The sequence below is a fragment of the Fundulus heteroclitus genome, chromosome 5, assembly GCF_011125445.2.
Source record: "Fundulus heteroclitus isolate FHET01 chromosome 5, MU-UCD_Fhet_4.1, whole genome shotgun sequence".
In the NCBI taxonomy this organism is placed as follows: domain Eukaryota; kingdom Metazoa; phylum Chordata; class Actinopteri; order Cyprinodontiformes; family Fundulidae; genus Fundulus; species Fundulus heteroclitus.
In genome coordinates this window covers 21,586,661-21,656,825 of record NC_046365.1, presented here as the reverse complement: position 1 = coordinate 21,656,825, position 70,165 = coordinate 21,586,661, and the positions used below count along the sequence as shown (strand labels likewise).

The following is a 70,165-nucleotide window of genomic DNA, read 5'->3' as shown; positions in this document are numbered from 1 at the left end:
CGAGAGCGCATCAGCTTGCTGGCCCGATATCGCCCACCATCTAGTGGACACAAAAACACACAGCACCGGCGGTTTCACGTTATCCAAGAAAGCTCTCCTTAGGACCAGGATGTGGTACCAGTTCACCCAGATTACCTTTAACCCTAATGTGGCAGTTTCGTGGCATCTGATCTCAAACCAAGAGAACCGCTTTGTTCTTTTCTCCCCAGTCAAGATTTTGAAAAGGCTCTCATTCTTCAGGATGGGCTTTCTTTTTCACCTCTCCCACCATCGGTCTTACTGGCACAGGTGTCACTTTTGCCCTCCAAAACCAAATCCTTAGGGATTTTCTAGGGAGGAACGCAAAAACTGAACTAAAAATAAGTAACATTTTCTTGAAATGAATATTTGTCCTTGAACTGAGCAGGTAAATAAGATGATTTGCCAATGGCACAAGATTTTTTGCACTTATAATAGGAACAATTCAGCTCCATCATCTTATTTCAAGTGCAGGATATCTAATTATCTTATTTTATGGGTCAAAATACTCATTGCATTGGCAGATCATCTTATTTACTGGCTCAAACCTGGACAAATACACTCATTTCAAGAAAGTTATACTTATTTTAGTTCAGTTTTTGCAGTGTTAACAATATAACCCCTCCCTCCATCCCAACAAAATGGGTCGAAGATTTAACTTTTATCGCTTTCTGCTTTAATAAGTTAAAGCTGTTGTTCTGAAGATTACCCAGAATTCTTTTTAAATGTATAACTATATAAAATTAACAATATAAACGGCTTTTAGCCCGACTCATACCTACAGTCACCTTTTAACTCGCTATGAACCTCATATGGCAAAAATAATGTGAAGACATTAATACTAAAGACAGACTTAAAAATATATATATATATACACACACACACAGTTGTCTGTTACTTTTTTGTAACAAGTACTAAAAGTACAACTTGACAGTAACAGTGATTCAAATGTCCCAAGTTTTATTATTTCTTGTTAAATATACAACTCTCATACAATCAAGTTGGAATAAAAATGTCAAGATTCATACATAAGAAAACGCAACGGCATCGAGCAAGAAGAGAAATATTGTGCTAAATGTTTTTTTTAAAGAGTATTTTACAAAGAGGGAATTGTTATTCCCCCCTTCCCCCCTTCAATGCACGCGGTTCAAGAGAAAGCTGCCAGCAATTAAACACATGCCAAACAATAAATACATTCATTGTTCTGAGAAGTCCATTTGTGACAGCGGTCTCTTGCACTGAAATGTTTCGGAGACAGAATCCGTGTAAACCGTAAACAGAATACATTCAAGCCACGTTTAAACCCCCCCCAGGCCGCTCCTCCGGATTCAAGTTTCATCACAATTCATAACTCGAGGCTTCATAATTATTCTTCAAAAGGAAAAAAAAAATAAAAATAGAAAAAAAAAAAAAACATTTGGCAGTATGTAGACTTAAAGACACTGTTTGTTAACATTGCAGTTTTGAAGTATGAATAATAATTTGGTACAGGGTGGTTTGACCCGTGTGAGTGAGGCTACACAAACACGTCCAGCTGTGCAGGTACATGTGTATATTACAGAGTATTTCTACAAGGCAGAGCAGGTGTTTTGGGGGCTTTATTCCAGGTTGAGGACAAGTTCCAAGACGTGCAAACCGGTCCTTTAGATGAACCCAACACTGCTAAACGGCTAATGTGGCAGTTAGTTGTATGCAAGTACTGCTTTTTGGCAATTACCCCACTAAGACCCCTGGTGTGACACTTCAGTAGATACTTTGAGTGGAGTTCTGTTAAAAAAAAAGAAAAAAAAGTTGCTTTCCTAACAATGAACAAAGCCCCCTCTGTGAAAAAGCTGATTATCCAAACACCTCAAATGGCCGAAAGGGTCTGTCTGACAGGAAATCAAGGTATGCTAATCTCTCCAGCTTCCACTTTTCAATACGCTCCCTTCACAAAATGAAAATTAAATTGCCTCGACTGAGCTTCCCTTCAAACATTTTGTTAAATGCCTTTTGCTGTCCTCTAGCTCTGCTTTTCCTCGCTGCACTCCAAAGACAGACCTGCACTGTTTCCAGTCTGATAACCTGCCCTCCCTTATAAAGGACTGACGTCGGAACAGAGCAACGTGCTTTCCCAGGAGTCTCCCCTCGGCTCCCCTTCTCGCGCTTCTCGTTCTACCAGGAGGAAAAAAAGGGCCGTTTGCAGTGGAAGGTTTGCGTGAACGCGTTGCCCAGCGTGACCACCCGTCCCTGGCCGGAGCGGCTGCGCTCCACCACCACACGGGGCATCTGCACCAGCTGGATGGGGCTCTTCCCATCCTTAAGGGCCTGAGTCAGATTCAGCACCTGGGAGGGAAACACAAAACATGGATGGAGCATGAATGGCAGAAAGTGCTCATTGTGCACCCACAACAACAAAATTTGTAAATAATCAAATCTGCCGACATACCATGCATCTGTTTTACATGTACGTATGTTATTTGAATTTTTTCAAAAGGAGGTAAAATGATGCCTAACACTTTTTAATCTCCACATGGGTGACGTCTGCCCTGCAAACCCATTACTGTGTCGCACTTCAGCACTTCTAACGTGCGTTACCTTTAAGCTGCTGGACTCAGAAGACTTACTGCAAAATCCGTCTGAGACAAACACTCTGCAGCCATTACTGATTATTATTTCTGGCTCCAGTTTCAAAGTGATAGATGCAATTAGTTTTCCCATGCCGTTCTTTACCAAGCAGAGCAATAAAAGGTTTGATAACTCCAAGCCGTTGCTGCACTGGATTTTGTCGACAATTTGCCAGTATTTTGTCATTATTTGTGATCTTGGTTTTATTACTTATTTCTTTGTTTTATCATTGTTTTTTGCCTCCTGATTGAAAGACTGGTGATTTGACGATACGGTCACATCTCAGAAAGTTCAAAAATTGTTCATTTTAGAAAATGAAACTCATTTATCACATCCAGTCATAATACACAGTAAGTCATTTAAACTCTGAGTTTCTTGTAATTTTAATTATTGGGTCACAGTTAATGAGATCCCAAAATTCAGTCAGAAGCCTGAATTTTCTGTTTACAACATCCTTTTTTACAGAGCTTATGTAATTTTATAATGTTTTCAGACACTAAATTTAGGTTTTTCATTATCTATAAGTCATTATCAGACACATTACAAGAAATAAAAGGCTTGAAACATTTCACTCTATATCTAGTGAATCAGTATGATATATGACCTCGACTTTCTGCAATGAGTGACAAAAAACATTGAAAATTTGATTTTCGCAGTACACATATATCTCTAGAAATAACTAACCATGCAGTGTCCTGATTCTCCGCAACTTCTTGGCATTATTGTTATACTTTCGCAACTTGTTACATTGGATACGACGAAATAAAAGAATATTTATCTACCTGCTGCGTTTTCCTGATTATAGTGGCTTTTTTAACAAGTACCAAAAAACCTTCCTCGTCTAATAAACGATTCTACAACATACAGTAAACAATAAAAGAAAGGGAGGTTACAGCAAGCTAAGATAAATTTATGTTTGATCACTCTCAAAAGTTGGAATTCAGATCTCAAAATAATTAAATGCATTCTAGCTGCAACTGTAACATTTGCTTTCTGTTGTGATCAGAAGTATGGCACATACTGTTAGCAATGCAACCCAACAACAGATTTCCTTCCACTCTGCATTAAGACAGAAAATGAACACGCTCACGAATAAAGATTGCATTGCTGCATGTGTTGCACCATGAGTTCAACATCCAGAAATGCACACAAGAAAATAGATCCCTGAAACTTTCACTACAGTTAATGAGAACAAATGCTGACCTCAGGAGAAGGTCTACATAAGATTAGCACGCCTGAGCCTCTTCTGTGGAGGATTAAACTCACCTGTCCTCTCATGACAGACATCTGCCTCTCAAACATGGTTTTATCAAAACCTTTATCTGCCTGAAACCAGAAAAAAAACACCAATGTTAGCATGTATGCTGTGAAACAGAAAACAATCTGGGCAAAAACTTGTCCCGCTGTACCTTGAACATCTCATAGAGGTCCTCACAGAGGTCCTGGACAAAGTTCATGTCGGAGAGGCGGGACAGCACCAGGTCTCTGGTCTCCTGGGAGAAGGGCACCTTCGCCTGAGGGAGCCAGGCCCAGTGGAAGGGGTCTATGGGATGGTGACAATCACATTTACGTTTGATTTCATCCTTCACAACACAACTGGTGTTTTAGAGAGGGAAGTAAGATTTAGGTTGTGCTGCATTTTTTTTAATAAACTGAGTGAATATCTAGTAATGTGCTGCTTCTCGGAAGCACTTTGGACACTGTAAAGGAAACAAGGAAACGGAAAGTACACTTTTTTTAATTCTTGGGTAATAAAATTATTTAAATTTAGCTTGAACTGTTCAAAAAGGGCACAATAAATTCCACCATGTTTTTGTTTTTTTTAAAAACAAGCAGAAAATGCTGAGGATTGGTGTGTAATGACTCCACCGGATGCTGCTAACCAAGGCCACATTCCCACCGCAGGTCTTAATGCTTTATTCTGATTTTTCTGACATGTTTTTTATTTTATGAGGTCGTTCACATTAATTTTAAAATGCTGCCTACGTCAGACTCCAGTGTGAACGGTTTGCATCTCCAAACTGATGCGCATGGTCAACAAAAAAAAAAAACAATAACAACGGCATCATGCTATTGTGTCAGCGGGTGCTGAGGGGGAAACGCACAAATAAAAACAGAGTGGAACTCTGTATTGTGGTATTTTACGCAGCTTTGGCTGCCAATTTAGCACAGAGCATACTTGTGAGCACACACACCAAAACTGTTCCTATATGAGGCGTCCAATTTGGCTTTAATAGGGGCTTCGCTGAATATAATAACGAGGTCTAACAGCTCACTGTCCCTCCAACGAGCAGTATTGTCGCAGCCGCCGTCCATCTTGTAAACTGCTATCAATTCCGGCAGGCGCAAAGTTGTGACAAATGTCGACGGAAAGTGACGTGAGAGTCGCATCAAAGCCGCCTCGGTTGTTCCCACTGGAGTCACGTTCAAAAAGATCTGATACAAGTTGGATTCAGGAACACGTATGAAAGTGGCTTAAAAAAAAAAAGAAAAAAAAAAAAAAATCAGCTGTGACTCAGATCTGAGCGCTCACACTTGTTCTAAAAAAGCCTCACCTGCTCACTTGACCCCTCCAAAAAAAATCTGATTTGGGCCACATGTGCCTGCAGTTTGAACGAAGCCCAAATGTTTTTGACTAACTACGTTAGTGTGACCACGACTGTACATCCGCATAATGTAAGGGTAGAAGAACCTCGTAGACGCTTCAACGGAAGGTCTAAAGAAGATTTAAAAAAAGATCAAGATGCTACAATGGTCCAGTCAAAGCCCAAACTTCAACTTGAGAGAAATTCTGTGTTGTGACAAGAAGGCTAACCAGAGAATAAGGCTCGTCTGTCTCAAAAATCAGTAGCAATGCTTTCTAATAAAACAAAGTGCACCTATCCATCCCTGCTTTGTTTTGGCTTCACAAAATGATTAAATAGAATCTGTTGTGTAGTTTCTGAGCTTCGATTCACATAAAAGCAGATCGGTTTATTGCTTGTCTTAAATGTGAAACTCCAGAACTGAAAAAGATGCGATTTCTTTTTCTCATGAGTGTTGCACGCTTCGTATCATTTTGTTTTACCTTGATCAACATTACTGAAACGATAACAATGTTCGGAACAGACGAAATCACTGAAGCCAGATTATTTTCCAGAAAACGTTAGCATGAGATTTGGTAGCTAACGTAGAGCAAACCTTTAAACTCAGCGGCATTCTCCCTCATTGTCAATTACTTTCACACAGTGAAAGCGCCAGTGTTTGCCATTGTGCATATTACAGGTGCAATAAAGACATATTCAGCTGAGGCCAAAACACAAAAAATTAATTTGAATAACATAAAACAAGTCAAAATATGAGCTGTATATGAAAGCATGCTTTTTGAGAATATTAACGTAGACATTCTTTAAAAAAAAGGAGAGATAATAAATTGTTCTACTTCATTTAACAAAAAAAGATTAAACTTGTTTTGTTAAGCAAGGCAATTAAAAAAAGAAAAGAAAAGAGGATTTCCAACAAGTCACAGATAAGATTTAGGAGAAGGAAGACTGATAATTGCCTCCTCTGTCTTGCGGTAAAGCTCGGCTAATTATCTGCGGATCCCTTTTTGTGATTACAAGCAGCAAGAGTAAGGTACGTAGGATCCGTGACAAAATGTCAAACAGCGTCCCTGACAGCCTGCCTCGCTTGTCTTTAAATTTCTTTAAAATAAAAGTGATCGCCACAGCCCGGTACGTACACGCTCTCCACTCGTCTGGGTGTTTAAAGGGGAAGGCCAGGCCGTTGTCGATGGCTGCGATCTTGATGCAGGAGTCCGTGCTGTTCTCTGACCACTCGGCATCCTGAAATGATGACCGGAAAAAAAGCGTCTTTACCTGACTGAGTTCGGTAAGAATTAAATGAGGCTAATCGATTAGACTCAGTGATCAACGTGTGGCTGATAATGACAGCTTCTGTTTTGGCCGTGAGATAGCGGTGGCCATGTTGAAAAGTAGCTTACCTTGTCACTTTCATCTCCCTCTCCTGGCTTCTCATACTTGATCAACCAGTTGTCGTTTCCTCGATCTGAAGAGGAAGTAAACAGGATGACGTCACACGTGTTTGTTTTACAGAAGTGCTAAAGACAACCATTCACAGCTGAGAGAGAAGCCCTATGACGATTAAAGCACCGACCTGCTTGCTGTGTTTGACTTTTTTCCAACTCGTTGAAGACGGTGAATTAAAAGTAGGAGATATAACAAGATGTTTTCCACCGCGCTCTCACCTGTGTTTCTGATGACATAATCTAACACGACCAGCCTCTCGAACTGCGACTGCAGCTGTTTCCTGATGTTCTCTGGTAGAGGTTCGGCCTCGAAGCGCCGCAGCCAGTAGTCGGCTTCGCGGTAGCCCTCCACGAACAGCTGGAAGGAGCCCACCTGGAAACAAAGCAGGCGGCATTTCCATACGCAACGAAGAACTAAACGCTTGAGTGTGCGGCAGCAGTTGAGCTTATAAAAAAAAAAAAAAAGAGCAAGTTCATTGATGCTGTGATAAACTAGGGAGAGGCGGTGATGCACTGCATGAAATTTGAACACATCCGGAACCGTTAGAAAGACCTGAAACAACTTGTGTGCGCGTTTCCTGCATTTCACAACGGCTTAAAAACTCATTTTAAACCACTGAATGTTAGAAGTCTCCTCAACAGTGTCTGAGTAAACTCTAAAACTAGGATGTGTGCAAAGCAATTAAATGCAGTTGGAAAGACCCCATAACTTAAAAAAAAAAAAAAAAAAAAAAAAAGGTCGTCTGACACAATAACTTGGACTTTTTCATTTGAACATACTGATTAATTCCATGAATACAAGCACTGTGTGGTCAGCTGTTGCTTTGCTGGAGCCGGTTCTAACTTGGTTCTATTAAAGAACATCTTTCTGAGCAACCACAAAGCTAGCCTGGTGCCGCACCACTATGTCACTGTAAAAAAAAAAAACATCTAATCCAGTTAATGTATGATCCTCCCTCAGTTCTATTCTCAGTTTTTGTGAAAGCATCGTCTCAAATCGTCTCCTCACAGTTTTAAACAAGAATTGAGCATCCCAACCAGTAGATCTGTTGAGTAGCACTGCGACATTCAGGGCAGGATTTATTACCTATATTAAGGGTTGTGAACTGAGTTGGAAATGATATTTATGGGCTTCAAACAACAAAGCAACTGTAAGCGGTGCGTTTCTTTTTTGCCTTTACTCTATGGAGGGTGATATCAAAATAAACAACGGAAAGATGAGACATAAGGAGCTGATTATGTTCCGATGCTAATCTAGCTTTTTAATGTGATCTAATAACACTGTTTTGGTTTTTTTTATGTCTAATGATTGCTTTTTAAACTTCGATTTTAACATTTCGAACGGTTATTTTGACTGAGCTGATCCTGAGCTTGCGGTGGTGGAAACACAAAGAACTGGTGCCAAGCGAGCATGAACACCAGGCCGCCGCTGGAGACGTTCATTTCGGAGACAGCCAATAAAACTGGAGAAAATAAAATATATACAAGCCTAATTTAACAGAGCACTTTAAACAACGAGATAAAGACAACAAACGCGTTTACATCAAGACAGGAAAGTGTGTTGACAGGCCTAATGGTCTGTTACCTTGGGAGGCAGGCCCACTCTGTGGAAGCGCCGGCCCACCTTCGGGACTTTCTCCAAGGCGTACTTCTTCCCTCTGGACTTCGCTCGGTCTATGGCGCTGTAGTGGAATGTCTCACTGGCCAAATACACCACCTGAGAGATGGGAAGAAATTTAGCCTGGACTACCAGCAGAAAGTCTCTTGAAATAAAACTAAAAACACAAATCCAGTCACTTTGAAATATAGCTTTAACAAGGGTGACAACAGTCTGAAGAACTGTAAAAATAAAAAGAATGAATCTGCCAGATCGGATGTTTAAATATTGTAAAATAGAATCTCGGTTACTTCAAACTTCATCAAAAAGGTTTTTTATGTCAGCAATTCTACTCTCTATTCTAGTTACATTTATTTCCTACATACAGTTAAATTTAAACATATTCATAGCAGATTTTCATTTAAAGGGACATGTTGTGTTTTCCTTTTACCAACATGCTATCTTAAGCTACTGTGCCTCTCTGCTCCTCCACCAGTCTAAAGTTTCCACAGTCAGTGGTGACGCGGAGAGCCGCGTCGTCTGCTGACGTCGGTCCACTGCAGTTTATCAAGTCCAAAAGACGGGGCAGCTGTCTAGCAGGGAATTTTAGGGAACGCCGTCCTTTCCACTGCTTATAAGCTTCATGGAGATGTTTTCATTTCCAGCACCTGCCTGCACTGCCAAAAGGTACCCATGACCGCTTTAATGAGCCGGATCGGCTCATCTGACCAAAACCATAGATTCTGTATCAGGGTATTGTCAGGAGGAGGAGGAATGTTGAAATTTGCTTTTTAATTGTTCTTACACAAGACTATAATATTCAGAGAAATGTAATTTTGAGCCATAATCCTCAAAATGAACAAAAATGAGATGACTGGAATAAATCACGGTGTGTAACGACGCTTTGTGACGTGCAGGGAGCGAGGCACCTTTGTTTTCGGCACCACTCCCAGACCGAGCTTCGTGTCGACCAGGGAGGCAGCCGCCTCGGAGAGGTAGCCCTGATTGGGCAACAAGCAGCCTCGGCCAAAACAGCACGGACAGCAGAGCTAGAGACAAAAACACGACAAGGAGAGAGGTCTGCACGGGTCACAAATGTCTCACTCATCACTGCGCTCATAGATACATCACGATCTAACAAAAAAGTTAGACTATAAAGTAAAACTTTGCAAATCACATTCACAAGTGTGTCTGTTTTCTCTTTAATATTGCTAATAACCTGTGCCACGTGTTAACAGTGTACCTTGTGGAAGTATTTGGTCCATTTTGGGTTCAGATGACCGTAAGGTTCCTCTGACTTTGGTTTAAAAACACCAATGACTTTCTGCGGAGAGAAAGGGGAACATTAACCTAAAAATACAAGGTCAGCTGAGACAAATTTATTACCTGCCAAACCAAATGTTTGGCTCCCTTTGTAAGACGATCGCATGTTCTGGCCATCTGTTATGCAAATACTTCTCTGGAGCAAAACGTCCTTGGATCGCCGGTGTTCGGAGGAAAATGACTGTAACCTTACCCCTTTCGGGTCTTTAACAAAGTAGCTCCCGCTGGAGCCTTGGGAAATCCTTTCAGGGAAAACGCCGCTCTCGATAGCTTGTTCTGCCCTCAGGATGAAGTCTGCAAACTCCGTGTCGTCTGGAAAATGGTTGAAGTCCCCGCTGTTCGCACCTGGTGATGAGAGCAGAGGGTCAACGACTGTGCAGCAAGCAGGTGACAAATTTTCCTTCAATAACTTTAACCCATAAAAGGCTTATCCATAAAAAAATGTCATGCATGTCCATGGTCAAATATGTTTAAAAAAAAACTAAAACTAAAAATCTTGAAAGACTAAAAAATAAAGCATAACACGTTTGCCCCAGGGCAACAATAGAAATCTTGGATTTAGGACGTTTGCGGCTACGACTAATGGCTCAGACAGGAAGCTGGAAGTCAGACCAGCGAACAGGGAAGGGATTTATCGGTACCATTACCGATACTTCTTTTTTAATCAAACAAAGGGGTACAAAAAAAAAATAATGATCACTAACTTGTTTATTTTTGAAACATTTGGAGCAAAAGCAAACAAAAATACAAAATACATATTTTCTATGGAAATAGAGCAGTAAAAACATTATATAAATAGCTTTACATACAAAAGGCTAAAACACTATCCTGAATAAAACGTATGCTGTAAGAGAGAGCAATATCTACGCTGACTCTAAATATGCTCAAAACAGCTAAATGAACCCTATAAAAATAACTTCCAGTATTAAATATTTTACCTGAATCCAAACTATATTTATAATTTTTATATTATCAATTTTAACCAAAAGATAGCAGTAACACCCACAGTGGATGAGGCGAATAAACGACAGAGGCTGTGTGTGAATCAGTTACAGGGAGGGATCCATTTAAAAGAAACAACTTCAGAGAAATAAAAACTCCATTAGGCGTTAGCACGGCGAGGCCGACTGTCTGACCGCCGCTCAGAGCTTTTCACGGCGGGGGGCTCACGGCTGCACTCACCGTTTGCTGAAGAGACGGTAAACTTAGAACGATCTTTGCTTTTACTTTAACTTTTTTCTTGAGTTCGCTAGATTGTTTGTGGCTTTTGAATAAAAAAAAAAATTCTAACTTTTCAGACCTCCGCTAGCAGATTCTGAAAAGTTGCTAAATAGTTAGCAAAAGTGTCGATGAAAGTAAGCGAGGTGAACATGTGAGAGCAGAACGTTAGCCCCTCCCGTCAGTCCCCTCGGCGTGTTTGTTTCTTACGGTGGAGAAGATCGGCAAAACAATGTTGTTTGGGTTAGACTCTCCCTGAAAAATTCAGTGTGACCTTAAAAATACCGTTAAAAGGATCAATAGAACCGTTTTGATATCAGGTACCAACGAGGAAACTCAAGGTGTTGTTAGTGAGCATAAAGGCTATCAGGCAGTGTTTTACGTGGATATCCTTGGCATCTGTTTTACTGTAGTGCATCAACCTTTTTGTGTTTAAAAACCACAGAGTGCTTTTAAATCCCCGAGTCAGGTGCCCGTTTGTTAGGTCTCTGAGCTCCTCTTCTCAGAGGACATTTCTCCTGACTTCCTTCTCATCAGTGGATAAATCATCGTTTCGTTTTTTTTATTTATTTAATTAACATAAAAACACGGTGGTTTTGTCCCGGGTGGCCGCTGTGGCATCGGAATTTCAAAGTCACACCTACCGTAAACTCGCAACACATTCAAGTCCCAGAAAGCAATGCTGTATGCCCTCGATTTCAGCCGATTTACATCACAGACATTTCCCCCGCGGAAGCAATCAAAACGGGATGAATCATTTTGCCACCTAGCGATACGTTTCCATCGCCTATCGGATGCGGCTGTGAAGTTTCTCTTGGTTAATATGCCGTGCTAATTATTCCTCTAATAAAAAAAAGCCCCTTTCACATGACACAACACATTCCTGCTTGTTCTGCTCGCGAGAAGCAGCTGACGGCGGGGAGGCTGAGCATGCTTTGCGTCAGGCGTGCTACGTTGCAGGAGCAGAGAAAGAACAGATGCTGGACAGAGAAGGGCAGAGGCCGGGGGACAGGCGAACGGTTACGAGAGACGCGGAGAGAAAAGATAACTTTGAGGCCAATTCCCAAGAAGAGACATCGCCGGGGGCGAATAAACAAATGAGGAGTTAGATACGTAAATTATTTTTAATTAATTAATCTATTTTATGCTCGTTATATGTCCAATCAACTCCCCAACAACTGGAAAAAAACTAAAGTCAGACCTTTTCTGCGTTAAATACAAACCCACCAATAAAACTGATCTGCGAACAGCTGTTCTTGTTTGATCCATAAAAAATAAAAGAAAACCTGACAGATCAACTCAGTGTTTACAACTGGCCCTTAACATTTAAAGGTAGGAAGTACGCGATTAACTCACTCATACTGAACAGACGAAGAAGAAGTGTTTTCTATCAGGTCAAGCCTCACCTGCAGGTCACATCAGGATTGAACAAACCCTTAAATAACACGCTGGAAATCGACCGGGCACCCATAACTCCATCCACTCGCACACATAGCTTAGACCTTTAGGTGAAGCATTTATCCTGCATTCGATCGGCCCCCAGAAGTCAGTGGGTACTGTCGGTCCTTGTGGCGACAACTGATAACCGTGTTATGCGTTCAAACACTGAATGACCTCGCTCTGTGTGCCACATGCTTTACCACTGTATAAACTCCTGCAGTGCTACTATTCAGTTTGAAACCAGCAACTTTCGCTGAGCTTTACGTGTGCGGCAGCCGCTGTCGGACGCTGAACCCGGGGGCTGGAGGGTGAACTCCAACTTTCCGAGTCAGAATGCGAACGGCAGGAAGGGCTGTGTTGCTGTGTGCGTTTCTGGAGGGGGAGAGGTGAGGGGGTCTGACCTTGTGGTACTTGTCTGGGCATGTGGCAGAGATAGTGGCGCAGCAAAGGATTGTGGGTCGTTTAACTGAAGCAGGAAAGCAATGTTAGCTGTCTGGTTGTTCCCCCCCCCCACCACGGTGTCGATAGGGTAGGGAAATGGATATTATATAAATATCATGGGTACTGTTGTGGCTATCGGCCACAACAGGAATATCAACATCAGGGATCGACGGTCATGTTGGTTCAAATGGTGCAGCATACTGTATCTAGATCACATTAGATGTTTCTTCAACTGTTAAGGTAATGTAAAGAAAAAAAAAATCCTCTTTAGAGACTACTGTGAAAAAGATATTTATTCACACGGTTCTATTTCCAGCGACGAATGCAGTCTACTTCAGAAGAAGGACAAAAGCTTCCAGCGCTGCGACTGGGATGAAAGTCTGGCAGATCATCATTCTGAAGTCTGACCGGAGAACACAAGCGAAGCTCTTCCCTCCTCTCTCTCTTCCTACTGGCTTCGAGTCGACAGAAAGCCCGGCTGAACGCGAAATGCTCCCTCCCTCACCCGCCCTTACTTTCTCAGCACATGGCACCACGCTGCACGGCGGACTACCTGCGAGGCGGCTCGCTAAAGTGGCCTGATGCATATTTGATAACAGTCTACCAGACGTCCTGCTCAGTTTGTAGGGGAAGGAGAGCTCTTTTGGCCAGTGAAAAATATGCTTGGCCGGTTGACTCTTACATCAACCCTCCAACTTGGCCGTTGAATCAGGAAGTTAATTTCGGACAGTGGCTACAGGTAACGACTTTATAGCGCAATCTTGTAATCTCACCCCGCATTTGTGTTAAAAGGCCCCAGGAATTAGGACCTGCCGTTTTAGCCTCAATCTCTCTCTCTACCTGTGTCCTAGATTTGTGACCCGGATTAAAAAGGGTGCAGCGACGGATGTGATCAATTTGAGAGAACAAGCACAGGAGAAATATAAATCATAAAACACATGACGCAAAGAAAAACAGTGGGCAGTATCAGAGTTAAAATGCAATGCTTCGCTTCCATGGTGACAGCATCATCTTTTATTGCATCATCTTTTATTCCTGTATCAGTCCCTCTCTTCTATTAGTCTCAAACAGAATAGGTGCTATAAATAGACTATAATAATAATAATAAAATGTATGGCATGATGTAGTTGGTTTATGTAAAACAGAAAGGCAGCAGTTATTTCTACAGCTAAGATAACAAGGCATACTCAAACATAATAGATCTTATTGACCAGAGATTGGAATCTGACTATTTCTCTTCTTGATTAGCTCTGATGACTGACTTGATCAGCTGGCTTCAAAAGTTTTACCTCTCTCGACAAACCACATCACATTTCTCTCCTTTTCAACGACGTGGAACCAGCAGGTGAGACCTCCAGGAAAACTGGGCATCAGGATCGGCCAAAAAAAAAGCCTGAACAGCTATGATACGTTTTAACTGTTCTACTGCTAGGGCAAAATAAATTAGGGAAAAAAAAAAAAAATGTTTTTTTTATTTAAGATTCTAAAAGATAAATGGGGGCTGCTTAAACAATCGGGAATGGCGGGTCAGGTATTAGTGCACCTATTGTTAGAACATTGACTGTTATGCTGCTTTTTACACTAAGGCCTAACCAAAAACACGAAATAAGATACCAAGCAGAGTGTCAGGTTTCAGTTGTCATTGCAATTTTGTAAAAAAGAACTGATCGGAAGCAATATTTGGTAGAACATCATATCTCCACGGTTGGGAACTCAGTTTCTGCGCACCAATAATACATTTTGGCCCATTTGATAGACTCTACCTGTTCCTATTGGACACATCTGTAGTGGCTAAGATGGTTACAAAGAAGACATTTGCAACCTGGGTCCATTTTGCCACAGGTCGTGCCTTGTTGAACTAAGTGTTCCTATTTTGTAGTATTAGCCTATAGGATTTCTTTCTTTCTCTAACATCTGGACGACGAATGTGTTCTTGCACCATAAAAAGGAAGCTGCCAAAAACAATTACGCAAGTCAAAGACACTAATCTTTAGGGTGACATCATCATGTTTGACGGAAAAGATCAGTTCAAAGGGGCAAAGTGCGAGATCAGCTGTCGACAGATTGAGGAGCAACGAGGCAAAATGCCGGCGTGAAGTTAAGAGGACGGACAGACTTTAAGGCTACACCAAAAAACAAGCGGACATAATATGCAACAACAGAGATGCATGAAGTATCATTATATCTGCCTTGAGTTTTTTTGTTGTTGTTGTTTTTACTCCTTCCCTCGGGCCTTTAAAACCCCGTGGGGACCCCAGGAGGACATGCTTGGTCGATATCCCCCTGAGCGATTGCATAACATTACATCGATCTGTCCACGTTGCATTTAATGTTACCTGGAAAAGTGGCACTTTCCCGTGCGCACGGCGCCATATGGCACGGAGTGACGAGGACGTTTCTGTTTTTCTTCCCCTGTTAAAGTTACTCAATCTAAGCGTTTACCTGGGGAGGCCAGGGCGTCTTTGTCCGACGACGAGCTTTGTCTGTTCCGTCGGCTCCGCTTGTCTCGGGCACCCCTCGGAGACGTCGAGCTTCCTGCTAGGCAGGGTAACAACAGCGCCTCTTCGCCGGAGCCGTCCGTCTCTAGCTCGGTCAGTACGCTCTCACGGGAGTCCGAGATCCGGAGGGCGCCTCCGGGGTTGGTCGGGAGCCTCAGTCCTATCCGGCTGTCGTCAAATGACACATTCGAGGGTCCTCTGGAGTGAAAGTTAGAGTCCAGTTCGGGCATTGCTGCTGCTGCTGCTACCCCGGTGTCCAGCACGGGCAAGCCGCTTTCCGTCTCTGTAGGATCGCACTCTGACATCATTTTCGCTCCCTTTTTTTGGTAGATTTTTTGGTAGTTAATTAAACATCCGGTTACAGTTTCTTCCCTTCGAATTGTCAATCGCCCATTTTAAAACGAATTACATGTTTGAAGGAGGACGTAACCCCAAACGTTACCATTTGAAAGCAGCTGCTTTCGCTCAGCAGTGTGCCGACATAATCCGTCGTCAAGCCTTTTCCTTTCCTTCCTAGTTACCTTTTTGCGCATGTGCAGTGCTGTCCGTTCGGTTGGTCGGAGTTGCCGTCAGGTTTTTTTCTTTTTTTTTTTCTTTATTGAGGGAGAGTCTTTTACAAATACAAACATATCTCAGCATGGCACATCTAAGATTAAAATAAAACAGTTAAAAAAAGATGTTGATAAAATAAATAAAAAAAGGCAAAAGTATATCACCTGTGCAACCTGTCCGTTGGGGGTCCGTGGATATCCCATGTTCTTCACACGCTGCACTTTTTTCTTTGTTAGTCAGTTCCATGGCACTGAAATAATTGTCCCGAAGAGACTTTCTAAAGATATGAAAAGTGGGTGTGGGTGAAGAATTTGTTTCTTGGATAAGCAGGTTGTTTACAAGCAGGTCAGACTTTCGGTTTGAGTTGCCTTCAGGTGCTTTTCAGAATGTCAGAACTCGAGGAATTCAAACACGCAAGAAACCTGTTTACGGTCCTTACGGTTTACAGAGAACCCCGTCGCAAAACAGCGTCTCTCATGTCTTACTGTGCAGTTCCCTTGGGATTATAGCAAGCATTTTTTGTATAATAATTTACCTAGCATCCGCTTGTCCTACGTTAGTTGAAACTAACTTTATATTTTGTTGCATTAGTTAAAAAAAACTCTGACGTTACTCTGAACTCTTTAGGTCGGAAAACCACACTACTAAGGCGCATTGCCGCATTAGTGGCACAGGCGTACCTGATTATGTCATACACTGAAAATGGCGGCGACTATCAGGGACTTTGAATATTTACACAAACGGCTTGCCGTCTTTATAATATTAGCAAACAGGTTTAACGATGCCTTCGCTGTCCATTCATTAACTTTCCCGTAGCAATCAGGAAAAAATGCGTGTTACGCTATCGGCCAGCAGATGTCGACGTTGATGCACATGTGAAACTGGACAGGAAGGTCCTTCTGCAGTTCAGGCAAAAATGCTGGCTGTTCCTTGGCCATCCCATTTCGTAAGTAAACAGTCTCTGATAAAGGCCTAATAAGTGAAATAATAACATATGCCTAATTTATTTATTTTACTATCATTGCAAGACTATAAAACAATATATATATATATATATATATATATATATATATATATATATATATATATATATATATATATATATATATATATATGTACACTAGGTTTTGCCTAAGGTTTTCTGTCCCCAGTCATGTTTTTTTATGTTTAGCTGGCAACAGCATTACTGAGTCTGATTGCGCCAACAAGTCTTTCCCACAAGCTTCATATGATAATAGGATCTTTAATTCAAATCCATCCCCAGCTTGGTCCAAAGGTGAATTAATGGAAATCGAACGACCTTCTTTGTGTTCTCTCATTTGAGCTTTTTGCCCCCCTGTGGATTCACGTCTCCCTCTGTCTCTCAGATCTGTGAGTGCACCCTTTTCTCCATATAATTACGTTCTAACTTTTCTCCGTGATGCTTTTTTTTTTTTTGCTAATATACTGGGCGGATAGCTAATTTTCAAAACCCTTCTTTTAACAAAGCTACAGAATGTTCATGTCATTTTGAATGAGGTCTTCATCAAAGTTTTGCACGCATTCTGAAGGTTTATCTGTGTTTTTCTTAGAACACTTTTGAGGTTACTTACTCAGTTACAGTCAAATTTTTGGACATGGTCGTTTTTAGATTACTGTCAGTCAAGCCACTTGGCTGTAATCTAGGAATAATTCAAGAGCAGAAAACACCTAGGCTGCAATACATACAGTCCTTTGCAGAAGTATTACTACCACTTAAACTCTCTTAAAGTCTGATGCTCATCTCATACCTCCCATTTGTCCTGTTTCTTAAAAACATTTAAGGGTGCATTATGCAAAGATATGTCAATTTATTGGCTTATAGTTGCAAAAATATTGTTTTATGCCTGTCTAAGCTTCTAAGCTGCCATCTTTTCACATTTTTGGGAACAACCAAAATGGCAGGGGGCTTGTATTTGTATGCGACAGGCTTCTGTAATGGGCTGACCATAGGTGAAACTCAGAACCAGCTCTTTTCTAACTCTGTATTGTTTGTAGTCACGGCACTGGTTCATCCGTGTAAAGAGGGGCCCTTTTAAAACCTAAGAATCCCTTAGCTCACAGAAACGTTTTGAAAGTATTTTGGTAAAGTCTGGAGAACTATTGCTCAAGAGCACTTTAAAAGACCAGAAGCTGTGGCTCCCTTAAAACAAATTATAGTTGAGTGGTTCAAGACTGAAACATGCCCTTTCGCCTGCGCTCGTCGTCTCTCTTTTTTTAATGAAGCCGGGTAGCTGAAACTCATGCAAATATAAGCAGCCAGCCAGCTGGTTGCACAGCAGCCAAATGATCAAGGTAGGAGGTTTGGAGGTGAAGGAGACTCGAGGGGGGCAAAAGAGGGAGATGGACAGTTTCAAAGATCTAAGCTTATTTCTTTATTGTCATTTGACCATGTATGCCTTCCTCAGTCCTTGTTACTGTATCAATTTCTCTTCCAAGGGTGAGCACCGGAAATATGTCCCCTGACAGGAGAGGATACCGACACACCTTTCGGTTTCTCTCTGTCTGTGTGTGTGAGAGAGGGATAGTGTGTCAAAGCTGTGCACCTCAGCCACCACTGGGTGACAAGCCCCCACAGCGGTGAGAACACGGCGTGTGTGTGTGTGTGTGTGTGTGTGTGTGTGTGTGTGTGTGTGTGTGTGTGCGAGAGCGTGAGAGATCTGTCTCCTCCCTCCCCCTGCAGCACTCATTCCAGCAGATTCTGCTGGCAAAAGATCTGGTTTACCCTGCCAACAGCAACCACCCGTATCCATCCCTGCTTCTATCCTCCTCCTCCTTTTCCCCTTGGCTGCCTGATGAGGGAGAGCCCTACAGCTCGGCTCGTTTTTCATCTGCATGGGTGTTATCTGTGATTGGAGTGTCTCTGATTGAATGCAGCCGCCGCCACATACATTTTCCAAAAAAAAAAGATGCCAGCAATCTACTTTGGCCCGCAAAAGTATCGATACCCCTTGAACTCTTTTTTTTTTTTTTTTTTTTTCATTTTGTCATGTTACGGCCACAAACTTCCATGTTTGTAACTGGGTGTACATCTCTACCAGGTGGATGGAGGGTGAACATTAACCCGTCTTGCCCCAGATTCTTTGGCGGATTTAGTAAGACTTTGACTAAACTACTCTAACGCGTGAATGGCACGCCACCACGGCCAGTGCAGGAGAGAACCCTCAGCACCAGTTGTGGCGGTGGCCTAGCGGTCATACGCCGACGGAACTTGGAGCTGTCCCCCCTCCCCATGCCTACACTGTCCTCATTTGAATGCCCTAGACAATGCTTCTCATCTACCGGCCCCCCCAAAAACTCAACTCAGCTTTCATTTCAGAGATACATGGCCTTCTCACAACTTTCTGCACCACCTCTGCCAACATTATTATACTTGGAGGTCTTAATATTCATGTAGACAACACCCTCATGCGACCTTGCAGCTGAGCTTCTGCAACTGCTGGACTGCCTCAACCTCCAACATGTTGATGGCCCCACGCATTCCAAGGGGACACACACTGGACCTGGTCATTTCCAACTCCGCCCCCATTAGCAACCTTCTGCCATGTGATTTGGGTTCGTCGGACCACAAGGCCATCTCAATGGAGCTGTGCCTCCTTTCCCCACACACCAAAGACGAGTGTCAAATCCGCTATTGGGACCTGAGAAAGATTACCCCGGACACCTTTGACCATAGATCTCCAACATCTCTCCTCTGCTGATGTCACTGAGTCCGTTGACTTCTACAACCAATCTTTGAGCAGTCTCCTAGATATCAATACCCCTATTAAAAATTAGAACTGTCAGCTTCTTACGCTCAGCCCCCTGGTACACCTACAAACGCCGGTAAATGAAAACGGCTGGCCATGTCCTTGAGCAGACGACTCAAGGCCTCAGGACTCACTGTTCATAGGCAAGCCTACCGAGAACATCAGAGGTCCTATTCAAGGTCCTTGAAAAGATGCACGTTCGCAGTTCTATTCCAACATTATCAGCAACAGTCCTGGCAACTCCAAGCAACTTTTCTCTACCTTAAATGACATCCTCAAACTGCAAACTCACTCTCATTCAGAAGCCACAGAAAAGCAACAATTTCATCACTTTTTTCAACACTACCTGTGCCGACTGCCGACTCACAGCCTGGGATTTCCCAACCTCTCTGCTGTTTTTTTTTGCCATCTCACAGTGAGAGATTGAGGACATTATCAAAAATATGAAACCATCCACCTGTGCCCTGGACCCCTTCCCCACAGCCCTGGTAAAATCAAATCTCCATTCCATAAGTCCCCTCATCACAAAGGTCATTAACCACTCCCTCCAGGCTTCCGCCCTCGCCACAGCACAGAAACAGCTCTGGTCAGGGTCACAAATGTCCTGCTGATGACTGCGGATGCTGACTACCCTTCTCTTCTCATCCAAATGGATTTAACTGCAGTATTCAACACTGTGGACCACAAGATCTCCCTTCACCGTCTAAATTCCACTATTGGTGTTTCTGACTCTGTCTATGAGTGGTTCTCATCCTAGCTCACCGGGAGAGCTGAGCATGTGGCCTTGGGAGAGGCTAAATCCTTGGAGCACAACATCACCTGTGATGTCCTTCAAGGTTCAGTGCTCGGACCCACCCTGTTTGCTCTCTACATGCTCCACCTTCGTCGTGTCATCAGTTGGCATGGAATTTCGTTCCACTGCTATGCTGACGACACTCAGCTCTACCTCAGGACGGAACCCAATCCCCTCTGCTGCCCTGCCATCATCCACTGTAACAACCTGCCTGGAGGAGGTAAAGATGTGGATGAAGCAAAACCTTCTGCAGCCCAAACAGCTCCAAGACTGAAGCCATCTTAGTCGCCGCTCCATACCAGATTCGGTTCGCTGACACCACCAGCCTCACCTTCTCTGGCCAAATTATTCCACTCTCGACATTAGTCGCATTCTCACTCCTGCAGATGTGGAAAAGCTTGTCCACACTTTTGTCTTCTCCAGGTCGGATTACTGCAATGGTGCTCCTCACCGGGATTCCTGAGAAAAGTCCTCAGAAGTTGCAGTACATCCAGAACAGTGCTGCTAGGATCCTGTTGAGGGTGCACAAACATGACCACTTCCCCATCCCCATCCCCAAATCTCACTGTTTCACTCAGGAATGCGTACAAGGTCTCCCTCCTTACCCACCAGTGCGTCCATGGTGGATGCTTTTAAATGTGGCCTTAAAACCCACCTTTTTAGGAGAGCTTTTGATTCAACTCCCGGTCCTTTTCCTGATTGTTTTTGTTTGTTTTTATCTTTTTATTTTCATGCTCTCCGTGTTTTTTTATTTTTAGCACTTGCTTTATCATGTAGCACGTTGGGATTTGCATACATATAAAGTGCATTACAAATGTATTATCATGAATATTATAATAAATCCTTTTTATGATTGTTGCCATGGCTGTAGATTCAGAGCCCTTGTCCTGCTGGCTGCGCACCTCCGCCCCAGTCTCAAGTCTTTTGTAGCCTCAAACATTGTTTTCTTCCTGGATTGTCCCTGACTGAACGACGTCCAGCTTCCCTTCACTCTCTCTTTTGAGGAAAAGCATCCCTATATCATGATGAACCACCGCTATGTTCAATGACTGCCGTTGGATTTATAAAGACATGAAATCACACAGAAGTGGAATCTGTTCACCAATTAATGAGAAGATTGAAAATAGTGAGTGGTTAAATAGAATTGTATTTATGGGTATCAGAGCAAAGAAGGCTAACGACAGATGCATGCCAACACTTTTCAGACTTTTATTGGTCAAAGACAATGCATTATTTTTTTTATTCAACTTTAGGATTATGCGCTACTTTGTTTTAGTCCATCACATCAAATTCAAATAAAATACATTAAAGTTTGCACAGCATTACAGTTTTGTAATTACATAACCGAATAATAATAATAATAATAATACCAATAAAAAAGAATAATAAACACAGATACAGCAAAAATTACTGTTGCAAAGTTCAGAAAAGTTGAGGCAAAAATAAAAATTACAATCAATATTACAAATGATAAAACTCAAGTAACCCCTGCTTAACCATAAATATTTAATTTTGAAAAATTATCACAAATACAACAACTGGAGAGTCATTGTTATTCATTAAAGCCACTACTGTTTTGTTTTTTTTTGTTTTTTTTGATTTTCAGCTATTCCCTTTCAGATGTCAGCATCTATTTGTCCGCTTCAGCTCTTGGTGATGAAGACGATGCGCTGTTCTGTAGAGGCATCGCTCCCTTTTTACCTGTGAAGAACAATCCAAATATGAGAGAAAACACCAGGAATCGTGTGTGTGTGTGTGTGTGTGTGTGTGTGTGTGTGTGTGTGTGTGTGTGTGTGAGAGCTGGTAGGTTACCTCTCGGGCCAAACAGCTTCATGTAGCAATACGTGCAGAATGGCTTCTCGTCGTACTGCAATGCAATCATCAGCACATGATTACTGCATCATCATACTCAATCAGCAGATTGTGTTCTTCATTTATTAGTCATATATCGTCTCATTTATCTTCCTTATGTACCTCAGCATGCTGGCCTGCCGTGAGCTGTCTTTTGCACTGCTGGCACTTCAGACACAGAGGATGGTAGTCCCTCCCCAAGGACCTCCTCTTCTCCCCTGCACCACAGACAAATGACAACTAAATGAGGGGCAGTATGTGCATTTTTATTATTGGTGACTGTATAGCGTGATAGACATTTTATTTTTACATGTTATGGAATTATTTTTTTTCCCCCACTAGCTTTAAATTAAGATTGTTTTAACCTGAGTTGTGAGACATCTACAAAAATCTCACTTATTGATTGACTCCTTGTCTTACAATTTCCAAGACAGCTACCTGCATCTTCAAAGAAGCAGTGTTTTGGAGTACCTCGTCCTTGTTTTAAAATCTTTACAGGAAGTAAAATATTTTTAAACTGATTTTTCATAATGACTAGCCTTTGATACGTTTATCCAAAAAGTTAGGAATTAATTTTAACAATATCATTACTTATTTTAATTAAAAACATTGGTTAAAATGGGTGTATCAACTTTGATACCTTAAACCAGGAGTCACCAACATTTTTGAAACTGAGAGCTAGTTCATCTGTACCGTGTCGGATGAAGGGCTACCTGTACTGACATTTGAACTACATGAGTTCAAGCTCACATTAACTTTACATAATGTAAATATGTTTTTAATCCTTTTTAAAAAAAAAAAAAATCTATGTAAATACAAGTATGATTAAAAAGATGAGCTACAGAATAAAGTAGCATTTTAAATGCAGCTCAATGGAGGGTTGAGCTTTTTTGTTCTTGTGGGCACCACATATGGTCTTTGGGGGCTACCTGATGTCCGCTGGCATCATGTTGGTGACCCTGCCTTAGATATTTATGTATATTTTAAAGGTCAGTATTTGATTTATTTATTTCTATTTATTTTGGGGGATTTATGTCATGGGTTTATGTTTTTTTTTTTTTTTTGTTGCCATTGTATTCAGCACATCCTTTTCATTGGGAAAAATTATTTTAAATATAATGCCTTGAGAAAGTATTTTGCCCCTTACAAATTTAGTCAGTTTTTGCTTTTCAGTCATACGTGGCCCTATCTGAAAATACAGCTGTTGCCTTTGTTAAATCATAAAACAATTTTGATCAATCGCGATTCTTTTGGTTCGGTTTCCCTTGCCACACCCAGATAAGTGCCTGACTCACACGACCAACAGATCAACATGAACAACATGAAGTATATGAAAGTATATGAAAAAGAAAACATTGCCCGATGACAAAACAAAGTCTCAGACAACTAATAGCCAGGAAGGTAAACAGGAAGCAAGAGTTGCCGGCCTACCAACGTTTCTCCAAGAGTGCATCAATGACTGATCCAGGAGGTCCCAAAACGACCCAAAACAACACATCTAGCACTGCAGGCCTCATTGCTTCAGTCAAAGTCACTTTTCATCAAAGAACCATAACCAAGACATGGCATCCGTAAGCGGAACTTTTTTGGATGGTGCGTTACATCGGGTGTAAAACTTAACAGGATTTTAGAAAAAAAAAAAGAACCCCATATCAACAGTCAAACAAGTCTAATGTACCAGTTTAAAAATAAAATAAAAAATAAAACAGATATTCAGATCACACTTAAAAAAATGTTTATTTCTTTTCCACTGAATGCCTCAACATGATCTTTTCTGTCTTGCTTCTGGCTTAAAAGTTTCACAAAAACAGAGATTAGAGATTTGATTACGATGAAACCGAGAGCGCGTGCTCAGAATCCAATCCCCCCCCCCCCCCCCCCCCCCCACAACAAACACACACACACAAACAGGCCAAACTATATAGTTGAGGGGGAAGGAGGTAAATAGGGCAGGTCACATTAGGGAATCTGAACGTTCCCGGGTAAACGGATGGGCAAGCAAAATCCGTTTCTAAAGAGAACAACGCAGACCTGTAGCCGCTGTTGTGCAGCTACATGTAGCGAGGGCCCTGAGTGCGGGCAGAGCCAAACGAGACAGAAGGTGAGGAGGAAACCCTGAGAGGAGTGTGCAAGCTCGTTTGGGCAGACCCACATCCTGTTGTTATTATGGATGCGAGAGTTTGAATTTATGTGTGCGTGAGTGCTTCAACGAGAAGCAGAAAGCCAGAGACAAATAAAGTGAGAAATGCTCAGCTTTTCCCATCTAAACACAAAATGAAGAAGTGTTAATTTTAGCCCTAAATAAACATTGCTGCTTCTCATTCTTGAGTTTGCACAAGGAAACCCACATGACAGCGGTCATGCCCCATTTACATGAGGTTGTTTGCATAATATGAATTAGACCTGTACAGCCACACCAAAATAAGCTGCAGACGATGGCATGAGCATAACATATTCGCGTACTTCGTACTTGTAAGCTGTTTTTTTTTCCACAATACCGGACAACATTGGGCTCCAATATAAGTAGGTGCAAAACCACTACCTAACCTGAGGAAAGAAAAAAAAAACCTGAAAGAAACAAAGATCTATGCCAGCCAAGGCAGAGGGAGACAGAGTTTAAAAATTTAAAGAGGTCCGACTCACCAAAGTAGACAGGCTTTCCACAGATTGGACAGTAGCCTACCATGGTCTGTAATAATTTATCGCGCAGATACAAAGATTGTGCGTGTGCATACGAGTGTGAACTGAAAATTTGACAGGAAAACGGTTTAACTGCAAGCGTGTCAGCATCTCGTGAAGTCAGACCCGGATGCGGTGGGCCAGACGTCACAGGAAGAGAGTAAAGTTTGAGATTTGAGATCTGAGAAGCCGGCGTCTGTGGAAAAAAAAAAAAAAATGAGTCAGGTGGTATCTCTGATCACATCCTGTACTCATTCTGAAAAGACATCAAAGGGGCTAAAAAAGCTGATTTTCTTACTCCGTCTCCTCTTACAAATACTGTGTGCACACAGTGACGACGCTGTAAAGAGGGAATGAAAGAGGGAACAAAAAAAAGGAGGAACAAAACCCAGCTGTCAACAGCTCAGATTCCCACCTATCGTCTCCCCTTTCCTGCTCCTTTCACCCTATTTTCCAGATTCCAAGCAACGAATCGAGCTTCTGAATCGAAAAGGGTAACCTAATATTCGTGCCTTTCTTTGCTTCTGTCTGCCAATCCCCCAACACCCCCCACCCACCCACACACAAGTACTCCTCCTGTGTAATGACTCACACAGACACAAACCACACACACACACACAAAGGCTGTACTTCTCCTCAATGACGTCACGAAAAGTGGGTGAGGCACGAAAAGGCCCGGTTGGTTGCAGGGACAGATGGGGGAGGCGGTTATCTCCTCTGGACAGGTGATGGGAGCAGGCCCTGGAGAGGGAGGGTGAGGCAACAGCAGCTAGAAGCAGCTCGACGGGTACAACGGGGGTGAACCGTCGTGAACTCCTCAGAACCGGAGTAGAACGGGACGGGTGAGGTCCGAAGGGAGGACAGACAAATGTGCTTCCGGCTGGCTGCGTGAAGTAGCAGGAGGCTCCGTGGAAGACATATTTAGGTGCTTTAACTGAGTAAAAGTGACTCGTGACTGAGTATAAGTGACTAACGCTCATTGGGATTTTTTTTTTTAAACATGTAGTATCACAAACAAAATCCCTCCCAAGCAGGTCTTTGTTTGGTGACCCACCTACAGCAACTAGAGCAACCCTTACCTCCTGTTTGCAGTTTCCACGACTGATCAATGTTTTAATTCTGGAGGAACAAATGCTGTGTTATAGCATACATCTACAGATAGGGACACCGATGAAACTAAGATGTACTGACATGGTAGTAATTCATTCACTCTGATGCTTCCCACCATTTATCCATTCCGTCAGAAAAATGCTGCAACGTGCGATTAGCGAGAGCCTTTTTGGTAAATTTAGGAAAATAGAAAGGCTAGATGGTCTGGAGGTGTTTCCATATATGATTTAGAAAGTAGCCATGGTCAATAAGCCGGACGTAGTCCTTCTGATTCATTAATTTTCTCTCCAGCTGAGGACTGGATTTGGCAACGGAGCGGCAGGTTTACCGATGCTTTCACAAGCGAGAAAGCAAAAAGGATGTTTTCTTGTATTAAAGGTTTTTCCCTGCTCATGCTCAGAACGGAGCATTTCATTTTTTCATTTATTTCCAAACAGATGTTATATAAATAGTTGTGTTATGCAATTCATGTAAAAGGGCCACCTTTGAAGCTATACAGCTTACAATCAGGGACTCATACACTTACATCACAATACAACGCAACACAGCAAGCTAAGAAATCAAACTTCTACAATTCACATCCCATAAACCACCAAACAAAAAAATCCAGATTTAGTCTGTACTACTACTCTATATACTACTGTACATAAAGAAGGCATTGTGTAAGATATTGCAGGGGATCAGAAGGAGTAGTATAATTTGCCCGCATTATCGCTCCTGGCAAATAATTACATTATCTTTAAGTTATATTTTAACATAATTTTCCATGTAAGAAGTATTTAACTGGAGCTTGAGTTCGACCAAAAAATACTTTAATATAGAACCATGGTTCTGACTTGGACAAAAGTGGATTTATAAAAGTTTAGAGTAGACTCTCAGTCATGCAGGCCATGGGTCTGTTAAAGTCTGGGGAAAAGGCCGGTCTAGTCTTCCAATTACTCCAGATTAAGACCCACACCAGGCTTTCACACCAGGACTTTCACAGCCTGGAGTTAGACTTGTGTGCTATTATGGTTCTTTTCAGTCATTTGGGTCATTGTCTCCTGTGACAACCTACCTGACCCCCATGTTGTGATCGTGTACCAAGTTGTAAAAGAAGCCAAACTTTGAAACCAAAATCTACAAATGTTGTCCCCAAAATGTTATTCTTGCTAAATTTGGTTATAACATTGGTGAACCAGTTCTAAAAACCACACAGGCACCCCAGCTATGAATCAAAATTGTAACTTTTAACAACTTTAAAACAAATTTAACCCATCCATCCATCCATATTTTTTTTTTACTGTTACTTTTTCATCTTCAGGGTGTTGGAGCCTTTCGCTGCAGTCAACAGGTGGGAATGCACCCTATTCAACTCGCCAGTCCAATGCGTGGCTGGCACAGGGACAGAAACTCTTATACGTAAGGCTAATTTAGTCATCAATCAACCTAACAGGCATGTTTTTATTTATTTTTTGCTAAGGCACAAAACCAGGATGCCCGGAGAAAACCCGACACAGAGCGAACAGGCAAACTCCCGTCAGAAAGGTCTCGGCCTGGATTTCAACCAGCGCCCCTGAGGCAAAAGTCCCGCCTACCAGAGCCACTGTGCATCTAAATAATTTAATATTTATACATTACGCTCCAAGCTGATTGCCTTTTTGAGAATGGCTATAAAATAAGTCGGTCCTCTATTGCAGTAGCCCGATCTCAAACTGAACATTTTTGAAAAATTCAATCCTTAGAATTGTCCAGGGAAAGATTTTCTTTTTTTTTTTTTTAGAATTTCAGGGTTTCTATTCTTACTTTGAAAATACAAAGACTGCAAACTATGTATATAAACTAACTATAAATCACTAATGTCAAACATTATTGTTATCATTATTATTATTATTATTAGACTATGCTTTGCTTACTCATTTCTCCCCCATTGCACAGTTTACAGCTGCCATTATGCCGCGTATCAACATTCCAGTTTAAAGAGCTGCAACCAAAAGGTCTCTAATTTGAGATTCCCTTTTCAGCCTCTGTTTTGATCTATGATTTTTGGGGTTATCAGCCAAAATTCATGGTTATGTCCGAAATTATATGCATTGAGATAAGGATGCTACAAAATGTGTGCATGGCAAGAAAAATAAATGACTAGGAAATGCACATTTTATTACTCGTGGGTTTAGGTTCCTGTCATTTGACACACACATTGCCCTACAGAAATAGCCTAACCAAATGTCAGTGTTAAGACTACTTAAAGAAAGCCTTTAATGTCTGTAAAATAGAGCATGCCAGATTTAGCTAAATTCCCCTGAACCACGACACCTCGGCATCATTCACATGGCAACATTTCTGAAAATCCTCAGCTTGTTATCTTCCCGGTATACTTTCTCATTTACACATCTCCTAAAGCAGCCTGAAAAAGAAGAAAAAAAACAATTTGTTAAAATCTACATCAAGCTATTCCAAATTAGGAATTTGGCATGTTTTAGCATGCATATGACTCGCTGCTCAGCTGTTATTGGATCTAATAGAAAAGGCTTTTCTTTTTTTTCCCCTTTTTTTGTCAAGTTTAAATACAGTGCCAGCCACGCTTGTTAGCACCACTGGGAAAGATGTGCAAGAAGTTTTCAAATAAATTTCCCTATTATTTCAGCAGCATAATGTTAACCTGAAAATGTTTTTTTTTTAATTCAATCTTTTGCATGACTGCATTTTGGCAGTGAGGGAAACCAAATCCTATGTCAGGAAATAATTGTTTCAACTAAATCACTGGTTCCACTATTATTGGTAGCAGCGCTGGGTGTAGTTTTTGAGACTCTCTTTGCCAACAGATCGGCACTTGATTTTCCTAGTAACATTTAACAAGATGGAAGGGGTTGGGGGTCAGTCTCTGCCTCAAGCAGAGGAGTTCAGGTATCTTGGTGTCTTCAAGTGATGGTAGAATGGACCAAGGGTCCATGTGGGCACTGCTCCGGTCCGTTGTGGGGGAAAAAAGAACTGAGCCAAAAGGCAAAGCTCTGTGTTTACCGGTATGTCTACGTTCTGACCATCTCCTCTCATGAGGCTTGGATCATGACCCAAAGAACGAGATCCAGGATACGAGTGGCCGAAATGCGCTTCATCCAGAGGGTAGCCGGGCTCAGCCTTAGAGATGGGGTGAGGAGCTTCGTTAACCAGTGGGAGCTCAAAGTAGAGCTGCTGCTTCTCCGCATCGAAAGGAATCAGTTTAGGTGGTTTGGGCATCAGATCAGGATGCCCACTTGGGCGCCTTCCTTTGGGGGGGTTTCCGGTTGTATCCCACTGGGAGGAGACCGTGGGACCCAGAACTCACTGAAGGGATTATATATCCCGTCTGGTCTGGGAACACCTCATGGTCGCCAGAATGAGTTGGAAGATGGTGCTGGGGAGAGGGATGTCTGGCTTTCTCTTCTGGACTTCTTGGCCTTTTGACCTGATCTTGGATAAACAGTAGACAATGGATGGATGGATGGATGGATGAAGGACTGTTGGCAAAAATGTCCAATTCAGCCAATGATCAGCTCCAAGGTTTTGTTACTTGTCTCCGGTTGGTCCAGAACGCTGCAGCGAGGCTTTCAGAAGGAACAAACAGACGGGCTCACATCACGCCGGGTTTGCCCTCTTTACACAGGCTACCTGTCAAATTTAGAATTGATTTTAAAGTTTTTGTTTTGACCTTTTAGAGCTTTTAATGGACAGATCCCCCAATACATGTCAGACCTTTTAATCCCTTACTCTGCTGGCTGCACTCTCCGGTCCACGGGCCAAATCCTTCTGTGGGTCCCTAAGACCCGGTTTAAAACTGGAGGGGATCTGTCCTTCCAAGCTGTAGGCCCCAGGCTGTGGAACGCCCTGCCCCTGTCCTTCCGTGTGGCTGACTCTGTTGAGTCCTTTAAAAAGCAACTGAAGACACTTTTATTTAGACAAGCGTTTGCTGTATGCTTTTGTTTATGTTGTCCTTGTAAACTGTTCTTGTGATATTTGTATTTGGTCTTTATTACATTCTGTAAAGCACATTGTGCTTTTTATCTGTGAAAGGTGCTTTATAAATAAAGGTTACTAACTTACTAAGGTTTGTACAGAGGGCCTACAGTTACCTGTGAGAAACCTAACAATAGGACGACAGCTGTAATGCCAAGCTGCTGGCAAGAAGCTCCCTCCCATTTTTGAAAAAAAAAAAAAAATGGCACTGATTGAAGGGGTTAAAAGAACATGTCAAATGATTTAAAGAGAATTGCTGCTTTATAATCCTTGTAAGTGCAGACCTACTTGGCAATAAACTTGATTCTGATTCTATTGTACAAACTGATGAAAGTATAATTCTTTTTTGGGTCTGGAGCCAGGCAGCATGCTAAGGGGGCTTTTCTCATGCAATGGTGTCAGGCCTGTTTATCAGGGATTAAACTACCGGATGGGTAGTTTATTTTATTTAAACTGGTCCGTGTTGAAGAGGAAATGTCCTTGAAATGTTTTAACATGACAAGCACTCCAAACAAACCAGTGAACCAGCCAGATTAATGTCATCTGTCAGACAGCTGATTCTCCGGGCCTTTATCTGACACAAAACAAGCAGAGTGACTTTAAAACCGCAGTTTCTGGGGCAACGACAAAAAATATAGAGGAATTGTGGAACATATATCCCAACTCCATGCATCCCAGGGGCAATTCTTGTGTGAATGGTGCCATTGACGATACCCTCCTTTGACACCCCATACTCAGCCAAACACACTCCTTCTCCCTTGACGAAGCTTACAACGTAACCCACCAACAAAACATCAATAACTCAAAAAAAATATGCTTCTAGACTAACTTCAAGTTTGACCATTTTGCACTTTCAGACTTCTCTGAATCTAAAAACTACAGCTAAAAACAGTGAAGGTGCTCTTTTTATTTTATATACAGATGACAGGTTTCAATAATCTAAAAAGATTCTTGCAAAGATTGCATGTTTAACATGGAACTAAGCTTGGATCTAAGTACTGAATATTTTTAACTAGAAATAATACAATTCTCTTGGCACTTCTTGAAAAGATCAAAATATGCTTTAAATGTCGCCTGACTCAGAATCTGTCAATCAGACAGCACCATTCACCACCAGTACACCTGCGCTGTACATCAGTATTTGCTGAAATTGCACACAACACAACCCATTCCTCAGTGATCAGGGATGCAAATAAACTCATTTGGGGTAAAGCCAAATAACCTCTTCTTTTTTCTTCTTTTTTGAGTGACTATAGCGCACCTACGCCTTATTGCCCTATATATTATCAACACGGGGATTCACAGAAAACCTACATTAAATGTGTGGTCTTGCAAAGAAAAATGCAGCCATATTATCTGAACTGGTGGAATAGCATAAAGAATTTTCTAACATTCTGTAGATTGAGAAAAAATGTTTTGTTCATATTGTGATTTCAAGTGGAATTTTTCCTGTGTCTTTCCATTGCATTTGCATTAATGGAAATAAAACCTGTAATATGCATTTTGGACTTGACTCACTTTTTTTTAGACACGCAGCTATCGCGATTTTGGACGCATCTGTAAAAGCAACTGTTTCCCTGGATCTTTTTCACAAATGCATCTGGATATCACTGAACTTTGGAGGGCCATTAAATGTATAAATGATGTCTTGATTTGCATATTTGCCAACATCCATCTCTTGTGTGCCATATTATGCAGAGGAACAGAATACAAAGCAGCTATTTCATCTGACCAGGCTTCCCTACAGGATAACCTATCATGTCTCTCCATCAGCATTCATTGTGTGTGGACAGGCAGCACTCGGAGAGCTACATCCTGAATCACAGGCTGATATGCATGCACAACTCACAATGATTTTTAATGCAAATTATGATATTGGAATTTAAATAGAGAGCAGCTACTGAATATGCAGGGGAAAAAAAGTGAGAAGCGACTGGTCCTGTTAGAGACAGAAGCGGCGGAAGATTTCCAGTGGCTGATTTTAGGTAAAATTGAAAAACAATTAAGGGAATGATGAGAATATTTTTAAAAAGGCAAAACGGAGCAGAGCATGGTAAAAGGGGGGGAGCAAAGTAATTGTGAAAAGGAGAGAGAGAGAACAGAAACAAGAGGAGAGAAGAGAGGGGGCGTTAAAACCACATTTCCCAGTGGATCTTTAGCTGAGGCCGCGTTGAGAAAACTGCCAAAACTCTTAACAGACACTCCCGCACTGGCGCTCACTTACACGCAACGGTTCACTTCTGCCAAGCCATATGAGAAACACCAACACCGACTGAATGGAGAGACATGGGGAAAAAGGTGTCGGCAGGAACTGGAAGGATTTACAGCCACATTGGAGGACAGAGAGGGAAGAGAGGGAGAGAGAGACCTGGAGAGAAACCCAAGCTGCTCTGCTCTGTGTCCTCTGGTGTGGCTCTGAGAACTGCATGAGGGCCGGTAGGAGGTAAAGGGGTGGGAACGCAGGAAGAGGTTCGAGAAAGAAAACGGCTGGAAGGATTCCTTCTTCCCACTCCCACCATGAACAAATCACATGTGCGTACGCATGAACGTTCGCCAAAAACACACAAATAGAGAAAAAAAAAAAAAAAAAAAGGCCTTGAAAGGTCTTCTTTTTTTTTTTTCCACCTTGCTCTCACACAGTCACAAGTCATTCTGTTGCAGCTCTTGGCATCCTCCTTGCCCCTCCGAGCCCAGAATATGACACAGCTCCAGGGTTGCATCTCAGCGACACGTTAGCTGTTAGAGTCGCAGCGCAGGATATGTGGAGATTTACTTTTCCAGAGTTTTTTTTTTTAACCCGTGTTTTAACGCAAGACTCCCAAATTAACGCTTTCTGTGTTACTTTTACGACCCCCTTTGATAACTGTATTTGAACGAAGGAAAATGACATGTTCCTCACCGAGAAGCAAAGTTCTTCACTGTGTGCAAGCCCCTTTGACAATATATTTTTGGCACGGTCAACGTGACTTTTAAAAAGAAAATCTGTATATTGTGTGGTGGTGACCCAGATCTGGGATGTTTTTGTCAGATTTCCCCCCCCGCTGTGATGGTGTTCCTGGAGTCAGATGGTCAGAAGGCTATTAACCTCCACTGAAGGTATCAATGAATAAAAGTCAGGGAAATAATTCCTTGTTTTTCCCGTTCTAATCCGGGAAAGCCCCTAAGTCCTCTCATGCTTCTGTGATATGATTACAGCATGGCAGCCATTATTAGACGATTAGTTGTCATGAGTGGCTGGGTCAGTCAGATTACATTATGGGATGTTAGGTTGTTTTGAACGATCTGTACAAAAGCCTTCGGATGAATATTTTTTGTTTGTCTGTGAGTGACAACGTGTTTCCCTCTTTTGTGTCCCAACTTGGTTAAAAGCAAAGTTAAGGCAAGGATTGGACATGAGGTCACAATTAATGTTTTTTTTTATATATATATATATATATATATATATATATATATATATATATATATATATATATATATATATATATATATCGCACCAGCAACCCCCGCGACCCCATGAGGGATTAAGCGGTTTGGAAAATGGATGGATATATATATATATATATATATATATATATATATATATATATATATATATATATATATATATATATATATATTGGAAAATGGACACATTGTTTAATCTGAAGAGGACCAAGTGCAGTAACTGTAAAAGGACTGCGGCGGAAGGCGCTGTGTGTAAACATGGGTGAGATTATTAATTATACAGATGAGGCAGAAAGGCAATTTTTTTTAAATCAAAATTGTGATCAACAAAACTGTCAAATGTATAATTTTTTAAAAAACAACATTGCTGGACAAAAAATGGAACCAGTAGAAGTACCCCCCCCCCTTTTTTTTCAGGACATTTCTATTTCTTCTTTAATCTGTTTTTTTTCTTCTTCTTCTTCCAAGAACTCAAACAGCTCTTGTATGAATCAGTATTCATCAGTCTGTGATCTGGACAAAAAAATGTTACAGACGATCTAAAAACAGAGGAGTTTCATGAAAAAACTGTCACAAAATTTCCCTAAAATATTACGGATGTATTTATACACTTATATATTTTTACACATAACCCAGCGGGTTGTAAGCTACATTTATTTTACCTGTCATTTAGGTTGTTTTTTTTTTTGCCTCTAGATAACTTATATTTACAATGAATGAGGCCAAAAATGGCCCTACGTGTGGGTGCAGCCACATAAAACGTGGTTTTAGGGACCCCAGCATATGTGGCAAGACCAGAAACAGCGTGACCACAGCTGAAGAAAGGAAGATGACAAGCTGAGAATTTTTTCCACATTTCTGTCGTGCCAGCGACACAACTGGTTGGTTTGGTTTAGGGTGAAATACTTTGGGAAAGTTCCAGCATCTGCAGTGTTGTATTCTTACAGCTTTCATGAAGTTTTTTTCTAAGTTGGTGTTTAGGGTAGGATGACATGTACACCAACCGAGAGGAGATTAAACAAGAATTCAAATATGCAATGTCCAAACATTTATTTTTCTTATCTGGATTTTGTATCACCTCCGTCTAATTAATGAATTTTAGCTCCTAACCCTAACAATTATTTGAAAAGGAAGCGATCAAGTAAATCTGAAGTTAGGGATCTTTTGGCACAAACTCTGTAGCTTAGACTTTGACTTTGAGGTGAATACAGCAAGACTTGGATCGCCAAATCGAAATTTATATTAACAGGGAAATACAGTCATATTCAATAAATTAGAATATCCTTTTCTAACAAGCTTGTTTGTCAGATTAAAAGTACCTTTTGAAAAAAAAACAACAACTTCAAGTCGGTATTAAACATACTTTTTATTAAGCCCCCATTTCTGCCTGAAAATCTTAGCTTTTTTATTGGTCTGATATAATATTCCAATCTTAAATGCTGTGTTTTTATTGGCTCGAGATGGGGGGGGAAATCATAATCAACACAATTAAAGGCTTTAAAACATCATCAGCCTGTGTTCATCTAAATAGTGTTCCCTTAGTGAACTGAGTCCATGAAATAAATGACCTTTTTAATAACATTCTAATTTATTGAATATGACTATATATTATTATTATTATTATTATTATTATTATTATTATTATTATTATTATTATTATTATTATTATTATTATTATTATCTGCATTCAGATTTTTCTCAGAGTAGGCCCTATTCTCCAAGTCATGTCATTTCTGAAGCTTTTGAGTGCCTGAAATGATGCTAAATGTCATCTTTCCTTTTGATTTTGGATGTTATAGTGGAAATAAATCCCTTTTAGCAACTTTCAAGCTTCTAATGAGGTAGAACAAAGGGGCCTTCTATCATTTATTAGGGGACTTTATGCTCATTATACAAGAATCAACCCGAGTCACTCAGCGGGGTTCTGACTTCATAATGCCTGGTTCTCAAGGTTGCTCCCACCTATTGTTTAGATCTGCTCGGGGAAACAGAAAGGCAGGCAGAAGGAAAGAACCCAATGTGTTACTTCTTGCCTGTGCATTCTTGGCATAGCTTGTTGCCCTTTTCATTTTTCAACTGTGATTTTTTTCCCCCCCTTCCTTGCTTTAATACAGAAGCCAAGGGTCCACAAGCAGCCAAGTCCCTCTGCTCCAGTCTGGCTAAGCCGCAGAAAGCTTGGCCTTCTCCTCCCTTTGCTCTCTCTCTCTCTCTCTCTCTCTCTCTCTCTCTTATTCTTTACGTTTATGCACCCTTCTCACTATGATTCCTGTGATTCTGCTGGTCACAAACACATTTGCATGTGTCTCTTTTGTCTCAAGCGTAATTGTGCTTCCCCAGACTGGTCAGTCAGCATCCTTTTCTCATTTTCTCATACCTTTTTTTTTATTATTCACACACGCGCGCGCACACACACACACGCACACACACACACACACACACACCACCCTCTCTATCCCCCTGCCTGACAGTCTGTCACACCCAGCGACTGGTTTAGCAGGCAGAGTTCAGCTGGGCTCCACAAACACATGGCGCTCAGTCTGCCTTCTTCTATGTGGTGGAATTATATTTCACTTTACGTTTTTGCAAAAAAGCATTAATATCAAATTTATGTTCAAAGGCAGTCAAGTCCCTCAAGGATTAAAGAGAACGAATTAACTATTTCACACTACAAATAGACTCATTGGGTAGGTCAGGATTTTTGAAGTGAGTTCCCATTAGAAGGTAGGTGAGCAGGTAATATCTTACCCATACGAGACAACTCTCTAGGCATCTCTGTTCTGCATGAATCCAGATTAGCTGGAGCCAGAGGCTGAAGCTAGCGGCTAGTCCGACAGGGGGCCAAGACCAAAGTGGACCCCTACAGTCTTAAAAACAACTCCAACCCCAAACATACCACATTTTGTGCTGATGATTCCATGAACGTTGTCAGGTTTTCCCCTGGCCGGTTATTTATGAATTCCTCTGTGGATTGTCTTTGTAGTTGATTTATATTTCTGATTTCCTGAAGTTCAACAAGATCCCCACCTACAATCAGAACCGGTCTGAGGTCTGAGTTTGCGGAGAGGTAACGGAGAGATTGCAGGTGACAATTTATTGTTACCTGCAACTTTTGCAAATAAAACAATTGATTCTCCCTGTTGCAACTTATGTTGTCTCTACAACCTGTCCCCCCCCCCCTCCCCCGTGTTGCTTTAGGGTTCAAATAGAGAGCAATGCATTATTGTTGTCTTGTATTGCTAATCCTAGTTGGCACCAGTACAAAAAAAAGACCACACTGGTTTTCCAACTTGGATCGAACACTCTCAGCCCTGGCGTGACAACATTCTCCGAGTTGAGCTCGGTCTTCTGAGACAAATTAAACGCACCGTAATTACACAGAAAATGGAGGCGGGAGACAGTGCGCCACCAATTATCGCCCTACGTGAAACACGTACTGAGAACAGTAACTATAGAGGTGTAAAGCGGTGTAAAGGTCAGGAAAAATGGTCACTCGAACCGCTACAGCATTTTTTAAACACTACTTTACATTTATATAAAACAGTTTCACTGTCTGGAAATGCTTTAGTTGCTGTGTTCTCAATCTGTGCTTTCAGTCCCCACCACTTTCATTTCGTAAATTAGCATAAACTGCCAGAAATTTTGAATATTAGAGTTAAATATGGTACAAATTTGTTTTGGTCCTGGCCTCTCTCAGGTTGGTAATGGTTACATCGCTGTTTGTAGATTTCATGCCTTTATATTGTTGTTCATTTCATAGGCAACTTTTTTTTGTTTTGTTTTTTTACTGAAAAGGAGCCGTCGCCTTGACTCGCTTTGTGACGACGATGTGTCTATTCACACCTGCCGGGGGACTATTTAAATACATTTTTACATACTACTTAGTGCTGCAATGAGTTTTCTGGAAGTTCCTGAGAATTATTATTATTTTTTTCAGGGATTGCATATTTCATATGCGTTACATGGCACAACCAGTATGAGTATTAAACCGAATGGAAATAGTGTTTAATACAAAGGTTGTGGACAATTCTATTCTATTACTCCAAACAAAACTTTGAGGTTTTACCTGTCTTTGACCTTTTAGCTGTATAATTCAGTGTAATAGAATCTTGAAATATTGGTATTTAGCATCTTTAATATCATCTTGCATGACATTGAAGTTGCATTAAATTAAAAGCGGGGCATCCTGAACGTCACCTACAACTTTCAGCCGAGGGCAGAATCCTTAACAAAGAAATTAAACGCACATTTGACCATATGCAAGAGATGCTGTTAACCCAATCGTCTCAATTAAGGATCAAGGACTTCTTGTGAACAAAAAGAAAAAAAAAAAGACTTGTGCAACTGTAATGAAGCCTAGCGCCCATTGTAATGTACCTTTTTCAGTAGGATCCCTGCCATTCATTCCGCCACTCAGACAGAAATCTAATTAGAGCAGAATATCAACATTGAAGCACATGACCCCCCCTCTTCCCTCTCTCCCTCTCTTTGTTTCTCTGCTCTTCCCTACAGCTGGTGAGAGTATGGTTTGTGGCTGCCCCTCCCCCATCATTTGAACAAGCCAATAAGAGAGCATGTCAGCAAAATAACCCCCCCTCCTCATCCCTCTTCCACACCATCCCTCATTTTCCCTTACCACCTTATCCATTCCCGATCCCATCCCCCAGAGTCCTCAATACACCCATCCCCCTTTCCAACCAACCCCTAACCCACTTACTCATCCTGCCTCCACCCTCCCACACACCCACGAGATATCCCCACCCTCTCTACTTTCTCACCCGTGGCTCACCCTCCCTAGTAACTACTCCCCTTGCGCCTCTTCTCCGCTCCTCTTCCTCCTCGTCCCACTCGCCCTTCTCCTCTGGACACACTTCCTTCTCCCTTCCCCAGGCCTGTGCCTTCATTTCATTCACTTCCTATTATTTTTTGTCACCCCCCCCTCTTGCGCTGTTCCATTCTTCTCTCCCTCCGTCGTTCTATCCCTTCTCCCCCTCTATCTTCTGTGGCCTTATCTTATAAATATCGGTAGCACACTGGGTGAAAAATTGATCCTCCCCGCCTGTCTGTGGACGCTGCCACAGCGCATTAGCCTGCATGTGATGTGTGTGAATGCCTGTGTATGTGTGTGTGTGTGTTTGTGTGTGGAGGCTTGTGAGAGAGAGGAAGGGAGGGGTGAGAGGAATGAGGGTGGGAGGGATATTTGCATATCATCAAAGTAGAGAAAGGGAGTGTAATGAGCAGAGAGAAAGTGTGTGTGTGTGTGTGTGTGTGTGTCTGTTGGCTGTATGTGAGAGTTATGAGTGGTGTTGATAGGTTCAGGGTTGAGTGTGTGTGAAAACAAGACCATGGGAACATTCTTCACATGCAATCCTTTTTATAGCCACGCGCACATGCAATGAGCATTATCAGCATTTAAAGGTATGTTTTTTTTTATGGGCAGAAAAAGATCATGTTTGAAAACGTAATGTACTTTAAGAATGAAAAAAAGAAGCTCATGTGTTACGTAGATTTATTACAGACTGAGGGATGTACGTCTTCAACCCAATATTTCTGTCAATATTGATTACAAGGGCTTACAGCCAACACCCTAAATTTAGCCTCCCATAAAATTCTAACATTACACAAGACCAATACTAAAATGATTTGAAGGCAGGTGATGTTTTGCTGTGGCAATGTTACTTCATACCTCGTCATGGGTAGCAACGCTGACTCTCATGTCATTCACACTTTCCACAAGAAGGGTGAGACACGAAGCCTCGCTGTGAAATAAGCTTGCATTTTACACAGTGCTGTATCATGTATGAATGTAAAGTTAGGTGGAAGGAAAAAGTTTGGTTGGAATTATGCCTACTTGCAACAAGGAAAATTACAGTCTTGAGAGGATTGGAGAGCAAAATCCAATTAAGGGTTTGGGGGAGGATTTATAAGATGTGAACTGAATCCGGAGTTTTTGCTTCAAGAGCCACATAACCGTATCCGTTCTATTATTTAAAATCACTCTCTCAGAATCCTCTTACCTTAGCTTATGAGAAAAGGAACTGGACAGCTGCTCGTGATCTGAAGTCCCTTTTTTAGACGAAAGTAAATTGTGCCGTTAATCTGGAAATCAAAGTTCCAGAGTCTGATAAAAGAGTGAACAGGCACAAAAATCCAGGGTTAATAATGTCTAAAGTCTACACAGCTCGCAGCAAGGCACTTTGGAAACATTACATGCTTCCTGCTACCGACAGGTTTTATGGAGATGCTGATTTTAGTTTCCAGCAAGACTCATCACCTCCCGATACTGGCAAAAGTGCCATTACCTGAATTCACAAGTTACTGTTTTTGATTGACCAGCAAACCGGTCTGACCTAAACCCCACAGGAAAACTATTCAAGAGGAAGATTAGACACCAGGCCCAGCCACGAAGGAGGCAGACAGGCTACTGTCAAAGCAACCTGAGCTTCCTTTACACATCACAGGCTGATCATATCCATGTCACACTGCATTGATGCAATATTAGCTTGGCTGGAGCTCATGCAAAAGAAGCTTTAGCCAAGTAGTGAGTGTATGTTTTGTAAAGTATGTAAAAAAAAATTCAGTGGGCTTTTTTTTTCTGAATTTATTACTGAAATAAAATTGCTTTCCAATAATATTCAAATATATTTAGATGCACCTGTACATTTTACTTACTGTAGTTTGTGACTATAGGTTAAACACATAATTAGACTTTGATACAGCAGTCATTTAAAGGGTCTGACGACAGAAAAGTGTCACACTGTTTGTAATTTAACATAGAAATGGGGAAGGCAAATAAGTGAACTGCAACTTGACTTTTTTATTTTTGTAAAGATTACAATAAAAACCATTGTCCTTGACCAAATGAAGTATTATGGACTGCAGAGGTGCTTTAAAACGTACGGTAAAGCCTGAACACCTAAGGTTAACAAACAACAGAAGTGGAGTTAGTGGTGCAGAAATCATCTGTGGTAAAATATATTTAGATGCAACCACAATGACCGCTTTATTTTGGGCAACGTGGCTTCCCGCAAGCAGTGGAAAACACAATACATCAACTGATCGAATGCAGACTGAATTAATCTACAGTAATTAAAGATGTATTAAAACACAGGGCTTAAGTCAGTCATCATTCTGTAAAAAATATGTTTCTGAAAAATGTTGCTGAAACCAATTTCTTCATCCATCTAGAATACTTATTAACAGATTATTAGTATTATTATTATTATTGGCTTCCAAGTGTTTCTGATAAATCATATAATCAAAAAGGATGTTTTGCAGAACAGGTTTTTGGCCATTCATGCAAAAACCACGCTGTTTTTATGTTCAAAACCCTCAACATATATAATATGAATGAATAATGTGTTTTAAGGATCCAATCAATCTTTTGATTACTTTATAAGCACACCCTTGTCGTGACTGAACGCCACTTGGATGAGACACAAAGAACTTGACAGGCAATCTATGTAGGCGCAGAGAGAATGAGATTTAGTAGACACCGAATGAACAGTTTCGTACAGTTTAAGATCAACCTTTGTCAGACAGAATTAATAAAAACTGATTTAGTGGCCCATAAATTAAAAGAATGCCTGTCTCCTTGGCATCAAACGTAAGCAAATTACTTTGTCATCAGTCTCAAAGCTCTAAGTGAAAAAGGATTTTAGCAATATTTTATTTGATCGTCAATGTAAAAACGCAATCCAGGCAGATTACTTGTACACGTCGTATATTATTTTGCTATTTAATTACTGTTGTATTAAAGAAAGATCTCTGACCTGGACTTAGCCAACAATGTTTCAACATTCTTACGTCTGTATAGTTAATAAAATGCACACGGACTTCACACTGACTTGTGTCCCGTAAACTGAGCAGTGGTTCCCATGTAACTTTCAGCGTACACAGCAAATACTTATTTCGAGGGGAACTTTCGGCTCCAGAGGAAACAGCTGCAATGAGTAGGCTCAGCATTCGTAAATAAATAATTTAAAGCCCCCTTTTAGCCCTCTCTCTCTCTCTGCTATCCACAGCGTCTGATTTAACAGGGGAGACGAATCAAATTCCGAACTGAGACTCGGCAGCTTACGAGTAAATGCTGCTGGAAAAGTACCAATAGTGGCATAGTGGCAGTAGGGGTAACAAGACATCTAAGAGTGCGTTTGTTTTATTCAAGCGAAGCAAGTGTAAGAAATTGGCGAGCGGTGAGAGAGACTTCAAACGCGATCGTATTTTTGTGCGTGTCTGGCATCGATTGGTCGAGCCTTGCGCAATCCGACTTTGAGCGTTGACGGTCTGTCACATTTCACACTGGGCTCATACGCTCACATTCACAGGGCTCACAATAATATCGACAGATAGGAGCACGGCGGAGGGGAGCCCGTTGAAGGTACGACTTTTCCGACAGATTACCTCTTCCACACGGGGGGGAAACAGACCCGGTTTCAGCGGCGTTCTCTGAGGCGGGGTCATCTCTTTAGACCGTGTTAATTTTAGCCCCGGTTCTTTCTTTCTAAATCTAGATTCACCACTTTTTTCTCTCCCCCCCTCTCCTCTCTCCAGTCTTGTCTCTCAGCGCTTCGCGTCTCCCCAGCTGGGGGGAGACACACCACCACCCCCGGCGGCTCAACGTAAACCCCGAAGAAACCGCCTCGAACTATTTGTCTTTCGTTCGTTATTTCGCCGTTACCGGGCCGTTTAAGGGGATTTGTGGCGTGGGTGGTTAGCTACGGGATTTTTTTTTTCTCTCTCTCTCTCTCTCTCTCGCTCTCTCTCTCTCTTCTCTTGTCTTGCGCTGGTCGCTGCTTGGAGGAGGGGTTGGCTGGTCGGCGAAGCTCGCCAAGCTAGCGAGCGACGTTACGCAGGCTGGCTAAACAAGTTTAAACGGTGGGCAAAGTGAGTAAAGTTGACGCAAAGTCAGCCCGGGGCCACGCGGAAAGCCGATAAGGCGAAGCGGCGACGTGAGGCGGCGGTACAGCCGGTCACAAAACGGTCATCACGTCGCGTTTATCTGGTTAGCATCTCCCCCCAGCGTTAGCCTCCTCCTCCTCCCCGAGTTCAACTCCGCTCAAGTGGAGCGCTGCCGCCGATGAAATGAAATGATTCAAAAGCGGCTGTGTGTCTTTTTAAAATTTTTTTAATGCCCCGTAGATTCTCACGTTTGTGTTTATTGCGAAGTTAAGGGTGTTCTCGGGAAATTGAGTCCAGACGAGGGTTAGTTGTTGAACCAGTTCTCATGGATTTTCGTTTGTTTTTCTTTAAAGCGGACAAACTAGCTAACTCGAAGAAAACTATCCGCCTACTATAAACACAAGGTGCTGGGGATCCTAACTTTCTTTCTTTTTTTTTTGTAACAGTTATTTTAACTTTTGTTTCATTCTCAAACTTTATTTATGTATTGTTTTTCTCCCCCTTCCCCACCAACAGCCTCTTAAAGCTGCTGCTGTTGGAGAAAAAGTGGAAAAAAGACTCAGGAGGAAGAAAAAAAAAAAAAAAGGAACTAGAGGAAATCCCCCGAAAGGAAATGCCAATCGCAGCCGCTGGACAGCCAACGACCCAGGAGCCCAGAGTTTGCCCCCGGCTGCCCTCCACCCCGGAGCCCGTCACTAAAGGGGCCGACTTATTATTCGAAGAGGCGGGGACGGCGGAGTCGCCGGAGCGCACAGAGTACGGGGCCGCCGAGGGGGGCAGAGCGGGGCTCGGGGGCTTCGCTTACAGCCACAGCGGCGCTAGGAGCTTCGTGCTGCCCGGATCCACCGTCGGCTCTCCGCCGCGGTCGCCGACCGCCGCCGCCGCCTCCTCCTCCTCTTCCGCCTCCTCCTTCCTCCTCCACCTCTCTCACCCCCACCAAATGGCCATGGAACCCCCACGGACTCGATCGCGTTCTCGGTCTGGATACTACCAGCAGTACGGCGTTGGGAGTAACGCCGCCGGAGTTACGGTGTCCAGCCACCACCACCATCACCACCTCCACCATCATCTCCACCAGCAGCAGCAGCAACAACAACAACAACAACACCACCATCATCTCCACCAGCAGCAGCAGCAACAACAACACCAGCAGCAGCAGCTCGGTGCCGGCTGCGCACCACTCGGAGCTCACAGCAATCACCCGGAGAACCAGCAGCGATTGCCGGGAAGCAACGCCTCCCCCGGCATTCAGAGGCTCCCCTCTGTGCCCGGAGTGCACCACATCCCGATGGCAGGTAAATGGCCCCACTTGACTTTTGTGTTCACAGAGGCTCTCCATGTCAGGGATTTGTATAGAAGCTATACAAGCAATTTGAAACAGCAAATGGTTGCCCCCCACTCCCCCCCCCTCCTTTTACCCCACAGCATAGGGTCGTCATGACATTACAGTGTGGGTATGTGTGAGGACGTCTGATGTGCTCTAATTAGCTGGGCTGCCCCATGTGCCCGCCTGGGTGCTGCAGAGTTGACACTTATTCAGCAGTTTTTCATCAACAGCAGCGCTCTTTTGTCGGCAGCGGGTGGACCGGGGGGCCAGATCCCCCCCTCCCTTCCCACCCGAGAACAGCCGGGAACAAACTGCAAGCCTCACTTTGTTCCCAGAGACGCGGCGGCACCTCCACGTTTAGTCCGCAGCGCAAACATTGCTGTCACTAGGTAACAGGACTGGCCAGGGTGCGCTGGCTGAAGTTTGTACTGAAGTATGCAGGGGGGGGGGGGGGGGGGGGGGGGCGTCAGGTGGAGTAAAACTGGCCAGGTGTCGGTTCTAACAGCAGATTGCGTTTTTTACATGCAGCATGTCACTTTTTTTTTTTAAAGTGTGTAATTTAAAATATAGAAATGGCTATGAGGTTTTTTCTTTCAATCTCGTTAGTCTTTTTTTTTTTTGACATAGATTGATGATGTATGTGGAAAAAAGACTGCTTTCTATTTGCTCTGTGTTCTCTTGGGAGTTTTTATTTTATTTTTTTTTTATTATATACCCGTAGCATCCTGGGTAACCCACGGTTTGCAGTTTCCCTTAACAAGAGTGAACTTTGAGTGCGGGGTTGTTGCTGGGTGTACGTGTGAGGTCACTCTCACGCAGCAGTTGAAGTGCAGTGAACCGTATAACACAGAAACACCTCGGTTAGAGTTTCACCGTCTCCTTCCAAGCTGTGGTTAACGCCATGCTTTTGTCTAGTACGCACACACACACGCATATGAAGTTGTGAGGAACTTCACACCGCTAAATCTTAAATAAAATCTTAATGCTGTGGCTGTTAATTTGACGATTGCGAAGATTAAGCTGGAAACTTTGCGCTTGGTACTTTTTATTTATTTATTTATTTTTTACATTGATTAAATTCACTTGGAGTAAAAAAAATAAATAAATCAGAGACCAAACGAAAAGCATTATTTTGCGATTTCTGGTCTTGAAAGGAGGGCAACTACTCGTTCATGTTTAGATTTTTTTTTCTGCCTAAGTCATGTAGTATCCAGCAAAGCAACATTCTGCCCAGCCAACCTTCCTAATAGCAGAAAGTGGCCGTCTCTGATGTGTTCAAAGCGCCTTGCGGCTTTTTAATGGAGACCGGAATTACCTGTCCCGCCGAGGAAGAAGGAAACAGCCGAACCCGGTCTAAGCAAACAGGCCCCTGAACCCTGCAGCTTCTCTGAGCAGCGCCATGGCTACCGGCCGGCCGGCTGGCTGGCTGGGAATCGGCTGCGTTGCTTCGGAGTGACACGCACGCACGCACGCACGCACGCACGCACGCACGCGAGAGAGTTCGAAAGACAATTAAAACCAGAACACTTTCCCACACCAGCCTGCGATGTCCGTCGTCATAGTAGCTCAGCTATGACATGCTGGACTGCTTGGACCCGTAACGAGAATGACAGTGAATTCAAAGGAAGGAGGCATCGCTGGGATGCTGAGTGACCAGCATCTGATCCAGGAACCAGAACCTGCACGTAGGGTTGCACCGCAGATGTACGATAGCTGTGACTTAATCTAACATGCTCGTGCAGCATTAAAAGCTGATCACCTGTCCCCCCCCCCCATTGCAAAAACGGATCTAAAAACAAGTAAAATGTTCTTAAAGTTAGTCTATTCGTCCTTGATTTAAGCCAGTAAATAAGATGATCTGCCAATGGAATGAGTATCTTTGCCCCTAAAATAAGATAATTAGACATTCTGCACTTGAAATAAGATGATGGAGATGAATTATTCCTATTTTAAGTGCAAAAATCTTATTCCATTGGCAAATCATCTTATTTACCTGCTCAAATCAAGGACAAATGCACGCATTTCAAGAAGATTTGACTTATTTTTAGTTCTGTTTTTGCAGTGCCCCCACCAGCTCTCTGGTAAAACCTCTTTATGACCAGCAGAGGAGGCGGCCGCTCATTACTCGCTGTTGTGGACGTCTTATAAAAACGGGAACGGGGCTGTTCTGTTCAAGGCTCTTTGTCTTCAATTAGAGTTATGTGGCAAAAAATGAGTGTAATGGTGGATTTGTTTATTTTATTTTTTTGGGAGTACAAAGCATAGAGAGAGGAAAAAAAACCCATCTTGTGCTTTTTATGGGTCCCTGACAGGGTCGTGCAGCTCTCCTATTCCCCCGTGTGTTTCGGCTCGCTTCACGTGTCTTCGCTTCGCACACCGCTCTAATCCTTCCAGCGGCGTCGCGTGTTTCTGAGGCAGAGACATCGGGGCTGAAATCAAAAACGCTCAGCAGAGACGCTTCAATTTCAAATCTTTTTCTCAGGGGTGTTTTTCTTTTTATCTTATCGCCGTCCTGCAGGAACGCGTTTCTTTCTTCCTCGGCTGTGCTTGGGTCGGCGCAGAAGTTTCCTCTAGCGGAAGTCCACGCTGTTCAGGTCTCTTTCTGAAACTTACCTGCGGGCCGTTTTTCAGACGGCCTTAGCTCTAGTCAGCTGAGCAAACCTGTTTTTTTTAAAATATTTCCCCACTGCGCACATCGGCGTGGTTCCAACGAGTCTTCTCGACAGCCAGCGGCAGAAACGGAGACTTGACAATGGTCGGTGATTCCAGTCAATGGAAACATTTCCCGAGTTTAATACCCCTGTATGATATTTAAGATCAAAAGGGCGGAGCCTTTTCGGTAAAGTCGTTACAGCGTTAAGTTATATACGCTTTCCTCAGTGGTTTGTTGAGCTGCTGATTGGAGTTTTGGGTGGATAATTTCAGATCAGTGTTTTTGCAAAGCTTTGCTCCGCCTGTACAAAGTTTGCCCATCACAGATTTCTTTTTAAGAGCTTTTATATTATCAAATAAAACAGAATATGTGCGAGAAGGAACTTGGGGGAAACGGGCTGCTGTTGTTTTATTTTTTTAAAAGCAGCCTACATGGATATTTCTTAATGAATGTAAAGAGACTGCCTCCGTTTCCTGTATTTTCCAAAATGGGCAGAAAAATAAAAGATAAAAGAGCAACTTTGCTGCACTCTGCTCAGCCTTCCTGTTATCTCCTTTAGGTCTCGCTCCATCTCTGTGGTTCAGTCAGAGATGGACCGTTGGAGCTGAGAGGTGTTGATGTAATGGAAGTTACAGTTCCCATTTTAAATAGGTTCTTACAGCTCTGTGCTTGCTTTGATTTTTGAACACCTCTCACGCTGACAATGGGGAACTTTTAGCCCCCGTCCTTCAGTAGCCACTTCCACACCGAAGAGTGTTGTCAGCATGGCCTATTAGCAGTTTAGTTAGGTTGTGCGTTCATTGAATGGCGCTTCTGACATTTCGCTGTATGTTTAATACTGTCAGTAAAACAGGGGGTCCTCAAACCCCCCCTCTCTCATCACGTCCTGGCTCTTTTTTCTCACATCCCTAACAGACAATACGCAGACAAGCAGCAGCTGCAGAGAACCATCCAGACAGGTTTGACGAGACGTTCTGCTGAAGTCTGTGATGCTCGCGTCTGGAAAAGGGGAAACTTTAATACTTTCACTTAGCAGCGATTGTGCACAAATGGCATTTATCGTCGGCGAGGAATATTTGCCTCATTCATTCAGCCGCAGACGCGTTTCAGAGTAACCGGGAGTTGAATATCCCTTTAGCGGAGCTAAGCAGCTGGCTATCTGGACCCTTCCCAGCACAACACCCTTTATTTGACCCGCTCTCCATTACCACAATGGAGCCCTGCTTGTTGGCTGAGTGTGAAAGAAAAGGAGAGATACTTAATCCATCCTTCCCATGCTAGTCACCTGCACTGGACATGAAAGATAATGCTGTCCTGTAACTCTTCAGTCCCCGCCCGTCTCCCCTCTCTCTCTCTCTTTCTCCTCTCTCTCTCTCGCCTTTGTAGTCTGCTGTAGTTCCTTTTGGTTCCTCTCTACCTCATTTGTTCACTCCCGTTTATCGTCTCGAGTGCTCCGCTTTCTTTTTTTTCCCTCGACAGACCGTCTTGTGTGCCGCGCACGTGACCGTGCCCACCTGGTTTCCGAATCACGAGGTCTTTTTGGGATGAAGTGTTGACAAAAAACGTGCAAAAAAACCTCAACAAAAAACCAAAGTGCTGTCAGGTTGGTCTGAGGAGATAAAAAAAACAACAAAAAATAATCGTCTGTAGGATCTGATATCCTATCCTGATTCTCTGCCACCGCTGTCGCAGCCTGTCCTCTTTTTAGCCACGTTCCCTCCTCCCTCCCCTCCGGATCGTTCGACCCTTTCTGCACCCCTCCGATCCATTTTCTTCGGCCTCCTCCCTCGCATTTGTCTAATGGAGGGATCGTTTTAATGGATTGCCCAAAGCGGCGGAGAGGCAGACACTACAGCCACTCTACATCCACCTCTCCACTCCTATCCTCTCGATCCCTCCGTCTCCCGCACAAGTGGAAACGTGCACATTGTTTGAGTTTTTCTTTAACTTTCCTTTGTCTTGGCAACCCAGGCAACCCATCCACCCCCCCCCCCCCCCCCCCCCCCAGTGTGAAGAGAAACCCTTTCACCCTGATCGACCAAGTAGCAGGGGTTTCATGAGACTCGTTCCCTTCAAATAAACAAAAAAAAAAAAAAAAAAGTCCCTTTGGTCAGGAGGGGAAGATTTCTTGGGATAGTGGACCGGTTGACCTTAAATCTGAAAGACGGGCTTTATTGAGGTTCGGAGAAATTGCTTCTGAGAGGGAAGCGAGTGCCAAAGTTCAGTCAAAGCCTTACGAAACGTCAGTGTAAAAAGAGAACAGAGGCCAGTAGGAGTGCAGAAATGCTCCGGAAAATAGCGCAAGTGTCGGTGTAAAATGAAGTCGCGTGGGATTTGACGGGTTCCCTGGAGTTGCGAGGAAACACATATTATCTAGTTTTTGTTTTGTTTTACCGGGTCAGGTGCAGACAGAGGTCTAGGAGGGGAAAGGGAGAACTAATTAGATGGAGGCGCGGGAGCGTTGGCAAAAGGGGGGCGTGTGAGCGAATCTGTCGGAACTGGAGCCGGCAGGGGAGGGCGGAGCGTATATCGCGGGCAGCGCTGCAAGCGGCGCGCAGAGGGGGAAGCACGCCTTGCAAAAAAAAAAGTGCCTGTGAGCTTGCAGCCTGTAGAGCAGGGCCCTGGCTGAGTGTTGAGCAAAGGAAGTAGAAGGATGGGCAGGATGTGCTGTTTGCACCCGGCTGTTTGCACGCTGACCGGCTCTCTCTGTTGATCTGTTGATTTTTATTCTTTTAGGAAGGCCAGTTGTTCATGAGACGATGCCCGGTTCTGTCGTGGGAGCAGATCTGTGGCGGTCTGTGTTAGACGCAGCAAGGTTCTCTAAAGACATTTTTTATTTTATTTTTTACTATTCTCACTTGGTTTTATAATCCTTTCCTCCAGACCGGCCCTGGTTAAGCACTGGAACCAGGTTTTGTGGTGGAAGCCTAACATCGTTGGCAGCCCCATGCCGCGGGGGTCCGTTTGGTCAGCGGGTTACAGAGAGGCCAGAGCTACAGTGGCTTAGGTCAGAACGGCCCAGTCAAAGTCCAGACCTAAACCCAGATGCGATCCTGTGGGTAGACTTGAAACTTGACGAAGGATGGGTAAACGTTTCTAGACGTGCAACGCTGGTAGAACACCAGCTGGCTTTGCAAACTGTTTACTGAGGGGGCCTGAATTCAGATGCACGCCGCACTCTTCAGATTTTCATTTACAGACGGAACAAGGAAACCATGCATCATTTTCCCTCCACTGTCACAACCACTCGTTTCTTTGTTTTGCTCTGCAGCAGCAGATGTCTGTGAAATACACAGACGTTTTTTTTTTTTTTTACACGGACGTTTCTGGCTGTGAAGTGACAAATCGTGAGGAAGTTCAAGGGGCGTGAATACTTTGGAAAGGCATCCTACGACTCAAACAAGCTACTTGGGGTACTTTAGGAAGTTAAGTTGGAGAGTTAGATATAACATACATTTTCCCTGCCAAGCCACTCCTGTGTTACACTCCGCCTCCACAGAGTCGAGGTACATATGGTTTATTCCTGTCATCATTTTTGAGCATATGGCAAAATGTTTCTATCGTTGAAAATTCAGACATTTGTGTGGAAGGACCGCTGAATATACTACGCCCGTGGCTCACTGTGCCGCAGGAATGGTTGAAAACTTCCACTTCATCGCAAGTTTCTGTCACTATTTAACTAAAAAGTTCACTACTTAAAACAAATGTTCTGATCAACTTATCCTGTTTAAATTAAATAAAACTCCGGTTTCCAAAAAACGCTCTGGCTCTGTGAAATGGGGCTGTCACAAATGATTATTTTAGTAATGGATTAATTTGAGTAATGGGATAAAAAGTTGACACATTCTGCAGATTTTTCAAAATAATTGCGTAAGATCAATTCATGAGTAATAGACATAAAGGGAAATCTAATTAGCAAAAAATGCAATTCTTTTTTTGAATAACAAGGATAAAGCTGCAGCTAAAAAGTTCTAAGATCAAAATGTTAAAAGTTCAGATCTCTCTGGCTGACTTGGCGACAGTATAGTAGAGCTGCCACTGTAGTGAAAATGGTCACAAACATAAATACACAAAGTTTAATTTGCATATTCCATTCTGAATTTTTTTTTTTTTAGATTAAAAAGCATAATTCTATTGATATAAAGCAGAACACTTTTAGAGTTCAAAAATAAGGGCTAAGTTAAACTCATTTTTTTTTTAGTCCATAAATGGACAGCAAAAAATGATTACACATTTATCAAAAAGGTAAACAGCTTATTTAAATTCAGACATAATAAATACAGCCTTTTTTCAAACCTTTCTTACACATGTTTAATACAATAGTAATACCTTTATTATCCATAGTGGGGAAATTCTGGTTTTAACAGTGGAGAAAACGGGTAGGCCTATATAGACACCAGGCTGACACGAGATTAATTATGAAAAAAGCTCAATTTAAAGTTAAAATACTGTACAATTATTAATGGATAATAAGGCATTTTTCTGATATAAATTAAGTGTTGACGTTAAAAATGTAGGCTTTGTCTCCATAGTGGACATCCACACTTTGGCTTCCATGCATTAGCAGGCCAGGCTATCGTTAGCGGTAGTCGCCTGGTTGGAGTACAGTGCGCTGAGCTTAGAGGGCCCAGGTATTGGAGGATTACTTGGTATGGAGCACGGTGGTTGCCCATAAAGAATTAAGATCACTTCTTGTGACTATGGCCATCTCCATCCCACCATCGGTCCTAAAATACAGCCCGTCTGCCGTTTTGACGCGCATCAAGAGGTGGAAGATGTTGTCTGTGAATGAAATCGCATCATACGGTGTGAAGGAGTGGTATCGCCACGTGTGTTTCATACGTGCTGAACGTTCTCGCTAACATGCAGTGTTGGCGACCATCAGAAACCTGCAGATCGTATGGCTTCGCTTCCGAAGTTAATGGCAGAGCTCTGAAAATAGGTTGTATATAGGTTGAAAATATGTTGCACTGAAGTTCACCGGTTCAGATTGGGTGGGGGAAAAAAAAAAAAAAAAATCAAAGCAACATCAGGTGGAAAGGCCGTCATAGATTCTGCTCTGAGAGACCGGACGGGCCTCGTCACACTCTGGCAGTGCCGTTAATCTTGAGGCTAGGCTTTTATTTTGAGTTACTGTTAATGGTGCTTTCTAAATTAAAACAAAACATCTTTTAGACAGAGATTTGTTCTGATTGGTCGTCACGTAATCAAGCTTGTTCTTGCTCAGCTTCGAGGTGTAATGGCCGCATCTAGTGCAGGGGTCCTTCCAACGCGTTTCAGCATAACGTGCCACTTCACCAAAAGCTGTCCAAATTCCACTGAATTTAGCCCGCTCAGCTCATTGGTGCTACGTGCTAAGCTAACAGTACGACACAGATGTTTGACAGCCACAGAGAAAGTTCAGTTCAGTAAAGCTCTGTAAGCCAACGCTAGCTGTTATTAGCCGGACGGACAGCCCCGTTCGAGCTGCACTACGCAACGCTCCGCTGCAGCAGTGCATTCAGAGAATCAGCGAAACAACACACCAGCGGAGAAAAAAAAGAAAAAAAAAGAAAAAGAAAAGAATAAACTCTGCTTTTTGTCAGAGCCAAACAGCTGGTGTGAAAACACCCTCAGAAAAATGAATGAGGATTAAATTTGCTGCTGTTAACTAGAGATGCTCAGAGAAATTGATTTTTGACCGAAATTGTCCGAATATTATTATTTTTATTATTATTATTATTATTGTCATTTATTTTTTAAATCTTTACTGTTTTCGGCTTGTTAAGTGAATGCAGCATACTTTATCGCTACACAACTGTTCTTTGTCGCTGAGAGAGGAAAATTCTAAGTTAGCTTTTCAGTATCATTGAGGCGTTTGAAATGAAAACCATTGTAGCACAGATGAAAGGAAACTTTTTTATTTTATTTTTTTTGGACGCACTTATAAATGGCTGCGGTTCATTCGGGCTGCGGAAGAGCAAGACTTACGGCGGATAACAGGAAGGCTGGACTTGGACGTGTTGGCAGCCGTTTAGAAACCTCACATTTAGATCGGTCCTTTAGAAAATGCACAGAGAGCGATTATGTGACGCTAACTGAGCTAATCGTCCATATAAGATGCTAAAGATGGCTTAAAATGTCCATTTCGTGATCATTTTCTTGGCTTTAAAACAGTAGTGAAACTTTTCTAAACACGTTTTTTGTTTAGAAAACTACAGGAGTGGTTTCTGTGTCGCAGGTAAATGCTGCTTTGTTGTGCTCTAACCTAAAGCTGCTGGCCCGCGCATCCAGTGCTTCTCATGAAGCCGTCTACACACAACCAGTTCGCCCGGTTGGTGTTGGATTTTTACCCGCAGGAACCAAAGATGCAGGAGCGACTATAAAGTGAGAAGGAAAGAAAAAGAAAAAAGCGTTTAGAAGCGTTCCAGCTTCTAAGATGGATTCCCGCGGACGCCTGTCCAACCCAGGATCCAAAGCGGGCCGGATCTGGGCCGTCTTCACCAACCTGTTCCCTGACAGCTTTCCGCTGGAGTGCGACGTGTGCGCGGACATGTGTTCAGAAGGCGGGGTGATGTGAGAAGCTCGTGCAACGCATGCGTGGGTTTGTCTTTCACATATGTTCGGTGTTCTTCAGCGAGCTCGGCATCGGTCGGGTTCTGTCCGTTTGGGTTCCCGGCTCTCACAGCAACGCCTGCCAGCCATCTCTCTTCTCCATCAAACCACCTGCTCTCTCTCTCTCTCTCTCTCTCTCTCTCTCTGGAGTCTTTTGTCGCCCGGAAGGGGAGAAGGTAGTGTACCTTGGAGAACAGGGGGCTGAGGAGGGGGGGGGGGGGGGATCACGGACAGAGATGGTGAGATAGGGCAAGGACAGGAAATGTGGCTGTTGTGTGATAAAGCGACTGGGATATATGGGAGACGGACAGGCCGGCAGATAGGGAAATGGACCGCTGGCAGGGAGGGATGTAATGAAAGGATGGAAAGTGTGAGGAGGAGGAGGAGGAGTATGAAGGAGGAGGGTACATTGGCCAGTGCAAGAGGGAGGGACGAGAAAGGGAGGGGAGAGATGGAGGAAATGGATAGAAATAGCTGATGCACTCCGAGTGTTACAGAAAATCAATAGCAGTCAAGAGCAGAAGCCACAACCCCCACTCTGCTCTCTCTGGCTCTTCCCTCGCCCGCCACATCTCCTTTTCCTCCAGTCCGTTTCCCTCACGCTCCGTTCCTCCACTCCGTGCCCTTTCCTGTCAGGCTTTCCTCCTCAGAGCTCTCACACTTTTTTTTTTTTTCTAATGTGCTTTTACATCCACGTCCTCTTCTCCTTTACCCGTCCGCCTTGCCCCCTTCCCGTCACCAGCATCCTCCACAGCCGCTCTGCAGACTCGGCTGCACAGGCAGAGCTGAGCAGCTGTCGCTAAGGTGGAGTTGGAGATTAAAATCCTACAGACTTTTTTTTACTTTTTAAATAGTGTGGCTTTTAAAATTGTGAGAGCAAAAGATGTAGTTTAAAATATGAGGTTTTTTTTTATTTCCCAGTCTAATTTGTAGCTAATTGATTATTTTTCACAAGTTAGGCAGTTGCTGCTCTTAAAAACTGATTTTTCTTTTGTTTCTTTTAAGGAGCCAGAATGATCCAGCATGTATTGCAGATTGTGATCGGTCTGGATACCCTGAAACACGGGCCTCAACCTGCCTCGTCGTTTAATGATTTATTTATGGGGGGGGAGAGAGTCTGTACCCATAATTTCATTCGAACTGATAGAAAAAATGTAGAAACTAGGATTGCAATTTGAAGAGGAAGCGTAGTAGGAACCCCGCGTTGTGAAACAGGAGCAGTCCGTCCGTGGCGTTGCGGAAGTCGTCGTTATCTTTGGGGCGATGTACACGTAGCCATCGGGTCGTGATCACATGGACCATCTGGTTCCTTCTTACTGTTTTTTTTTCTTTTTATCTGAGTTTAAAAACCAGATCTAACGTTCGTGATTTACACAGACACTAGATACAAACGTGATTATTTCTACAGCTGATCGTAACATCCCGTCTCTGCCTCTTTTCGTCCAGAGTTCAGCGTCTTGACTAGAACTTCTCACATCGAGGGGAAAGAAGCGACCCGTCTCCCCAAGTATAACGAGAACTGATAGCGCAGTCCCATTATTGGCCTCTCCTCGAGGCCCAGACTGCAGGACCGAATAGTGAGCCGTCTGTTAGTCCAACAGCGGGCATGATGTCATTCAGACACGTCCTCTTGCCTCAGCGTTGCGCTCCGTGGAGTGGGTCGAACTGAATGACTCGCCTCTGACTCAATTTACAGGATTGCGACAATGTGTGAGCGAGCCCTTATTCAGGGGAGGAAGCTGCTTTTTTGGCCCATTGTGATCGGTGAATGAGCGGCGCTCAGAGCAGAGAGCCCCACGAAAGCCTCGCCAGCGCTCCGACCCAAATCAGCTCGCTGCAAATGGGGCCTTTAGCTGTTTTTTAATAAAATAATAAATGCTTTAACTTCCGTTATTCGTGTCACTTCCTGTCGGGATTAAAGATTGACAATAACTTTTTTTTTTTTTTTCTTTTTTTTTTTTTAAAGATTGTGAAAACCTTCACTCCGTCTTCCTCTTCTTTCGTTTCCTCTACATTGGCTACTTCGTTGTCAGTCAGAGCTTTTCTTCAACGAAGGAGACTAGAACCTGGAAAAAAATGCAACAAAACCCCAAAAACCAGCGGCATATGAGGGGCCGTCTTCCTTCCTCTCCCTTTTAGGTCGCCTCTCGTCATCCTCGTTGTAAAGGTGGCTTCGCCCTCGGGAGCGCTTACCCCTGGAGTGTGTGTGGCGATGCCACCATCTGCAGTCGGGAACGTAACCAACCAGCGACTGGGCCGCTACGAAAGAGGGGGGGGGGGGGGGGGGGGGATAGAGAAAAGTCAGAGCAAATAGACCAAGACAATAAAAAGATGAAAGGATTGTGGTAAAACAAAAGAGTAAAAGTCTTAGTGGTGATGCAAGCGGCAGTATCATCTGAAAGCTCCTCTAATCCTGGATTACCGTGTTTGTTCTCCCTCTCTGTGTGTGTGTGTGTGTGTGTGTGTGTGTGTGTGTGTGTGTCAGAATAACACCATATGTGTTTCAGTGACTTTTCCTGCTACATCCGTGGTCGGCAGCCTTTCTCACAAACATGTTGTCGTCGTTGTTCTCCTGCTGTGGATGAAGTCCAGGTGGTCTTAGTGGGGGGGGGGGGGGGGGAAATGACAACAAAAGGATCAAGCGAGCTGCGGACGAGCCGATCCAACCGCACAACAACTGCGGCTCCGCCAACAAAATGCCGCAACGCGCTTTGTGCGTCGGCCTGTAAAGCGGTGCTGCGCTGCTGCCGTGGCTCGTTTGGAGAAGTTTAGTCTCTAAAGGGAAAGCCGGCGGTTCTGGAGGCGTTTCTGACCGCTCTGTGAAATCTGGTTTAATGTTATTTAGCGTGACACGTGTTGACTGTTCTCTGCTTCTGTCCTGTGCAGGAGCCTCTGGTGGAGCGTATCACTGCCACCCGGACCATGCATATGGAGAGGAGACTGATAAGGTAAGCCCCCCCACACCCTTCTTTTTTTACATTTTGTCATTGCGCAACAATCTTCCCCAAGACCTTCCACAGGCGTTTTAACACTCACTCTGTCGTCGTTGGTATGTCCTACAAATTGTACAGGAGTTTGTTTCTGACAGGGAGGCATACGGGCATCTCTTAAACAATAACAAAACGATGTAAAAGATGTGTGAATATTGTTGCAGACACTACTGCAGTCAAACCCTTCTCCCGATGGAGCAGCTTTCTTCACGTTTCTGCTAAAGATTTAGTGATGAGCTCCAAGGCCTCTTTGCCATCACCCTAATTTTCAGCCCCCTCCACTGATTCTCTATCAGAAAAATGTAAGATTTCGTCTGCCTGGTATGAATAATTATGGCCTCAACTGGATGTCAGCGGTACATGAGCGGACTCTGTGCGGGACGACGTCTTCTGCACTCGATGGCTTTGGTTCAGAACGGACCAGAACTTCCTCAGTGCACAGTTTTGCACAGGTCTGATCCTGACGATCCCCGGCGTTTGACATGTTGCACTGCAGCCGAACCGATCAATGGACTTTAGCTGTGGGCATGGTGCCTGAAAATCAAGGCAAAATGTAAAGTACTGCTCGGCACCGGGTCACGGAGACGGACGGATCCGCTGTGCTGTCGGACTTCCAAAAACGAAATAATGGAAATATTATTTTGACACGTGTCACATGCTGCTAATTACTGCATACATTTGGGAAATGCTGGAGTTGGCATTTGAGTAAAGGGTTAATTCACAGTTTTTGCCTTTTTTTTTTTTGTTTTTTTAATTAAGATTTTTTTTGTTTATTTTTTTCCAAAGTGGGACAAAACAGTCCAAATCTAGTGAGTCGTCTTCCAGCGTTCCTTGCCTGACCCGACCTGGTGGTCTGCAGGCCAAAAAAGCTTTAAATGACCTTAACTTGTTTTCTCAAGCGCGGCAAAGAATCCACTGATCACAACGTCTCAACAAATCAGCAGAATCTGGCTGAAGAGGGTTTGATAGACTCTAAGAAAAATAAAAGTATTTACCCCCCCCCCCTTTTTTTTTTTTTTTTTTTTTTTTTTTTTTTTTTTTTACAAGTCATTGAAATGTCCTGTGTGTAAAGACATCAGGCTGGGATTTAACAGGCGGGCTATAAAACAGAGGTCACCAACCTCTTTAAAACAGAGCTACTTCATTGGTACTGTGTCAGGGAAAACTGACTAGAAGAGGCAGAGCTTGCTTTAACTTTATGAAAATAAACACATTTTAATTTTTTTTAATAGATATTGTCATTTTTAAATCAATATCATTGCAAGAGTGAGTCAAGGAAGAGCAACGGAATAAAATAACATCTTAGATGCAGCTGGAGGGTTGTGCTATATGTAGGAAGGGTTTGAGGGCCCCACATGTGGTCCTCTGGTCTACCTGGTGGCCACGGCCACTGTGTTGGTGACCCCTGCTATAAAACATGTTATGGTGTTGAAAACCAAAGGTGTACAGGGGGGAAAGGCTTTCAAATGATCAACAGAGTAGTCCTAAATATATTAACAGGTTTATTTAACACTATAACCCTGGGCTGAAGCTCTACCACCTGGGAGGATTTGTTACGAATCAGTAGCGACGCGTTGACAGTTCTGGTCTCATAGAAGATCAGCTGTTAGTAAACGATAAATCTAATTTAAAAAAAAACACGTTGACATGCAGATGGAGCTGCATTACCATTAGCTGCATGTGGATGACCTCTCACTAGCCTGCCTTGCTGTTTCCAACCTATAAAATCAATATCAGCAGATTTTATTTCTGGGACTTCTAAGATTTTTTTTTGTTAATAAAGAAATTGGAGCAGCAAAGCATGTTTGACTTAAAATATGGGATTGTGCTTTTTTCCCCCCTTGAAGAAGCCCACAACATGTGCTTTAAGGAGTTCAAGCAGCGCTCGGTAAACGATCGCCATTACCACAGAGGAAAACCTGTTAAAGCATGCACGTATGAACTAAAAAAAAAAAAAAAAAAAAAAAAACAAGAGTAGAGGAAGAAGAGAGCGGCTGGACGTTGGAGGGTTGCGGCGAGCTTGGAGGGAAGAAGAGGGACGGGGTATTGCTAATGACTCCAGCCTCCAGCTGTGGGACTGAGGAAGGAAGGGAGGGACGGCGGAGGACGAGCCAAAAAACCGGCTTTGAAATCGTCTCCATTTGCCGTTGGTGGGAGCGCGTCTGTAAATACGGAGACGTTTCGAGCAGAAAGCGCCCGTATTTGCTCAGTGTGAGCTTTCCCGTGAAAGGAGAAGACTTCTTCTCCCCACGCGAGGAGAGACGGGACCCGGCTGTGTTTTTTTTTTTTTTTTGCTCTGCGTGCTCTCTGCAGGACCGTCTTTATTTTGGTTCCGAGCAGTGACAGCGAAGCCGCAACAGCTGTGGGCCCCGAGTCCGCTTGCCTGCCAGAGTGGATGCGTGCCTGCGTGGACTCGGCGCGGCGATGTTGTGAAATGGAACGTGGAAGGGTGTGTCAGAATATCTGTCCCGCCTGGTTCGTACTTGCACCGAGCGCAGAGACGGTGGAAAGGAATGGATGGATGTGTCCCAAAGACGGGCTTCAACCCTTAACTCTGTCCTTCTTTTTGCTCTCATCTCTGCTCTTTATTTATGAAAATCTGTTCAAACACAGCAAAGCGAGGCTGCAGTCGGAACATCAGGCCGGATAGCAGCGTGTTGCTCGAGGACGCGCACACTCCTTTGTCTGACGATGCTCCCCTCCCTCTAACAGGGCTAGACAGGCCCATCAAAGTTTCATACTAACAGGCAATAGTCTGCATATTTGAGGAGGCGATGTATGCATTTGCCCCCCCCGCTCGACCTCTCTTGTCCCCTCAGATTACAAGTGCGGGTGTAGGACAGGTCAGATGGACACAGGGAGGGGGAAAAAAACAACAAGAGGGACCAGAGGGATAAGGGAGGGGGGTAAAGATGGGTTTAGCTTATCCGATAGAAGGCAAACGGGGGGGTGGGGGGGTGGGAGGAGATTGCTGAGCAGGGTGGGGAGAGTGCGGTGGTGGAAGAGTCAGGCTCAGATATGAAAATGGGCACAGTGCATGTCCCAAGGGCTTTGGGGTTGGGGGCGAGGCTGGTGAAGAGGCTGTGGGGGTGTTGGGTTGGATAAGAGGAGCCGGTGGGGGGGGAGGGGGGGGGGTAATGGAGTACAGAGTACAGTGGCTGCTGTGTTCTGCAATGATTGTAATGAAACCAGCCCCCAAAAAAGCTGTTATCTGTCCTTTACAAAGTCCTAATTCTTCCCCGGCGCCGTTGCTTTTTCTCCCTATGTTCAAATGAAAATGGGTCATTTCAAGTTCCAAGTCTTACAGAAGACACAAGAGCGTGGCAGTAAATTCAAGCAGGTTCTGAAAAGCGTTACTCAGGGCTGGACGACAAAGGGGAAAAAAAGCACGTCGATAAATTAGAAATCATTGATCAATATTGATCATTATTTAAAAAAAAAAATCCAAACATATTTTAAGTGCAGCCTTGGTTATTTTATGCTGCTGCTTGAGGACACATTTTTAGATACAGAACTCACAAACTCTGAATTCAAACTCAACCTTTTATAAAAACTGCATGTTTTTGAAAATATAATATAATAAATGAAGGATCTGCATTTGTGATTGGTTGAGAGGATGTAATGACTGTAATATTAACCTACATGATAGGAACACAAAAGGAAGGAAAACTGTTATATTACATTTTTTATTGACCCGTTTTTTCTATTGTACCACACGTCTATTGATCAGTGTGTGTATAATATAGAGTTATTGAATTATTGTCCAACCCTACAGTTTATTTTTCCAGACGGTTCTCTAAAGGGGTAGACATTTTTTTTGTATTGTTCGTTCTTTCCTCCACGTTGTAGAAATCTACAACGTGTGAGCACAAGCTTCACCTCCACCTTAACAGACATGTCATCGGCCTTTCGTAAAAGTCCTGAACACCACGAGTCCAAAAAGGGGCTAAAAGGAAATTGAATTTTCTTCACATCAGCTGGTAATTAAATTTTGCAACCAGTGATTTTAAATTGGGATGAGTAAACCGCCCTGAAGCCCACTTCAGAGTCGAAAGTCTACTGCGTAATCACTCTCTCTGTTTAAAAACGGCGTCAGCCCCTTTTTTTTCAGCCGCTGCTCATACACACAGTGTGTCATCGCCCCTCCTCGTGATCTAAATATCTGACTAGGCTAGAAAAAAAAAAAGATCTTTTGAATCATTCCGTCTCGAGATCTTCCTGCTCTCTGGCCCCAGCTGAAGGAATCTGCTTCGATATATCCCACGAAGTCTTCAGGCTCTCATCATTAGTTTAAACTCCTCGTGGCCCTGCAGTTCAAACACATTTCATGTTTCTTTTTTCTTTTTTTTCTTTTCTTTTTAGCCTCTGCAGATCTTCAGCAGGTCACGTTTTTTTATGGGCTGCAGAAACGGTGGCAGCTGCTCATGTGTGAATTTGCGCATGTCTGCAGGCGTGTCCATAAGCGCGTGTGTTTCTGCAGTCTGCTCTCCAGCTGTTTCCTGTTAGCTATCGCAGCACTCTCAACGCTGCTGAGCTCTACATGTGTTCGTACCGGTACCTAAAAAAAAAAAGAACAGTCAGTCGCTGAATCACTTTAAAAACTCCCTAATACGACTTTGCCACTGTACAGCGCAGGTCGGTAGAAGCAGGCGTCAGAGCTCGCTAACAGCGTAGAAATCACGCGTGTGTGAGAACCTGAGCAGAGCGAGGCCCCGTCGCACCGGAGGGTGACTAACAGCTGAAACTCGGGCATGTCTGTGTGTGTTCTTGGCTTCACCGTGTGCCAAGTGGGAGAGTCACTGGCTGACTGTAAGTGACGTGACTCACAGATGAGTCGAAAGGATCGAAGCGAAGCCAATGACTACATGTGCAGCTATGTTTCTGGTTCTGCGTACATCGCTGGATTCTTTATTTTTTTTTTTTATGCCCATACGAGAAAGCACATGTCCAGCTGTGGGAGTGCTCCTGCGAATGGCATTCGGGCTTGTGAACGCTTGTCTCCTGTTTGTATTTCCTCAGAGGAAGTGACTTTGAACCCTCGGGGCCTCTGTGTCCTTGTGGTGTAAAAAAAAAAAAAAAAAAAAAAAAAAGCTCCCCTTCATGGGTACGGATAGGCAAACACGCGTGTTTCTGCCCGTACAGGTGGGCCGCGAAGGATCCCGGGCTCCGTGTAACAGTCTGGGCTCTTCCCCTGAGGGCCCCGCAGAATAACGGTGGGAGAGGTGCGTTTGGCGTCACTAAACGCGTCGCCTGTCTCCTCTCGCCCCCCCCTCCCCTTTTTGTGCAGAGCGAGGAGAGCCCCAGTCCGAAGCGCCAGAGGCTGTCCAGTCAGTCCGTCTTAGAGCAGCTGACCTCATCTGCGCCCCTGCCATCCACGCCTTCCCCCCCCATCCGCCCGTGGGAGTCGGGGCCTCCGAGCCGGCGGCAGCCTCACCCTCACGCCCACTACCACCAGGAGCGGTGCCTCACGCCGCCTCGGCTCCGGCGCAGGTATGGCCGTTTTTTTTTCACTTGTTTTTGAGCATGACTGTGGAGTTGGAAGGGGAAACGATAACATGCTTTTAGAAAGTGGAAATCTGAAAAGTGTGGCGTGCATTTCCGTTCGGCTCTTTTTCTCCATTGTCCCTAAATAAAACTCGACTGGCCTCAGTTGTCCCCTGATTAGTAAACCCATGTGTGAAATGTGATCTCCTCATAAATCCAGCCTCAGAGCTTCGTCACAAAGACTAAGAAGGAATACCGCAGAAGTAAAAGTTTAAAGCAGGGTGAGGTATGAAACAAGCTTTGAACACCACTGAGCGTTGTTCTGTCCAGCGTCCTAAACGAGACGACGGCACGACTACAAACCCACGAAGATACGGATGTTCAGCTAACCGAAAAGCTGGGCAGGGAGAAAATGGTTCGTAGCGGCAGCCAAGAGGTCCGTGGTGACTCTGGAGGAGCTGCACAGATCCCCTGAACCTGCCAGTTCTACCCATTGGTTCACGGCGATGTACAACCAAAGCTGTTACTGCACCTCCTGTAGAAGCCAGATATTTAAGATAAGATAAGACAGGCTTTATTGATCTCACATGTGAATTTCTCCAATGTGCGATCAATAAAGCCTATCTTATCTTAAATATCTGACTTTTACAGGAGGTGCAATAACAGCTTTGGTTGTACATTGTCGTAAAAAGTCTCCACAGCAGTTTTTTTTTGTTTTGTTTTTTGCCACAAACCGTGAGGGAGCAGCAAGTGTGTGTGTGTGTGCGACAGAAAGCTGGCGCTGAACACTACGGTGATGCGCGGTGGTGGCAACATCCGTCTGTGGGTCGGATGTTCGTCCTCCAAGACAACAGCAGCCCCGAATGTGCAACCAGAGGTAGAACTGAGTGGTTTGATCAAAGCGCACTGATGAGTTAGAACGGCCCAGTCAAAGCCCAGATCTACATCTGGGGCACAACGGAGGATCACTGTTCACAGGATGATAACATCAGCCTCCAGATGTTCAAAGCTAGCAGATGCGCTGCCGCAGTGAAAGGACGGTTCTGCAATGTCCTGACCCCGCTGAGTGCACATGCAAGCCACTTTTCAGATTCTTTGTCAGAAAAAAGGTTTGAAAACCATGTATCGTTTTTTTTCTCCCCTCCTCCACACGACGATGCACTGCTTTGTCAGTAACTTCCAGCTGTGTAAACATCCCGTCTCTCCTCCCCTCCCCTCCCGCAGCCCGCCGGCGAGGCGTCAGCGCGGCCGTCTCTCCAGACCCTCCCGCCACCCGCCTCTTCATCACCACCCCTCTGCCCAAGGACCCCCGCCTCGCCTGTCGCTGTCGGAGCGTCAGGATGAGAACTACCACAACCCCCTCGCCTCCACGCACCAGACGTACCCGCCGCACACCCCAGGCACTTACTCCCAGCCTCCAGCAGCTGGCGGCAGAGGTCCAGAGGAGCCCCGAGCCTTCCACCCCCCCACGTTATCGTCCCAACTGTTGCACCCAGCGGCCCATCACCACCCCCACCACCCCCATCACCACCATCACCAGCAGCAGCAACAGCACCACCACGCGACGCAACAGCAGCAAGGGGCCATGGTCCTGGACCTGCACGATCGGGTTAGTTTACGTCCGTCAAAGAGTCGCAGGCGTCTGTGTTTGTGTGTTTTTATGCTAAATGTTTTTCCTTCTCCTCAGCTGCAGCAGGGCAACGTACCCGTCTCCTACACAGTGACCCCGGTCCCCCCACACGGCCTGCCAGCGCCTCTGTGTAGCGGTCAGCATATCCCGCCTTCCTGCTCGTCTCAGCAGCAGGTCCCCGCCTGCAGCGTGGTCTTCAGCACCGGGCAGCACTACCACCCGGTGAGAGAGAAACGCTTAGTTTGTTACTTCAAGCCACTTCCTTCATGTCTCAGAGCCACGCAACCTGCTCAGTTTGAAGCAGGAAGTGGGCTTGCTTGGTCGCAGCCGCCATCTTGTGGCAGAGCGTGCACATTACAACAGATCTGGAAAGAAAGCGTTTGATTATTTTTTTTTTTTTTTGTCTTTCTTCCTCCTTGGCCCAGATGTTGCAGGCGTGCTCGATGCATCACTTGCCGGTCTCCTACGCTTTTCCCTCGCTGTTGTCTAGTGACCCTCAGTTCCTGATCTCGCCTCCGCCTCATCTCTCCCACCACTCGCCCCATCTGCCCACACAGTTCCTGCCTTTCCAGACTCAACAGCCTCGATCGGTACGTGAACTCCCCTTCGGTGCCGACGTCCGTCCCTTACGTTTAGTTGGTCTAATCTCAGCGAACATTACTGCGTTGACAGAGCAGCTAAGATGTCGGAGCATAAAGTATTTTTCTATTTTTTATATATATATATATATATATATATATATATATATATATATATATATATATATATATATATATATATATATATATATATATATATATATATATTTTTGTCTTCTCATGATGTGCTTTGTATTTCCTGGCTGAAGCGCCTGCATCATTAAGATAATATCATGGCGTTTTGGATAATACAGCATTAAATATTACGTTTTGGGTATAATGCGGGAAAGTGTGTTCCATGTCTATGTTGTTTTTTTTTTTTTTTTTAAATCTCAGCCCTTACAGAGGATCGAAAACGAGGTCGACATTGTGGGAGAGCAGCTCCCGGTTGGAGGAAGCTTCAGCTACGCCCACCACCATCATCATCATCACCACCAGCCTCCCTCCGCCCTGCCACCTTCCACGCCGCTCCAGTTCCTTTCACACCATGACCCCCTGTCACAAGAGCTTTTCACAGTGGTAGGGCCATCTTTCTTTCTTTTTTTTTTTTATCGCACCTCAGTTTGAATCACAGCAGACTGTGAGATTATGCTATATATTTTTTATTTTTATTTTTTTACAGCCATATCCTCACTTTATGCCTCGGCGATTTGCAAGCCGCCGTTACCGCTCGCCGCAGGCGGTCCCGCCGTCTCCCTACCACCCCAGCTTCCTTCCTTACTTCCTGTAAGTGCCTCCTCCACCCCCACCTCTCAGGTTCACGTCAAACCTACCTGCGCTTTTTAGGACACTTTGATGGCAGCAGCAGATGTTGATCCTTGTCTGTGAACTTCCAGGTCAATGCTTCCTGTTCCTCCGAATGTGGCTCCTGCCATCAGCCTAGAGCTGGATGTGGACGACGGAGAGGTGGAAAACTATGAGGTAAGACAACCAGAGTCACGGCACCGTCGTTCTCAGTGTATTTGTTAAGCTCCAAATTAATTTTTTCCCCCCTCTGTGTGAAACCTTCAGGCCCTGTTGAACCTCGCCGAGCGTCTGGGGGAGGCCAAACCCAGGGGTCTAACCAAGGCCGACATAGAACAGCTTCCGTCATACAGGTTTAACCCCAACAACCATCAGTCTGAGCAAACACTGTGAGTAGCTTCGCGTTTTGGGTTGCCTGCTCAGGGCAGGTTTTGCCCTTTTTTTTTTTTAAGGCGGCGTGTCTAACGGCGGCCCTTTCTTACTGCAGATGCGTCGTGTGCATGTGTGACTTCGAGTCCCGCCAGCTGCTCAGAGTCCTCCCCTGCAATCACGAGTTCCACGCCAAGTGCGTGGACAAGTGGCTTAAGGTGAGTCAAAGCGATCCATTGAATTTGTGTATTTTGCTGCATAAAAACGTAACACTTTTTAATAAAATTCCATCCTGAAATGTTAATGCATAAAAAAGTTGTATATTTTATTTCTCGTTAATTTGAATGTCCTTTGTTTTATTGCAGGCAAACCGCACCTGCCCTATCTGTCGAGCCGACGCCTCTGAGGTCCAGCGGGACTCTGAGTGACCTTGAATGAACACCATCAGCAGTTTTGCTTATTTGTTTTTGGTTTTTTTTTTTAGATGCCCTGATAAATGGGGGAACTCATCCAATCATTGTCATGTGACTGGGACCACTGCACATAAACCTTTCACTCCTCAAACAGCGCACAGGTATCAAAGCCTTCCGCTTAGCCCCCCGCTCACTTTAGACCTGGACTTCCTGAGCCTTTCGTCTCCGTTTTCAAGTCGCCGCCTGGTCAGCTGTCTTCTGACGGTCGCAGAGAATAACTTTTTAGACGCGCCCGGCTGAACATCCCCGTTTTAACGTCGTCGTAGATGCTTCCCAATTCATGTGATCAGTTTATGGACAGAGGAGATCAGTGCTAAAGGTTTTCGTTTTTAAAGTTGGCTTTCCAAAGATTATGGCAACATTTCCTCTTAATGTAATCCAGGATTCTTATCTGGTTGTGAAGAAGCAATTTTCTTTCTTTCTTTCTTTTATATGTTTGTGCTCTTTTTAACTGAGTCGAACTGAATGCAAGGGTTTTATTTCTCACTGTTCTTGTCTTCCTGACTTTGTTCGTTGTGTGGGAGTCGGTGCGGTTCTGTCGGGGGAAATCTCTTATTGGAACAATGCATAGCCTACACGTGTTGAACTAGTTTCTCCTCTCATTGAGTTGGACTCGGGGTATCAAGGACCTTGGGACGTTTTAGGACATTTCTAAAATCATGTCTAGGACCTCGAGGAAACAAAATAAACTCGTAAACTTCAAACGTTAGGACGTCGTGTTGCGCGTGCAGAGATCTTCATAAATATATGAATGCAATTATGTTTTAAATCAAGTGGACTTTAGCGTCTCTCCTCAAAGCCCTTAATCTGTTCTCGATCCGTCTGGTTGGAACGAGTCGTTTAAACACGTTACCGTCTGTCGGTTGCCTTCAGTGCAGGTGGCGACCCAGTTCGTTTTTCCTCCACCTACCAGGAACCACTCTGACACAGCTTTCAGGTCTTAACCAGCTCTACTTCGCGTCACTGGCAGATTTTACGCTGCAGCACTTTACACCGACGTAATACCTACAATAATACCTTTCTCTGCGTTCTGAACGAACCGTTTTTTTTTTTTAAGCGCAGTCGTCCTCGGTAGCGAAATGGGTCAAAGTTTATTTCCGAGTCCTCTTTGGTCTGTGCGTGGCTTTTGGACACGTTTAAAAACGACTACTTCTTTGAGGTTCAAAGCTGCACCAGTCTACTTGAGGCAAAATAAAAGCTTGTGCTCCGTCCCTTGTTGTTGTTGGTAACCTGTCGGAATAAGTCTGACACAAAATATTCAACGACCGACAAACGAGCAGTAAATAGTTCAGATAACTGGTTTCTATGCATAGCGTCTCAGCTGCTGATTCAACTGAAGGCTTGATCTACAAGACGGCAGGAGTAAAGGCTGCAGATGTTTACAGGCCCACACCTCTATGGAGCATTTTAGGGGGAATTCCCTCCTTTCCCGTTCGCCTTATGCCGGCGCCTCCTAATGATCCAAAAGAGATCCGCCATTTAAACTACCACTGTTTGATTGTACTCACTGCTTGTTTCGTCTCAGTGCGGAAGCTTTACAGCAGAAGCTGCACGAAGCGCTCCGGAAGGTTCACCGAGCCGCCTTTTAAGTGGCTTACGTCGGAAATGCCTTTTTTTACACATCCGCATCTTCCCCCAGGTCCAGGTTACAGGATCAACGGCAACGGATTTGTTCAAACCACGTTCTGCTTTCCACCAAGTGCAAAACTGTGCATTAATGTCTGGATAGGTTTTCGCTTAATTATGTTCTTCATCTGCATCATCGGTGTAGGAAATCCTGGGAGTCAGTAAAAATGACATCTGTCTTTTTTTTTTTTTTTTTTTTCTTAAAACGGTTGTGATTGTATGCATACATTTTGTGTTTTAGGATTGCCGTTTGTTTTGTTTTCTGGTACACTAGCGATTACCTCAGTCCCACTATTTATGTCTTCTGACAATATGGCGCAAAAACGGTATGATTCGTGCTTTCTTTCTGCTAATGTTTTTCATGCAGATCGCCGGGTTGTTTGATAAAGTTTTCCCTCCAAACTATGAAACTGTATTATTCAAATGGTGTCATAGTAGTTTCATTATGTATTATATCTGTAACCAAAATCATCTGAAGGCTTGTGATGATGACGAGGGTGAAATTTTTAACAAACATTTGTACATTTTGTATGAGAGTTACTTATGGTAATACTTTATTAAGTAGTGCAATGATTTTTTTTTTTTTTTTTAATCCCTTACCCCATCTTTTGGATTTCAAAAGCTGGTTCAATAATAAATGTATAACATCTTCTAACTTCTTGCTTGTCGTTTATTTTGTCTTGAACCTGTGATTATGGGGAGTCCATCGTCATTAAAAAGGTGTTTAGTAATTTCACAACAGAGCTGATGGTGGCAGTGTAGTTCTATCACCCTGGAAGGCTGTTTGTACAGTGGTATGAAAAAGTGTTCGCTTGTTTTTTGCATGTTTGTCACACTTAAGTGTTTCAGAACATCTGACAAATTTAAATATTCATCAAAGTTGACACAAGTAAACACAGAATGCAGTTTTTAAATAAAGGTTTTTACTAAAGTGGGAGGAAAAGATCCTGTGTGGTGGGAAAAAAGTGATCATCACACACTCCACAGTGAGAGCCGTTACCCACAGATGGAGAAAACGTGGAGCAGTGGTGAACCTTTCCGGAAGCGGGCCGGCCAATCAAAGAGACGAATCATCCAGGAGCTCATAGAAGATCCCATTACAATGTCCAAAGAACCGCAGGCCCTAATTAAGGTACGAGGTCATGCCTCCAACATCACAAAGAGACGAGATGAAAACCACTGCTGAGCAAAAAGAACATCAAGATGTCTCAGTTTGTTCCAGAACACATCTTGATGATCCTCAAGACAGCTGGGGAAAATATTCTGTGGACTGACGAGACGAAAGTGGAACTTTTTATAAGGCGTGTGTGTCCTGTTACATCTGGAGTAAAAGTAACACCACAGAAATAAAAAAAAGGGAAACCCTTAAATGGTTTCAATATACATAGTAATATAGTTCAATTAGTACATAAAGGCTCTAAGGCAGTTTAAAAATCCAAAGGATGAACAACAGTGCATACAGTTACAGCAATGGCTCCTTCAATGCTTTGGCCAGGAGAGAGAGAGTGGGACAATCTACACAAAAGAACATGCAAGTATCAGCAGAAATAGCCTTCAGCTCCCTCCAGGAAGGTGTCTCAGCTAAACAGAAAAGTCAGGATAGGTGTGAGGTTTACCAAGAACAACTATTAAGAGCGAAAGGCAATTATCTACTAAGTTATTTTAATCAAAATTACCCAGTATGGGCACCACCTACTTATTAGGAAACAAGCCAAACAGCTCTTCGCCTCTTGTCTTTTACTGTTGTCTGAAAACCTGCCTAGTAAGGCGTGGTGTCGTAGAACAATAAATGAACGAGAGAATGTGCACCCTGGCCTTCTTAAACAGCACGCCCTGCACACCAGTACAAAAAACACAAGCATCTGGGGTTTTGGTGTCCTCTCTGCTCGTTTCTGAGCAGAACGAGCATAGAGAGATATATGGTGGTGATGGATGGTGGTGGCCCACCGCACCCGTCACCGAGAACAACTCGGGTACAACCTACAGCACATATTTTCACACACACTTATGCACTCAAAGTACAGCAGCTGTGTTGCCCTGTAGTTTTCTGTTAGTCTCAACAGTTTTGTTCCACATTCATGCTGCTGGTGCTGTTGCTATCTGGATTCTGTCTCTTTGCAGGTGTTCCTGGTTGTGCTTCCCCTGTTTTGCTCTGGTAGTCGTAGGAGGATTTGTTTATTTATAGCAGCTCGTTGATGGGTTTTGTCATTTTTACTCTTACTCTCTTCTTGTTATCCCTTCCCCTCTCCCCCTGTCATGTTTAGCATCACTTTGTACAAAATACCTTAAGAGCAGCAAAATAAATCATCAAGGGTTGGGTATCTAGGCAGGACCTATAGGTATACAGCTTCCCCTGGTAAAGCAAGTATGTTTGGCATAACTACGGTAAACAGAGCACCATTCTATACATTCTATACATTTGAATTCATCAACAAAACACTTCTGTCAACAAACTCTAACTAAGCTAGCTTTAGACAAAACTACTCAATAAAAATTAATGAGCAAAACTAACTAATTACGGGACCTTTTTTTTTTTTTTTTTTTTAAAAAAGGAACAAATAATAAAACAGAAATCAGTAAGCAATACAATGATGCAGTGATACCACTGTACAAGGTGGATGTGTATGTCTGCATCCAGGTTTGTTATGAGGAATTGGAAATGAGGGCGAATTAGCTTTGATAGCTAACAGTTGCTAGGTGTTCATACCAGCAAGTGGTCACAAGGCAAAGTAGAAGAAATAAAACTATTTTAATAACATTTTTCAAAAATCATTTGCTGAATTAGAAGTCAATGACATTTTGGACAATTGATTCTTAACGTTGTGTCGACAGGCCATCACAGTGACTGAATAAACTGAGCAATGTACTGCCAAGATGGCGTTGTGCTACGGCCGAATGCTGCTGCTCACCGAGCTTTGTTGCTCTGTGACGTCACGGGATTTCAGCTGTGAGGAAATCGGTTAACACTGTTCATCCCAGAGATTAGAGCTTTTACCAGTTCAGTCCTTGTTCCTCCCATACCTGGTCCTAAAACACAATAATGAGGAAACCAATGGCCCTTCACAGTTGTCAATGACGCCCTTCACAAGGAAGGTAAGTCACAAAAGTTAATTTCTAAAGCTAATGCCTAGGATGGTTTTCATGTACAGCAATGAAAGATTAAGTGGAAGGAAAACGAGCTATAAAAATGTGTTTAACCACAGCCTTGAAAACTTTTTAAAACATCGCCCATTTAACAGTTTGGGGGAGCCTTACAAGTCACAAAGTGAAAAACAAGGTCCCAGCTTCTGGAGGGACAGTGAGGAGGAACCACTTGAAGGTGCTTGACGTCCAGTGTGAACCTCAAGGCCGAGACGCACCTTTTGCATCCGTACCCATGCTTTCGAACATATTTTTATTTCC

General features: G+C 43.5%; 4 protein-coding genes across 10 annotated transcripts in view; 1 reads left to right on the top strand and 3 right to left on the bottom strand.

Moving 5' to 3' along the window:
* The window catches only part of htra3a (HtrA serine peptidase 3a), a 10,985-nt gene extending 10,957 nt beyond the window's left edge, over positions 1–28 (bottom strand). The window contains exon 1 of one of the 3 annotated variants that reach the window (XM_036137185.1): positions 1–28. This exon is cut by the window's left edge and continues 712 nt beyond it. The gene's annotated coding sequence lies outside the window, so the exon portion shown is untranslated. The other 2 variants (XM_012870114.3, XM_021320307.2) reach the window with 2 other exon arrangements.
* Positions 29–958: 930 nt separating this feature from the next.
* On the bottom strand, positions 959–16,185 carry pi4k2b (phosphatidylinositol 4-kinase type 2 beta). 2 transcript variants are annotated; one of them, XM_021320305.2, is made up of 11 exons: positions 15,886–16,185; positions 9,766–9,917; positions 9,493–9,573; positions 9,179–9,298; positions 8,238–8,369; positions 6,872–7,025; positions 6,608–6,672; positions 6,347–6,449; positions 4,035–4,168; positions 3,892–3,951; positions 959–2,343 (listed from the first exon to the last, which is right to left on the bottom strand). In XM_021320305.2, the coding sequence occupies exons 1-11, from the start codon at positions 15,965–15,967 to the stop codon at positions 2,173–2,175; spliced, it is 1,254 nt and encodes a 417-aa protein (XP_021175980.2). In that variant the 5' UTR covers positions 15,968–16,185; the 3' UTR covers positions 959–2,172. The 2 variants fall into 2 exon arrangements, with proteins under 2 accessions (XP_021175980.2, XP_012725655.2); XM_012870201.3 differs by lacking the exon at positions 15,886–16,185 and adding an exon at positions 15,114–15,700.
* Positions 16,186–21,502: 5,317 nt separating this feature from the next.
* On the bottom strand, positions 21,503–41,522 carry zgc:195282 (LIM_TLP_like domain-containing protein). Of its 2 annotated transcripts, none has more exons than XM_036137184.1 (4): positions 41,245–41,522; positions 22,256–22,350; positions 22,094–22,148; positions 21,503–21,982 (listed from the first exon to the last, which is right to left on the bottom strand). In XM_036137184.1, the coding sequence occupies exons 1-4, from the start codon at positions 41,297–41,299 to the stop codon at positions 21,912–21,914; spliced, it is 276 nt and encodes a 91-aa protein (XP_035993077.1). In that variant the 5' UTR covers positions 41,300–41,522; the 3' UTR covers positions 21,503–21,911. The 2 variants fall into 2 exon arrangements, with proteins under 2 accessions (XP_035993077.1, XP_012725593.1); XM_012870139.3 differs by lacking the exon at positions 41,245–41,522 and adding an exon at positions 24,776–24,963.
* Positions 41,523–41,610: 88 nt separating this feature from the next.
* On the top strand, positions 41,611–67,418 carry rnf38 (ring finger protein 38). Of its 3 annotated transcripts, none has more exons than XM_012870202.3 (13): positions 41,611–41,714; positions 42,752–43,530; positions 55,696–55,757; positions 61,087–61,289; positions 62,508–62,892; positions 62,971–63,135; positions 63,339–63,503; positions 63,888–64,070; positions 64,174–64,277; positions 64,388–64,472; positions 64,563–64,684; positions 64,783–64,882; positions 65,030–67,418. In XM_012870202.3, exons 2-13 carry the CDS (start codon positions 42,849–42,851, stop codon positions 65,090–65,092), a joined length of 2,319 nt encoding a protein of 772 aa, XP_012725656.2. In that variant the 5' UTR covers positions 41,611–41,714; positions 42,752–42,848; the 3' UTR covers positions 65,093–67,418. The 3 variants fall into 3 exon arrangements, with proteins under 3 accessions (XP_012725656.2, XP_035993076.1, XP_035993075.1); XM_036137183.1 differs by lacking the exon at positions 41,611–41,714 and having other exon boundaries at positions 42,752–43,319; positions 43,359–43,530; XM_036137182.1 differs by lacking the exon at positions 41,611–41,714 and having other exon boundaries at positions 42,752–43,337; positions 43,371–43,530.
* Positions 67,419–70,165: the final 2,747 nt, after the last annotated feature.

Bases quoted from the DNA above. Each gene is read 5' to 3' on its own strand.
- pi4k2b (XM_012870201.3), bottom strand. From the start codon at position 15,477: ATGATGTCAGAGTGCGATCCTACAGAGACGGAAAGCGGCTTGCCCGTG. The intron at 9,918-15,113 runs GTAAACGCTTAG...TCTCATCACCAG, and splicing joins AGACGCCCTGGCCTCCCCAG to GTGCGAACAGCGGGGACTTC. The intron at 6,450-6,607 runs GTAAGCTACTTT...TCATCATTTCAG, and splicing joins AGGGAGATGAAAGTGACAAG to GATGCCGAGTGGTCAGAGAA.
- rnf38 (XM_012870202.3), top strand. From the start codon at position 42,849: ATGCCAATCGCAGCCGCTGGACAGCCAACGACCCAGGAGCCCAGAGTT. The intron at 43,531-55,695 runs GTAAATGGCCCC...TGTCCTGTGCAG, and splicing joins GCACCACATCCCGATGGCAG to GAGCCTCTGGTGGAGCGTAT. The intron at 62,893-62,970 runs GTTAGTTTACGT...CCTTCTCCTCAG, and splicing joins TCCTGGACCTGCACGATCGG to CTGCAGCAGGGCAACGTACC.
- zgc:195282 (XM_036137184.1), bottom strand. From the start codon at position 41,299: ATGCTGAGCCTACTCATTGCAGCTGTTTCCTCTGGAGCCGAAAGTTCC. The intron at 22,149-22,255 runs GTACATAAGGAA...ATTGCATTGCAG, and splicing joins CGGCAGGCCAGCATGCTGAG to TACGACGAGAAGCCATTCTG. The intron at 21,983-22,093 runs GTAACCTACCAG...TGTTCTTCACAG, and splicing joins GAAGCTGTTTGGCCCGAGAG to GTAAAAAGGGAGCGATGCCT.